This window comes from Sphaeramia orbicularis, chromosome 5 (assembly GCF_902148855.1).
Source record: "Sphaeramia orbicularis chromosome 5, fSphaOr1.1, whole genome shotgun sequence".
Lineage (NCBI taxonomy): Eukaryota > Metazoa > Chordata > Actinopteri > Kurtiformes > Apogonidae > Sphaeramia > Sphaeramia orbicularis.
In genome coordinates, this window is record NC_043961.1 from 49,633,351 (window position 1) to 49,705,439 (window position 72,089).

General features: G+C 37.4%; 2 protein-coding genes across 4 annotated transcripts; one reads left to right on the forward strand and one right to left on the reverse strand.

Moving 5' to 3' along the window:
• Positions 1-2,974: 2,974 nt before the first annotated feature.
• On the reverse strand, positions 2,975-35,671 carry rtf2 (replication termination factor 2). Of its 2 annotated transcripts, none has more exons than XM_030134695.1 (9): positions 35,512-35,671; positions 35,094-35,188; positions 34,597-34,690; positions 34,292-34,431; positions 29,203-29,281; positions 14,307-14,417; positions 11,609-11,667; positions 7,482-7,552; positions 2,975-3,574 (listed from the first exon to the last, which is right to left on the reverse strand). In XM_030134695.1, the coding sequence occupies exons 1-9, from the start codon at positions 35,578-35,580 to the stop codon at positions 3,381-3,383; spliced, it is 912 nt and encodes a 303-aa protein (XP_029990555.1). In that variant the 5' UTR covers positions 35,581-35,671; the 3' UTR covers positions 2,975-3,380. The 2 variants fall into 2 exon arrangements, with proteins under 2 accessions (XP_029990555.1, XP_029990554.1); XM_030134694.1 differs by having other exon boundaries at positions 2,976-3,574; positions 7,482-7,556; positions 11,613-11,667.
• On the forward strand, positions 20,011-28,474 carry gcnt7 (glucosaminyl (N-acetyl) transferase family member 7). 2 transcript variants are annotated; one of them, XM_030134693.1, is made up of 5 exons: positions 20,011-20,245; positions 25,297-25,553; positions 25,712-26,447; positions 26,900-26,995; positions 27,718-28,474. In XM_030134693.1, exons 2-5 carry the CDS (start codon positions 25,347-25,349, stop codon positions 27,957-27,959), a joined length of 1,281 nt encoding a protein of 426 aa, XP_029990553.1. In that variant the 5' UTR covers positions 20,011-20,245; positions 25,297-25,346; the 3' UTR covers positions 27,960-28,474. The 2 variants fall into 2 exon arrangements, with proteins under 2 accessions (XP_029990553.1, XP_029990552.1); XM_030134692.1 differs by lacking the exon at positions 20,011-20,245 and adding an exon at positions 22,457-23,408.
• Positions 35,672-72,089: the final 36,418 nt, after the last annotated feature.

Genomic DNA, 72,089 nt, shown 5'->3' on the forward strand with positions numbered 1-72,089 from the left:
AATTTGTTATTATCACACACTAATAAAATGATACAATTGAACCTCAGTAATGTGACCACTTTTGGAACCAAAGCGACTGGGCACTCATTATTACTATTATTATTATCAATATTATTATTATTAATAGTAGTAGAAGCAGTAGCAGTAGTAGTACTAATAGTAGTAGTATTATTGATCATAATAATAATAATAATAATAATAATAATAATAATAATAAAAAATTTCCTATTATTGATCTTTTTTTTTCAGTTTTCAAACTGTGCTGAATTTTGTATCAATGTTTATTATTTTGTGGTTTAGCCTTTTATTTTATTCATCTTTAGTGCATTTTGTTAATTTCATAGAGGATTTTGTTCATGTTTTAGAAGATTTTTTTTGTCAATTTGTGAGAAATTTTGGTTCCTTTTGCTATTTTTCTTTTCTTTTTTTTTTTAATTTGAATGATGCAAGTTTATTTTTTTTATTATTAATTTCAAATCAGAAACAACAAGATACAGTAGAGGTCTTGCATTACCATATTTAATAACTACAAATATTATATGTAGCCTTATTATTATCATTCTAAATATTTAGTAACACACTTGGTAAATGGTAAATGGACTGCACTTATATAGTTCATTTTCAACATCTTCATGGGGCCCAAAGCCCTTTACAAAGCCTCGCATTCACCCTTTCATGCACACACTCTTTCACCAGTGGGCAGTAGTAAACATTAATTAAAACAAAAGTAGCAGCAGATTTATAGAAACTATAATATATAAAAATGTTTGCACCAGAAGTACAGGTGGATGGATAGCTCAGTAAGTAATAGTCTACGATGCAGGAGGTAAATCCGCCATTGTTAAAAGTAATCAGTGTTTAGTCTGTACAGACACTGCTCTTTGTGACAGAGCTTTATATTTCAGATGCAACAGAGTAAAAGCAATCTATGTGTATTATGTTTGCACAAAAGTAAAACTAAGAATAATTAAAAATGTCCAAAAAGACCGAAAGAAATATTTACTTTATTTCAAAAACTGCTTACATGCAAACACACAAAAGTGACCAGAAAAAACAAGACTGTGTCCAAGCAGAGAAAAGTCTCACTTCAATCTTCATTACAACCCAAAATGTCCAAGTATGGCTACCCATACTTATATTAAATATAAGTAAGTTTAATATTTAGATTAAATTCAGCTGGAAACTAACATGAAATATTTTGTATTTCACATCAACAGGAAACAGGGCTTTTAAAAAAGAAAACATGTAAAAAATTAAAATATTCTGCTTGTGAATATGAATAATATTGATGCTTTAGTGCTAAGCTAAATAGGTTAAATTTAATTTAACATGATAACATGATCACTAAGCATGTGTTGACATTGTTTCTCCATTAACTTTTTACAAAATTATGAGCATTCAATCATGGGTAAATATTTTTTCCTCCTTTCAAAAAACTGTCCTTAACTTTTATTCCACTAATTTTTAGCATTAAAACATGACTATCCAACAATAAAAGAAATCAAAAGATGAAATATTCCATATACTACATATTCTATATACATGTAGTATATATTCTATAATGAAAAATGACAGAGAAGCTCATAAAAGTCAAGGATAAATATTGAGTTAAAGATCAGAATAACCCAGCATGATTTCAACCATATAATACTCTCTTTATTGAGCTGCACTCCCTCCACTAGGAGGCAGCAGACTAAAGGTTAAAGAATTACATCACCATATCGAAGAACACATTCTGTTAAGTCTCAAATCACCTGTGACACAACGCTTCATGAAGGGAATACATTAGGGAATTATGCTCCAAAACAGAGGGTCAGAACAGCCTGGGGAGCTATTAACAAAATGTTCACAACATGTAAACACTGAGCTACAGGGGACTGAAGAGACGAGCAGGGAATGAATTCACACACTGGTGACGTTGATATCAGTGACTCGTGGGGATCGGTGTCTGTGCTTCTGTTCACACCTGACATTGGTTGCGGCTTTGGTGATCTGATCATATGTGGACAATTCGACATCACACCATAAAAACACGCTTCTCTGTATTTCGAGTAACCAGTTGAGCTAGTATCTCATTTCCCTGTTCCATATCAGATGTTTTGATTGAAGGAAGCAGCAATGCAACTACTGATGGCAGAAATTTAAGGAGGAAATAAATCAAAATGGAACGCTCCAGGCTATCAAATATCAAGAAGTTTGTCACACTTTTTTCCTGAATCCTGAACAATGAAAGAAACACATGTTGTTTGCAAAACAAAGTGCAAAATTAAAATTCTACAGCCATGTGAGTAGAGGGGCGTTTGAAACCGTGTGTCCAGACAGGTCAACGATTCCATGACATAAAAAACTAATTAAATGTTGACTATAAATCTTTCTGCTGTTGTTCACTATACGTTCCCTTGTAGGTGTGGTGAAAAAAAAAAAAACAGTATCGTTAGCCACATAGCATAATTGCCTAAGTCATACACTATTTGGACAAAAGTACTGGGACACGTTGAATTCAGGTGTTTCTTTTCTAACAGGGGTCTGGGATACAAAACAATGATCACAAATGTCATAATATATTTTTTTATATTGTGAAAATATCATATTGATTATTAGTATTTGATGTTTATATCTCAAACCAGCATGAACATGTCATCTTACGGCTGTAGCCATGATGTGTTCTAATATTTTTATCCATATAGTTTATACATATCAATGTTTCCTTACAGTTTAATGGGAGATTTTTCTTCCGAAGTGAGATGTGAAAAAAGTAGATAGTTAGTTTTGGTAGACAATTATCGCTTACAGTTGGAGCACGAAAAATTTTGAAGAAATTTAGCAGTAGAACATTTAGAATCATAGTCATGGATAAAATAAAAAAAACTCAACGTTGAGAGAAATTATGTAAAAAAAAAAAACATCTGAGGCATTTTGGGAGCAAAGATAATTTAAACAAAACTAACCAATGCAGTGATATTGATCTAATATAAAACTATATTATAACATTTGCCATGATTGTTTTGTATCCCAGACTCCTGTTAGAAAAGAAACACCTGAATTCAACGTGTCCCAATACTTTTGTCCAAATATTGTATGACTTAGGCAAATATGCTATAAGGCTAACGTAGTATCACTTTATGATGACACTGTTGGTATGCAAACAAGCATGTATGTTCACTTGCACAGAAGATTCGGGTTGAGTAGATAGTCCTTATATGCAGCACTGATGTGTGGTCTGAGCCCTTAGATCTCAACACATCCTCAATGCATTGTGGGTGAATTCATACTTCGCATTAAATTTGTCCACTTGTAATCAGATCCCAAATAACGCATATTAAAACCAGGTGTAAACAGGGCGCCTTTCCATCAATGGAAAAAAACAATGTGGGAAGTTACTAAAAGTGATACGGAGTGTGGGTCACCCAGTTGGACGTCTGCTCTTTAGTGCGCTTGGCGGAGCTATGGGTGGTGAACAGGGATTTGAAGGCCTCTGACTTCTCGCCCATGTCCTGGATGGATCTTTTGGTGGCGGAGGTGGATGACTTGGTGCTCGTAGAGGAGCTGGAGGAAGCAGATGGTTCGACCACATCTGGAGACAGAGGAGCCAATGAGAATGCAATGAGAAAGAGGAGGCAGAGAATAACAGCAGAAAAAAATTAGGATCACTGGCCCTGGATCTCACAGGCATTTTCTATCAAGAATGAAAAACAACTCGAATTTGCGAGATGTCAGTGCAGGTTCTCATCATTCTTCTTGGCAGTTGTTCTCGGTTTAACTGGACCGGTTTAGCTCTTTTGAAAATGTTTCGTCTCTCATCCAAGAGATTTGTTCAGTTCATTAGAACCAGCTAAACCAGTCCAATTGAACGGAGAGGAACTACCAAGTTAAATTTGCGAGGTTTCTGGCGCTATGTTAGAGTCCTGTAGTCTTAATGCAGGAGATCAATCTCCCAATAGAAGTGGGTCGTACTTTCACTGGAGGAGAATTCAACATGTTAAATTAAAGTTCATATATGACTTCCCATCAGTGCTCAATAGTAACTATATTGATATCTGGAACTATTTCCATGTCATAAATCATCAAAATATGGCCTATTACAAGTAAAGGCAAATGTTTTCATATTTAAAAAATTCATTAAAAAAAAATCTAAATATCTTAAAACATTGTAGAAATTGTCCCAAGGAAGCTAGAAATAAAATTTGCAATGAATTCAATCAGTAGTTTTGTCGTAGATGATGTCTGAAGAAACTGCAAACGAAGACAATGGTGAGGACAATGCTGTGCACGGTGCCTTCATATTAGTTAATGGCCTATTGGCTGGTGAGTCAAAAAATGACTGAATGTTACTGATTATCCATTTAGTGTTTAACTCTTTAAGTGTCAGACAGTTAAGGTGCTAATAAGCCTTAAAAGTGCCACAGAATTTGGATGTTTTTCAGTATTTCGCGTCGTTTTTATAATATTTGAAGAATCCTGCAGGAAACCGCTCGGTAACATCCGACCGATTGCTGATTAGATCCAAAACGCACCGGACGCAGCCGATTCATTATTGATCGTAATTTGCATAATTTATAATAATAATAATAATAATAGTAATAATAATAATAATCTTTATTTATATAGCACTTTTCATACATTAAAAACTGTAGCACAAAGTGCTTTACATATCAGTTTAAAAATCAGTACCGCCCCCCACCCACACCCACCCACTCACCCGCACACACACACGCACACACACACACACATATACATGCAAACCCACATATACATGCAAACCCACAAGCTCACACATACTTAAGAAGACTGACTGAGCACGGGTAGACCAGAACAAAAATGCACAAGTAAAAGTAAAACATCAATTTAGGAGGCGCTGTCTCAGGGAGCCATCCGCACCAGGATGCAGCCGCCGACCCCGGCGACCAGGCACCAGCAACACAGCCCCGCATCCCAACTAGTGGGAGAGGGCCAACTGGGACCCCCACCCACCAGAAAGGAGCGGACCCCAGTGAGAGAAGGCGCCACAGCCCCCAGAGTCCACAGCCGCCCCCCGGCATGGAGGGCTCCCTCTGATGAAACACCGGAGAATAAGAAACATTAAAAAGATGTAACTATTATTCGGTCGCGTGACCTCAAATTCCCGTCTGCTTGGTCTCAAAAGGGGGACACAGAAAGAACGTCATTGAAATGTGAGAAAGAAATGGGGGTGGATGGTTTGTTTGTACACAAATATGGCGTGTTCTCCAAAGCCGATCTGATCGGCCCGTGGCACTTTACAGGTTGTTTTCGTAAAGCCGATTTAATCGGCCCATGGCACTGAAAGTGTTAATAAAAAAATGAGATAAGATATACATACTCACACAACATGTGAGCTCCTAAGAAGATATTTATTCATCTGTGGTGATCTTATCTTATTTTTTTTATTCACTGCTCATGTGGGTTTCTTCACACCTTTTAGCAACGGAATGGGTGTGTCATTACCTCTTTTCCTTTAGCGCTTAACCCATAAAGACCCAAACATCCACCACTGAACAAAATTGTCTACTGTTCAAAAATGTTTAATACCTGTTGATCCACTAATCCTATCAATCCATGTGTGGGCGTAAAATATGTTTGTCATCTTTTCATGGTCGTCAGATATGACCCATTTGCAGAGGCTCTGTAGTGAATGTGGAAACACCATCATCTTCTACAACAGGGGTCACCAATCCTGGTCCTCGAGGGCCGGAATCCTGCATGTTTTAGATGTATCCCTCTTCCAACACACCTGATTCAAATGATAAGCCTATCATCAAGCTCTGCAGAAGCCTGATAATGACCGTCAGGTGTACTGGAAGAGGGAAACATCTAAAACATGCAGGATACCGGCCCTCGAGGACCAGGATTGGTGACCCCTGTTCTCCAACATTGATTCACCAGTAAAACCCATGGAGTTGGATCAGTGACAGTGGATGGACACACCGGGTTTATGTTCAGTTATTGACAGATTTGCTGAAAAAGTCACTTTTTCTTCAGTTTTCTCTGTTTCTGATATACTAACCTTTGAATTAACTCTGAGTTTTAATGAACATCTACATGATCAGGAAATTAAATATGGGTAAATACATGATTTCCACTGGAAAAAAATGCAAACTACAGAGGATAATAGTATAAATGGTGATGGATCATTTAACACTTTCAGTGCCATGGGCCGATTAAATCGGCTTTACGAAAACAACCTGTAAAGTGCCACGGGCCGATCAGATCGGCTTTGGAGAACACGCCACATTTGTGTACAAACAAACCATCCACCCCCATTTCTTTCTCACATTTCGATGACGTTCTTTCTGTGTCCCCCTTTTGAGACCAAGCAGACGGGAATTTGAGGTCACGCGACCGAATAATATTTTTATATCTTTTTAATGTTTCTTATTCTCCGGTGTTTCATCAGAGGGAGCCCTCCATGCCGGGGGGCGGCTGTGGACTCCGGGGGCTGTGGCGCCTTCTCTCACTGGGGTCCGCTCCTTTCTGGTGGGTGGGGGTCCCAGTTGGCCCTCTCCCACTAGTTGGGATGCGGGGCTGTGTTGCTGGTGCCTGGTCGCCGGGGTCGGCGGCTGCCTCCTGGTGCGGATGGCTCCCTGAGACAGCGCCTCCTAAATTGATGTTTTACTTTTACTTGTACATTTTTGTTCTGGTCTACCCGTGCTCAGTCAGTCTTCTTAAGTATGTGTGAGCTTGTGGGTTTGCATGTATATGTGGGTTTGCATGTATATGTGTGTGTGTGCGGGTGAGTGGGTGGGTGTGGGTGGGGGGCGGTATTTAAACGGATATGTAAAGCACTTTGTGCTACAGTTTTTAATGTATGAAAAGTGCTATATAAATAAAGATTATTATTATTATTATTATTATAAATTATGCAAATTATGATCAATAATGAATCGGCTGCGTCCGGTGCGTTTTGGATCTAATTAGCAATCGGTCGGATGTTACCGAGCGGTTTCCTGCAGGATTCTTCAAATATTATAAAAACGACGCGAAATACTGAAAAACGGCCAAATTCTGTGGCACTTTTAAGGCTTATTAGCCCCTTAACTGTCTGGCACTTAAAGAGTTAAGAAAAGTTAGAGAGAAAAAAGTCATTTGGGAACTAAGATAAAAGTAGCAGTGGGTTTTTATGGGTTAAATAACATTTTATCCACTTGTCTTCAATAATGTTCATGTTTGCTGTCTGAAGCCCATGGGGATGAGTCAATCAATTACAACACTTCCTGACTGGTTTGTCAATCAGTAAAGTTTCATTTTATGCATGGTCTGTTGAGTTTCAAGGGCAGACTGGTGAGTATCATTTATCTGCACAAGATACAATCATTTTACTCATCATTTCTGTATATTTTTGTTCTTTGTACACATAGTCACCATGCCTTTTACTGCAGCAGACATACTGGGCTCAGTCTTTTTCCTGTTCTGCAGCAGCTATAAATCTGTTTTCAGTGTTTATGCGTTTGTTCATGTTTAGTTACCTGAGTGGCTCCTCTCACTTCCGTTTTGTAGAGAGCTCGTCCCTGCTGCGTCTACTTTTGGAGAACTTGTGCCATCTATGTGGGATTTAAGAGGAAGACAGTCAAAGCAGAATTCCCACACCACAAAATAGAGTTTCATGACTGTAAAATCACTGTTTATAATCATTAACACTGTGAACACATACTGGAAAGAGAAAGACATTTTATTTGTGTTACCAGATAAATTAGTGTTTCACGCTTGAGGGAAAACGTTTTGATGGTACTGAGTGCTTGTATTGTTCTGATAATTATAATGACAAACCTATGATAACATAACAGTGTTTTCCTGATCAGATGGAAAAATGAGAGTCTATATCTGTTCTAAATGTCTGTTTACCTCTTCAAGACATTAATATAAGTCCATGTGGAACTGGTTGTAGATATGGTCAGGGATGGTCTTTTATGTACATCACTCTCCTAATGTTAATATTTACTTTTACCACTTATTTGTGAAGTCAAATTACTTTCTTGTGCATTTTTGTTTGCGTAGCCAGATACGTCAAGGCCCAGCATGCACTTGGGTGCGCCTATGTTGTTTTTGGTAGAAGAACAAGAGAAGCAGCAGGAGGAAGCACACTTTCTTTGTTCATTTGTTTGCTTACTTTCTTTTGAGTATAAATAAACCACAATATACGCCACAACTGCATGGACAATGGACTTTTGTTTTGTGAAGTAGGTACACCACATGGCCATGGTGCACTAGTGATGCTTTGATTTTTAATTTAGATTTTTTGACAAACATTCACTACATATGGTCCATGCAAAAACAAGTCCATGATTAAAACAAAGTAGGATGTTACAACAGACTAAGTCAATGGCTATTTTAAAATAAGTCCCCTAAGGCTTTAGTTTACATATATCTATAAGTGATTGTAAGTAAAAAATGTGTCATGTTTCCAGAATAGAAATGCAAGTATTCCCAATAGTGTTACAAGTATTAGGTTATTAATAAATATAGACAGTGACTCAGTATGAGTAAACAGGCTTGACCCAGGCCTGGCATGTGACTGCTGACAGATGAAACCTCAGTAAAATGTGTAATGATGTAATATGGGAATAATACTAATAATACTAATAATACCACTACTACTACTACTACTACTACTAATAATAATAATAATGATAATAATAATAATAATAAGAAGAAGAAGAAGAATGGAATAGTCAGAAAGCAGAGAAGGATGGGCAGTCTGCTTTAAAAAAGCACTGCTAGATTAAAGAAAACATTAAGCTGTAAGAGAAGGCTTTCAGAAGTGGGATCACCATCAATGCTTCACATTATTAGTGGCTTATCGCAAATCACAGAATTAATGACTTGTAAGAAAAAAGTGTAAAGCATGATTTCAGTAAATAATCCTATTTGAAGCAGTTCATGTTCTCAAAAATGGTTCAACCCTTCCCAAATGTACCAGTCTGTTTTCTGTTCACTGACACACATCAACATGCACTAAGATTTGATCTGTTAAGAAGATGTTACTCTTATATTAAAGTAAAGTAAAGTAAAATAAACTTTATTGTCCCCTGGGGGAAATTCATCTTGGGCACAGTGCTACATATCATTGCTTCACAGACAGGATAAAAAGCATCATGATGTGGAAACATAACAAAGACAGTCTGCCATATAAACCAAACATGGACTACACATGACAGTCACAACACAGAACATATAAAGACGCCTAAAGTGCAGGGAGAGAAAAAAGTGCTAAGTGCTAAAGTGCTGTGTGTTTGTTGCACATTGCTCTATTGCACTAGTTCTTAACATTGTTCAGCAGCTTAATGGACGTTGGGAAAAATGATAATTTGAGGTGGTTGGTTTTGCACTTTGGCAAACAAAATCTTCTTCCTGATGGAAGAAGTTCGTATTTGGAAGACAATGGAAGAGTCAGGTCTGAAGAGATTTTTGCTGCTTGTTTCATGGCCGACTGGTTATACAGATGATCTATGGATTTATATTCTCTCATACCTATAATCTTCATTGCTGTTTTATGCATATTGGCTAGCCTGTTCTTCAGTTGGACTGGTAAGTTGCCATACCAGGCTGTGATGCCATATCTAATGAGGCTTTCTAAGATAGCTCTATCAAAAAATCAGCATAATCTGCTTGCTGACCCCATACAGCCTCAGTCATCTTAAAAAATACAGTCTTTGCTGCAGTTTATTGCACAGGTTTTCTATGTGTGGTTTCCAGCAAAGAAGGTTATCAATATGGACCCCTAGGTATCTGTATGTGGCTACTTGATTGACAGTCTGGTCTTTGATGACCACCGGCTCGTGTGTGGTCACTTGTCTCAGGTCAAGAAACATCTCTTGTGTTTTGCCACATTTAAAACCAGATGATTTTTGTCACACCACTTAATAAATGTGTTGATCTCATCATAGTATACAGAAGTGTCCATGTCCTTATGCAGAAGACTCACTATTGCTGTGTCATCTGCAAATTTCAAGATAAAATTGTTGGGGTTTACTTTCCTGCAGTCGTTGGTGTACAGTGTGAAAAGTATTGGTGAAAGCACACAGCCTTGAGGTACTCCTGTGCTACAGTGTTTAATATCCGACAGTGTCTGATTGACCTTCAGTTGCTGTGTGCGATTAGTTAAAAAGGAATAAAACCATTTAATCAATGTAGTGATAACGTTTATGTCCTTAAGCTTCTCCAGAAGCAGGTGGGGTTGTACGGTATTAAAAGCTGAGCTAAAATCAATGAATAAAATTTGAGCATATGCTTTTGGTTCTTCCAAGTGCTTACAAATAAAATGCGACATGCATGGGACTGCATCCTCAGTACTGCGTTTGTGTTTATAGGCAAACTGACATGCATCTATCATTGTCTGTACTTGTGGTTTAAGCAGGGATGCGACAATTTTTTCAAAACATTTCATAATTAAGGAGGTCAAGGCAACAGGGTGAAAGTCATTATTCACTGTAGCACAGGACTTTTTGGGAACTGGTGTTATTATTGACCTCTTCCATAGAGCTGGGATGGTGTGGGTATCTAATGATCGCTGAAATACAGGGCACCGTGCTGATGTTAGTTCCTCTGCACAGCTTTTGAGCACAAAGGCCGGCAGTCCGTCTGGGCCTGTGGATTTATCAGTCCGCACAGCGCTAGAGACGCTGAACACAAAGTGGGTCCACCTCCAGCCGACTAGTGGTATCAGTTACTGATAGAGACTGCATCACTCTGTCACATTCATGAGTGAAAGTCTCTAGGTCAAATCTTAAGTAGAAATCATTCAGCTCATTTGATTTGTTCTGTTCATCTAGAGTGGTAATTTGTTTTTTTGCAGGATTCATGTTAGTTACTGATTTCATTGTATCCCAAAGTTTTTTAGTATTTGAGGTTAAGAGGCTCTAATCCATTGTTTGTCTGTGTTGTTCTCTTGCTTTAGTAAGGAGCTGCTTCAATTCTTTTTGAACTTCTATTAAACTCACTGTCTTTAATCCTGAATGCTTACTTCTTCCCATTTATGCACTCTTTGATTTCTTTTGTTATATAGGGCTTGTTGTTAGGATATATAACTACCTCCTTCTTAGCTACCACATTATCAATGCAAATTTCATGTAGTCAGTTATGGTATCTGTTGCCTCATCAAGCTCTAGGGTATGAAATATGGACCAGTCTGTGCTCAGAAAACACCCTTTTAGCGTCTCAACTCAGTCATCCGTCCAGACATTAACAGTTTTATGTACAGGTTTACATGATTTAAAAATTGATTTATATGATGTTGATGATTTATTATGTTGTTATTGTTGTTATTTTATTATGTTGATGATGATGATTTATATGATATTTATAAGATGTATTGTATTATGGTCTGAGTTACAGAGAGGGGGCTTTGACTTTGCAGAGTATGCTCCCTTAACGTTGCCATAGCATTTGTCCAGTATCCTATTGTCGCGTGTGACAGTTCACATATTGTCCAAAGCCTGATAAGGCAATCCAAACACTTTCATAACATGATACAAGTATTGAAACAATGATTGTGGCATTCAGTTTCATGCTTGGTTAAATGCAACAGTTAAGCCACAGGAAGCACTGCGGCAGCTTTTGCAACACTTGCAGTTCAGTGGAAACCAAGGCTTCAGTCTAACCTTTTGATTCTGAAGGTGTTGACACAGTTTGAGCTGCCTTGCTCTTCTTTGATTTCTGAAAAGAAGAGCAAAAAAATTACAGATTAATGAAAGACAAAACACTGATTAAACAAATTGTACATTTTTCTTTATTGTCCATTTTAGAATCCATTTTAAAACACTTTTATTTGTTTTTAAATCCCTCCATGGTCTTGCACCGCCCTACCTCTCTGAGCTCCTTCACACATACAGTCCCACTCGCTCTCTCAGATCAGCTGCTTTTGATGGTGCCCAGAACAACGTGCAAGCTACGAGGAGATCGGGCCTTTGCTGCTGCTGGTCCCAGACTGTGGAACAACCTGCCTCTGTATATCAGACAGGCCTCCTCCTTGCCCGTTTTTAAATCTCTTCTTAAAACCCACTTGTTCTCCTCGGCCTTTTAACATTCGTGCAACGTTGTCATCTTGTTTCTGTTTTTATATTTTAACTTGTTTTATTTTATTTGATTTTAATGTTTTTAATGCTTTTATTAATTTGTATTGTGCTTTTATTCTTCTGCAAAGCACGTTGGTCCACTGTGGTTGTTTTAAAGTGCTTTATAAATAAATAATAAATAAGTTGGATTGGATTGGAGAACCACTAATACTGCTATCACTCTTGCTCTACTATCAGTACAAATGTTACCTGTGTGCAAAATCAAGATACTAATTTGAACTTACAATGTACTACATGACCTCACATCATCACCCCCCCCCCCCACATCTACCCATTCCACACACACCAGCTAGGACTCTGTGTTCACAACATTTTTTTTATTTATTTTTATTTAACCTTTATTTACCCAGGCAAGCAGTTAAGAACATATTCTTATTTACAAATGCAGCCTGATCAAAGAGCAATGGCTCCTTGAGTGGTAGGGGTGGGGGGGCTAAACGTAAAAACAAGGTTAAACAATTACAGAAACAAACAGTTAATAAATAAATACATTACAACAATAACAGTGAGACATGTAAAAGACAAAATACTCAACAAGTGCAACAATCAATTAAAATTTCCTCCACATTTTGCTTAAAAACAGTGAGAGATGTGAGGACAGTGAGTTTGAGGGTGTTTTGTAGAGTGTTCCAGTCGTTAGCTGCAGCAAATCGGAAGGCGCTGCGACCGAAGACAGTGTAATCAACATGTTGATTAAATAGCTGTTTGTGGAACACATCAGGTGAAAGGGCATTCTCTCGTAAAAAAAAAAAAAAAAAAAATCGCTTCCTTGAATCACCTTCCCATTCCCATCCAAGAGGCCGATTTAGTCAACATAGTAGTATATGTTTTGTTTGTTTGTTTTTGATGTGATGTGTGTAACTGCACACATATAAGCCACACACTGGCAGTACACTGTATATGATATCTGAATGGTCCATGTCTGTTGTTATTTTTGTACATTCTACACCTCTGGAAAAAAATAAGAGACCACTGCAAAATGATCACTTTCTCTGATTTTACCATTTATACGTATGTGTTTAAGTAAAATGAACATTTTTGTTTTATTCTCTAAACTACCAACAACATTTCTCCCAAATTCCAAAAATATATACTGTTATTTAGCGCATGTATTTGCAGAACACAACACACGGTCAAAATAACAAAAAGATGCAGGTGTTTTCAGAGCTCAAATAATGCAAAGAAAACAAGTTCATATTCCTTTCTAAACAACAAAATACTAATGTAGTAACAGGAAAAGTTCAGACATCAATATTTGGTGGAATAACCCTGATTTTCAATGACAGCTTTCACGTGTCTTGGCTCTCCACCATTGCTGTTGGATGACTGTATGCAGCTCCTGGCAGAGAAATTCCAGAAGCTCAGAAATGTTCGATGGTTTGTGACCATCCATCTTCCTCCAGAAGTTTTCAAAGTGGGTTCAGGTCTGGAGAATGGGCTGGCCATGACAGGGTCTTCATCTGATGGTCCGTCATCCACACCTTTATTGATCTAGCTGAGGCCAGGAGCATTGTCCTGATAGAAGAACCAGTCCTCAGAGTTTGGGAACAGTGTCACAGCAGAAGTCGACTAGTTTTCAATAGTTATTTTTTGATTCCAATTACTTTTGCGGTATTAATAGCACTGTTTTTGCCTATTGTAAGAAGATAGTGATAGCCATCGTAGTAGTTTTTATACTTCTCCTTCTTAAATAAGACATGGATCAGGTGTTCATTAAGTAGAACAAGGTGTGCTTGTGCTGGAATTCAACAGACACAGGAATGGAATGGCTGTCAAACATGCAGACATACTGATTTCAGAGGAAATTGCAATGGTCTCTTAATTTTTTCCAACGCTGTATGATGATTCACTCTTGAATCGCATTTGGAGACTGTTAACAGAATTGCTTACTGTGGGATAAATCAATTGATCGTTCAATCAATCAATCAATCTAGAAGCAAAGTCACATCAATTGACTTCTGCCCTCACTCATACTTAGACCATCACAGTGTTCCTACATGATTTACATGGTATACATTCTTGAAATGCTTATGCTCATGCTTAACTGAGGTTTTTGTTGTCCCTTACTTTGCTTTTGAACATTGCAACAGTCCCAGATTACTCCATTTTATGTGTAATTCATCTCAAATTTAGTTTTCATTTATAATAAATGTATTTTATGTACAACACTTTTTTATATATCAAGCATTTTCAGACATCCATTTAAAAAACAGGACTCACTTTTGTCTTGGATTTGGCCCGTTTCTCTTCCATCTTCTCTCGCAGCCTCTCCACCTCCTCTTTAGTGCCGTTGAGCACAATAATATCGTCATCTTGAAAAGGGTCCCCACACTAAAATCAAACATGGCATATCAGGTGTCAGAAAAATTCAATATAAAGGCGCTTTTCATCATACATATATTTATTTAGTGTAAAAGAGCTTGGTGTACCTAGAAAATATACAAATACAATCCATTATTAGAGACAACAAACACTGAGCCTGTTTACATGACCATAAAAGTCAGACAGCTGGGAGGAACTGGATGATTGTAATAATCAGATCTGACACATTTACAATGCACTTAGGAAATGCAATAATTGAAAAATACTGGTTTAGATGCCCCAGTCCATTATCGGATGCCTTTCGGAGTATGTATATATGTAGTGATGGTAGACTCAAACTTCCTGTTATTGTCTTCCACACACATTTGACTACGTAACTTCCATTCCATACAATTTTAATTGTGTTTCCACATGTGCAGACGTAAAAGAACGAAATGAATCAGATTAACCTGTATACATGCAAGAGGACATTGGAGTATTGGGGAGAAAGCCAGGTGTGATAACTTGATTTCTCTTAACCTGATTGCTGCTGTTACCTGATAAATCATATTAGATTACCCTGCTGACATGATTACTTGTATAATCTGACAATTCCAGAAATCGGATAATGATCCAAGTATTAGTGGGCATGTACAGGGTGGGGAAGCAAAATTTACAATATTTTGAGGCAGGGATTGAAAGACAGTGTATGACCAATTAGTTTATTGAAAGTCATGAGAATTTATTTGCCACAAGAAAATTTACATAACAGAAAATGTTTTTATTTTATATGTCCTCCTTCTTTCTCAATAACTGCCTTCACACACTTCCTGAAACTTGCACAAGTGTTCCTCAAATATTCAGGCGACAACTTCTCCCATTCTTCTTTAATAGTACCTTCCAGACTTTCTCGTAATAATTTTGCTCATAGTCATTCTCTTCTTTACATTATAAACAGTCTTTATGGACACTCCAACTATTTTTGAAATCTCCTTTGGTGTGACGAGTGCATTCAGCAAATCACACACTCTTTGACGTTTGCTTTCCTGATTACTCATATGGGCAAAAGTTTCTGAAAAGGTATGGATAATAGTGTTAGGTATGATTATGACATCAATATATGTTTGGTTTCAAAACAATTGATGTAGTGCCTGCTGAGAAAAAACAACTAAATGTTCATTGTAAATTTTGCTTCCCCACCCTGTAAACAGGCTCAGTGTTTACTAATTATTTGTTATCAATCTATTTAAATAGTCTGCTCTTGTCAGAAATTCTTCGCTTTCTATTGACAATATTTCTGTCAGGAACATTTTCCTGAAAAGGTATTTATTACTGCAGTAAGTTACATTTGGCAGTATGTATCTGTTCTGCAACCTCCCTGTCAAATACATGGAAAGCCTCAGCAGGTAAAGCAATATTACGATCCCCTGAAAAACCAACCTTATGTGCTAAACTTCCCTGTCAATCAACTGTCGTGACTGGCTACTTAGCTTAGCCCTCATAAGCCAGCAAAGGTCTTCTCGTCTAAGATGTGATTCAGATCAACATCCAGCTGGACCCAAACAAAATTTAATTTGAAAGCAAATGTACTCAACTGAATTGCACCCAAAATAAACACAACCATGTTGCAGTTCCCCTTCACATCAGAGCTTAACCTCATCATGACTACTCTCAGACGAACAAACAGTGAAGGGAACAGGCAAGGAAAGAAAATTAAAGACTGTGTGACTGAATACATAGGCTACAAACAACGCTACACTTTATGGATTGGAGTACAGGTCATAGTTCAGTGACAACAATACCATGTTTGCAAGAGAGAGGCATGAAAGATGACAAGAGAGGAAAGATAAGTTCCAATTAAAACCGCAAGCGGTGTTAAGGCCCTCGCCCTCCCGTGCAACCGCCTCCCTACATGACCGCCGAGGCCACTGACAGTGAGAGGACACTGTATCGTGGGCTCGATCTGACATTCTGTGAGATAAACACAGTTTCATGCTTCTGTAAATTAATAACTCACCACAAGCTCATCACAGCCATGCCCCACATTTGATCAAAAATAAAAATGTAGGTGATAACTTTTGATCACACATGTGTGTAGGTGATTTTCACCCAGTTTGGTCCAAATTGGATGTAAACCCTAGGAGGAGATGATGAAAATATGAGGGGTGGGATTCTGAAAGAAACCCATTCATTTCTATGGCACAGTTTTGATGTTGTCATGGCAACACAATTGTAAATAGGGGTGTGTCCTCATAGGCTTTTTGGTTCAGTTTGGCATGAGGGATGTGTGTGCCAAAGTTTGTTTGACTATGTCAAAAAAAAAAAAATGTCCCATTAAAAAACTGTAGGGGGCGTCAGAGAGCCATTTAACAATCCAACTATACGAGTTCCATATCATCGTGGACATTTTTAAAAGAGTAATAAGTACATTTTCTTTGATAACTACACGAGTAGACCCAAATTGCAATTACAATACTGCCAACATGGTCAGATCAAGCGAAAGTGAACATCAGTGTCAAAAATGAAAGTTTCACCTATCATTTCTCAAATACACTCATTTTCTAGCTTAGGAACTCTATTTTATGGAACTGCTTACTAAATTTCAGTATCACTTACAGAAAAAAAGATATAACTCATTATGTAAAGTTATACTTCTGACATTTATGGAAATGCACTATTAACTTTAATAATAATATTTTTTCTTGCTTGTACAAAGCCACTTCTACACTGGTCCTCATTCCGCCTTTATCACGGCTCTGTTACTATCTTCAGAGTCATTACAGAGCTGTGACAGAGGTGGGACCAAATGATCCCACCATTTCATTTACACAGACGTCATTCCAGAATAAAGGTCAAATATTCCAGGAACAGAAGTGCTGTGTAAAAGGGGCTTCAGTGATATCTTAAATCTATGAATCTGTAGGAACTAATTATTCAACAGTACAAGAATATAGAAAGGTTATGTACAGTCAAATTATTTGTAAAATATATGCTGCTATTAGCTGTATATATCACTTCAGTTGTGATATGTATGTTAAATAAAAGTTTATTAGCATATTTGCAGTGTTTTAGTTCCAGCAAAGTCTTTTAGCATGACTACAGAACAAAGTGACAAACTGCTGTCCCTGTGTCACAGTATATTTGTGTTCATAAAAACTTCACCATCATTTAAACAATTTTATCCAATATTGATCACAACTGTAGTTTAACTGTTGTAGCTAAAGCCCTATGTTTCATTTAGAATCAATTTCTTATGAGAACAGCATATTTTGTAGCCGGGCCAGCCATCCATCTTTCTCAATGAGATATCCGTCTGGAATCACGGGGCTTGAATCCAAAAATGAAGGTGGGACTAACACTAGCTGAGTAAACCAATCACAGATAAGACAGACGTGATGCTTTTGTTGGAGAAACTGAAGAATGCAGGGTGTAATCTGTAATTTAACCCTTATTTTTGAATCAAGTAAACCACTGAGATTTGTGGATTTAGAACTGACTTTGACTCTCAAGAAAAAGAAGTCATTGCGAAACACCCATCCCCCAGACTTGTGGTTAGTTCAGTATAGAACAGCTTGTGCATATTTCACAGCAACTGACCCAATTCTAGGCTGTTTTCTCATTATTGAATACACTGTGAAAACCGGATGGTTGGCCAGGCTACATGTTTTGTACATTTGTATGAAGTGAAAAAAAAAAAAGTTAATTTTGAGTCCCTGTGTAACGCAGCAGTAATTTGTATAGTATTTGTAAAGTATTTTTACCCCAAAATTTTATTTATGTAAATTGTAACATGCGCCATGTGAAAGTACTTACTGAGACTTATTCATACATGTATTAAACACGGAGATAAGTTATTTAGCTTTCAACACTGAGCTTATTGAACATGAAATGTGTCCCCGTGTCACCGCTTGATCTGGCCCACCACTAAAATTAATATGACTTTTTGACCACATTTTGTTATCCCAGTTACAGCATAAAGATAAACATAATATCCTTTTAACATCAATATGTATAAATGCATTCAATGGAAACAATACATTAAAATACAGACAACCAGTTATTCTTAGATAGCTACAACGTAATATATCCCAAGAATGCAGAAGCTATGAATGTTAATACTTAGGCCTAGTAGTTCCACCTCAACAGTAACAAACAGGATATTTAAAAATAACTGAGCAGCTAACAACACAAGAGTTTAAGCAGCACTCAACCATACAATCTCAAACATGAAATGCTACCAACAGAAGCAGCAGCTGTGCTTGTATGCCGGTGTAACAGTGAATCAAAAACCATAGAAAAAGCCAGTGAAAGCAAAAGCAATCTATGCATCAAACCGGGTCAAAAAAGCTGTCTGGACTGACACCGCCTAAACTACGCCAGTTACTGTGAGTGTGTTATTGTAGTTCCTCTATTGGGTGACACATAAAATTTGTAACACATAAACACTGGGAAGGGCTGCAGAGATGTGTATTAAAATCAACTAAAAATCAGGATTTTATTTAACTTTGATGTAAAATGACAACAATTCAGCAAATTCTTGGAGAAAAACATTATTTGGCTAGCATGGCCTGTAAAGCCCAAAAATTATAACTGAATCCACAGAGTTTAATGTAAGACTAAGAGATCCAAATGAAGCGAAAGTACTGTGAAAAATAAGACTGCACCTAAAATCTTTTTTTACATAAACAACAGTAAACTACACCCCATTGAGGAGTGGCTGCCTCATTAAAAGTGCTACATTACTCATGTCTCTGAGATGATGGGACAAAAACTAAATTAAAAAAAAAAAACAACAATTAGTTATTTAAGTTTCTGGTATTTAGACCAAAATGTACTGGCTGTCAGTCAGATAAGGGCAGGGGTTGACTTGTGTTGCAGAGGGACTTGGATAATCCTGCATTTATTAGCAGCAAAGGGATGGGAAAATGAACAAGTACTATTAAACTTTTTAGGGTTGTTTGTTTGAATGTTACTGGAACAGACAACCCTCGACAGCCATGCACACACTAAAAGATGAAAAATTCAGAATGAAATCCCAAATAAAAAGCATACAACTGTCTGTGTGTGTCAATGAGCCTGTTTATATGACCATAAAAGTCAGATAACTGGGAGCAATCCACTCACGTTTGACCACATACCTTCTGTTCTCTATTATTTTTATGGTGTTTACACATGCACAGACATAAAAGAACAAAATCAATCAGATTAATCTGTTTAGATGCAGGAAGACATCGGAGTATTGGGGAGAAATCCAGGTGTGTTAATCTGATTTCTCATAATCAGATTGGTGCTGATAAAGCATATTAAAATATCCTGCTTACATGATCACTTGTATAATCTGACAACTACAGAACTCATATACTGATTGGAATATCGGTGTGCATGTAAACAGGCTCACTTATATAAATGCCAACACAATGTTCAAGGTAATCACAGCATCTCTAGCCTTTTTTTAACAGAAGACTTCTGACCCACACCCTTTAATGAAGTAAAAATTCCAGTTAAACAGAGACTGCCAAATGCAGAACAAGAAATGAAAACAAAGCAAGCCTGGTCAGGATGTTACAAGACATACTGGTTCATCCACTTCATACAAATATTCCAGTTAAACTGCCACCTGCTACCAATCACTGGAGTGTAGTGAGAGGAGACACTTTATTGAATGTTACCTACTTATGGATAGCTAAAACTTCATCACACAACAAAAAATGCTGGATTTGAAGTATGTCTTATGATCTTGTCTTAATGTCACTTGAAGGCGTCGAGCTCCCACTGAGGGGAGAACTCACCTACGTGTTTTGGAAGGTGGAGCTCTATCATGACACGGACATTCGGACTTCACTACTTCCCATCATCAGGTGAGTGGGGAAAAAAGCCATTTGTGTTATTCACATTTAGCTTCTCTCATGATTTAACCACCAGTGCAACTTGTAAAATGTTATATTTACAAATACTTGTCATTTCTGTTTGTTGTGGTCTGAAATAAGCACAAGTAAAAAGGCACATAACTTAAATACATGTTCTTTATGCACATCCGGGGGTTATACATAGTCCAAAGGAGTGTCCCTCAACTTTCACAGTGACAGAAAAAAAGGTCTTGACATATTTACTCCCAGATTAAGGTCCATTTGTTATAGAGCTACCATGTTTTTTTCATGCAAAGCAGGAAGAAAATAAACAAATACTGAGAAACTCCCTTTGGGTCACACTGCCTAGAAAAACCTACTCGTCATGTGGAACTGGTCTCTGAATTCATCCCACATCACTGAGAAATTAAAGTGATACTTAACACTAAAATGTGTTAAGTTATAAAAGGAATTAAATCATGTAATTGTGATGAAACACATAAATCAGCACTTCATTGGCGAAAACTGGTCAAATGCATTAGTTGCGCTTCTAAAAGCTAACGCTACATCATGATATGTATACTAAATATGTTACTACGAGTAATCAGAGGTGTTTACTCCACCTGTCCTCAAGTCACATTCTGCTAAATCTCATTTATTTTCCAATGTATTAAACTAAAGACATTTTTGGCTTGCATGCTGTCATTGTAATGCATATTGTCTTGCAAAGCAGAGATGCACAGCCCCACTCAATACCCACCTACAGTCCCATTACCAACCTCTAACAAGTTCAGTCATGCAACAGGTGTCCTCTTACTTTGACTTGGAAAGCAATGTTTTGTTTACACAGGTTATGAAAATCTTTGTAAATAAGCCTCTGAAGCACTACATGTATTGGGAACAGATAAATGTAAATAGTAATTTAAGGCAAACTACTTCCAAAAGTAAATGTGAATATTTTCTTTCAGAACACCAATCACAACATTAAACTTCACTTGCCGAGCAGAAATTGATGAACAGCAATGAAAGACTAGCATTCAAAGAAGAAATGAACCACAACAGCAATACGCAAAATATGTCTGTGCCCCTACATATCCCTCCTGACTTTATTTGCATGCTGGCTGCATTTGTTTTTTTTCTGAAATGCCTCTGTCTTTCTAACTACATGAGACATATCTGTTCTAGCTCGGCCCTGTGTCTCCATGTCCATTTTGTAATTCCAGGGACAGTTTCAAAATGCAGACTGGATTGGCAGGAAATATTTATCAAACTTCACACTATTACGCTGTGTCCTGATTAGTGGAAGAAGCTTGCAGTGGGTTGTATTGAGTACTTACTATTGATAAGCTGACATGCATTTCTACTATCTTGTAGAGCACAGCATCTGCCTATCTCATTGGTATTTGGGGTTACTTTGGTATAGAAAGAAAAAAGATAGCTACACATCCTATTTACTTGAATGCATTCCTACTCCTTACATATTCTGATTTATCATTCTGTGGTCTCTCCGCATGTAACTGACCACTATTTAAACCCAAACCATCATCTTTTGTTTAACTAAATAAATTGCTTTCTTCCCACACTATAGCTAAAATGACTATAATAAATGAACAGAAAAGAAGTAACCTAAATAGTCAAACTCTAAAGGTAAGCTAACTGGCACGTAAAACATTAATGTGTGCGAATGTATCATATGTTGTCTCTCACACTGGTGTATGAATGCATATGAATGTGGTCAAAGGTGCTGTTTAGTGCAAATTGGCAGCAGTGCTTCCATCAGTGTGCCCCAGGGCAGTTGTGGTAACAAAATGTAGTTTACCACCACCAGTGTCAATGTGAGAATTAATGACTAATGGATCAATAATGTAAAATGCTTTGGGTGTCTTGAAAAGCGCAATAGAAATCCAAACCATTATTATTATTTCTATTATTATCTTATTGAGCCCCTCATTCCTTTTTCACCTTTTCTTTCATCTGTAGAGATGCAATAATGATTCTCCAACTATTTTAAGAACTTTACAGAGGTTCAATACACTTTTCTAAGAAACTGCAAACCACATCATTCATCCACACATCACAGGAAGTTAACTACAGGAAGAAAATGTCAGACAACAGCAGGTTAAAAAAAAAGTGTCAAGTATTCAAAAAGAGAAAAACGAGACTGCATGCCAGCTTTTATAATAGAACCCATATTAACATGTAAATATTAAACCCCTGAGTAACCAGGGTGTCTATTGTGTGTCTGTAATGCAGGCTCAGTGGGTGTGAACTCTGGCCATGTGCTCTGTTCAACACAAGAGGGATAATCTCAGAAGCTGACCTAGCAGCAAACAAACTGTGTGGGTGCTGCTCTGAAGTCAGTCACTGCTTTTGCAATTACCACAAATGACACGGACTAGTGTTGAGCCGAACGCCTTATCATCACGTCAGCAAGACAGATCCTACTATTCAACTAGTTTCTATCTGCGGCGCTAAATCAGCCATATGACAGGCAACAAGAAGGTGAACGAGACAGACCTAGGGGGAGGAGACTGCGGAACCCAATATGTTCACCTCTAAATGGAATTAAACACACTTGAGAAAAAATGAACAATGTTAACTGCTGAAAAAGGGAAGCAGGAGAAGAAACTTAATGATGCAACGGACCAGTGAGTAGGAAACTACATGGGAGAGGAGACTGGAAAAAGAAACCATACGGAAAATGTGTGTATGTATGTATGCGTGTTTGTGCTCATCTGTGTGAGTTCTGAGCGTGTGCCTTTGTCAGGTGCGCTCGGGTGCTACTGCCGGTTACCAGGCAGAGACACCCTCCCCTCATGGGGATGTGGGGGAGTGACTACTGGGGAGTGTACAACAAGAAGAAAAAAAAAACAAAACCACACATCTACAAATGACTCGCACAAAATCGTTCTCAAGCTCAGAGAGCAGCATAGCTTCCCAGATCATTTTCAGTCGCAACAACACTCTTGACAAATCGGGTTCAAATATAAAGCAACAACCACTTCTGCTGCTGTGCTTTTGTAGCTGATGATGGCACCAATGGACATACTGTTTTACTCTCCTTTGGACTCTGTAACACCTTGAGAGTACTTAATACAATTTCAATTCAAAGAGCATGCACTCATGTCAATCCTATTTGATCACTGTAAGGATTACACACTGAGCTGCGTCAAAGGTAAGTGACAAACCTAGCCCTTTCTTTGGCATTGTGTCCGTACCTGGCTGCTTGTGTTTACATATGCTTTAGATGTTTGATTTACGACACCAGACAAATACGAAAAGCAAAAATCAGTGGTAAAACATGACATCACTGTCGTCAGTAAATTATCTTAAATGTTTTTGTTTTTTTTTTTTCCACAATCAAAAAAAAAGTACCAACACTGAGATTCTCAAAACATAAGAAGTGCCTCATTTGAATGCTTGTGGTGCTTATCTAATGGGAAGGGAAACATGGGCAGCTTCCCAGTGGACATCTGTAGCTCAGTTGCTGTTCTTAATAAAAACATGACCTTAATAGCAGGGGGATAAGAGATAAGGCTTCATTCTTGTTCACGTTAATATCTTTCCCTTTATTTAGCCATTAATATCTCAGAATCTAGCTAGTAGAGCTAATACTGGACACATTTAAATAAAATGCTAAGTCAAGCCAAAGCACAGCCTGAATGTGTGGATCTTTGACACAGAAATGTCAATGACTTTTTTTTTTATCCTCACCCCATGATGGTATCACAACCCGTCTGTCTGAGTATCTTCCTATCTGTCTGTGTATGTATGTATGTATGTATGTATCTATCCATCTATCTGTGCCTCTAACTCACATTCTGGACGTCTGGACTTTGTTTTTCCCACAACAGTACATCTCTACCATATTCCCCTTCCCTTCAGATAATGATTCAGATCTGAATTCCAAATGTATTCTCTACTATTGATTGCCTATTACTAATACTGTCCTTTGTGGGAATTCAATATAGTGTAATTATTGAGTGAGGTTGATAGGTAAGGTGAAAATGATGGATTCGTTAAAAATGAATTTAAAAAAATCAGGAAAGCTGATTCCAAATCTTTTGTTGTACAGTATGCCTGATTTAAAACGAATGAAAAACACAGAAAAAATTGAGGGAAATGAATTTCGCAAAACTGCAAAAAAAAAAAAAAAAAGATTTGTGTACAGCATCTAATCACAACGCAAAATATCTTAGAGAAATGACTTAGAAAAGAATTAGGACCTTACATTATGTATAATAGGCCCATTTGCCATCCTATTTTCCACTGGAAATGTGAAGGCCATTATTGCTTTCATTTGCCAAACAACCGCATGTGATTGCTGCTAAAATGTAGCTGAATCAAAACCCTACCGCTCATTTGAATCAAATAGTTTTCAGTGGTGTGTCCAGGGAGGGCATAAAAGATGTTTTCTATTCTTTACCACAAATATCATCTGAAAGCAGCCTTTCAGTCATCATATTTCAATTAATTATTGAAGGCTACATAATACTGACAAAACTTCAAATCAATATAGTCACAAAAAATCTAAAAAGATTCTCAGTGCTCCTTCAGTTTGGTATCAACTATTAATCAGGTTTTGGGGGTACAAATTATACACTTACTCTGCTTCGCAGTGGGTATTGCATCAGACAAGTTAATGTAGAAGACAACCTGAACCTTCTTTAGCCCCATACCACTCTCAGCAGAAAGTGAAATAAAACAGAGACCAGAAGTACTGTAGATGTCTTCAGAGCATCGTAAGAAAACATTGAAAATATGATTTTTTTTCCTTCCAAAGTTGTTAGGGGGAAAAAAATTCAGAAACCTAACAAATAGAAATGGTGTGTGAAACCAGACAGGTTACGTGTTAATTTACTAAATCCAGTAGACTGTGTTGCAGCAATGTTCTACATATCAGATAAAAAGTTATTAAAGAGGCTAAATTTGGCATATTAAACTTTCCTGAGCTAAAAAGTGTCTTCATCAATTAGCACTAACCTACATATTTAACCTGATTTAATAACCCTCTGGGCCCATGAATCTAATGTGAATTGACAATATGAATGTCTATGTTACAGGAGTTTTATCTGCGGTGGTGCTGTCCGGACTGCAGTGACGACGGGTTATTATGTGCCAGTTTGAACCTACAAAACGCAGGTTCCTGTTTTGCCTGGGAATAAGTTTTATGGTCTGCTCGGTTATTTATTTGAGCAATGACATCCCAACAGACCCCAAGCCCCTAGAAGCTGTTAGTTGCAGGCCCTTCTCATCTGCATGTAAAGCCTATCTGCCCGGTGCTAGGGAAGGAGTAGAATGGCAACGTCGTGACTGTCAGGTAAGTAGGGTTTTTGTTTAACATACTTTCTTACTGTATTTCTGATGATTACATATAGAACAGAGCATTGGAGCACCAGCTATACCTTTACTAAGCATACTGAATAAGTTACTTAACTCACAGAACAAGGAAATAAGGTTTTTTTTCCCTATCTACAGGTGGAAAGCTATATTTTGAATGGTCAACTGGAGTGTTCGGAAGTAGCCAAAGACCTGCATTTCATAACAAGTCCTCTGAGTCATGAGGAGATGGACTACCCATTAGCATTTATTGTGACTGTTCACAAGGAACTGGAGGTTTTTATTCGTCTACTGCGAGCAATCTATATGCCACAAAATGTCTACTGCATTCATGTGGACTCCAAGGCTCCACTGGAGTACCATGTGGCTGTACGGATGTTGGTCAGCTGTTTTAAAAATGTCTTTGTCTCCAGCCGCCGTGAGACGGTGACCTATGGTGGCTTTTCCCGTTTACAGGCAGATTTACACTGCATGAAGGATCTAGTAAAGTCCAAGGTTGGCTGGAAGAAGGTGATAAATCTATGTGGACAAGATTTCCCTATCAAGAGCAACCTAGAACTGGTGCGTTACATGAAGAGTAAAGAGTGGAGAGACATTAACATGACGCCTGGAGTCAAACAACCACCAACCATGAAGTACAGGACGCAGTTTCAGCATAGGGAGATCATGGGGTCATTTGTGGTCAATTTAGGTCTTAAGAAAGATCCTCCTCCATACAATCTGGAGCTGTACTTTGGAACAGCCTACTACGCTCTCACAAGGCCCTTTATAGACTTTGCTCTGACAAACCCAATTGCCCTAGAACTGTTGGAGTGGTCCAAAGATACATACAGTCCAGACGAGCACTACTGGGTGACACTCAACCACATTAAAGGTAAACTGCCTGTTTGGCCCGGGTATGGTATACTGAGAAGTAGAGTGTCAACAGTTAAGAACCAATTCCAAATTAAACATAGATTTGCAGTGTTATGGTTCTGAGCTTATCAATGACTTTTTTTTTTAATGTCTACGTTATTTTCTGCCGAGAACCACACCAAAAGATATGTATAAAGAACAACGGCATTGATATCGATAAAATTCCAATCCCTTACAACAAACATGGTAATCTGAGAACACAATATCTGATATACAGAGATAAAGTCAGAGCAACACAGTTTAACAGAAGACTTAACCTTAAACTTGTCATACAGATTTCATGCTCTTGTGGTACAGGTAATAGTTTCAATAGTTTTGTGTGACCTAAAACTGTGTAGTGTTAAGCAAAGACAGCCAACTTATGTCTTACTGGACACCTAATGCATCATTCTGTCTGGCTATGTTTTGTAGAGGCTCCAGGTAACAACATCGAAGGAGGCTGGAAAGGAAACGTCCGTGCAATTAAATGGTCAGATCAAGAAGGAACAGTGCACAATGGTTGCAAAGGTAAAGTACTACTGAGCGTCAATAACATTTTTGATGTCCTGTTTTCACATGGGGAAAATGGAGCAAAAAAAAAAATGTATTGGGAGTTGTCTTTTCTGATGGCAGTCTAGATTTCCTTTCAACTCTCTTGCCTTGTGCATTTTTCCCCCTTTATTTTGGGTTAGCAGGCTTACCACCCGCTTCAATTAAAAGCTAAAGTCAAAACCTCAAATGTAGGCTACTGATTTTAGGTTAAGGTCATTTCAAACTTTTTAAGCACCTGTAAAACCCAGCAATATGGAGCAAGTACACAGTCATATCTCCTTCTCATTGGTCTACCTCCTACAAATTTCTGTAATAAAATAAGGGTTCCTTGCTCTTTGTCTTTGCTATGTGCAGCTCTTTGGATGCAAACTGGATTACAGGACCATTTACTAGCTAAAACAACTCAAGTTTACCCTGCAAAAGATGATAAGAGGGCTGATAGGAGGATATCTGATCTGCCTTTTCTCTAATAGACGTAGTCTGTAACCTTAAACAGAGAAGATTTTTTTTCTGCAATTAAAATCGCAAACTAATCTGGCAAAAATGACCCAACACAGAAAACACAAATCTACACTACAACACAAATAGTATTATCAATGGTTTCCGACTCTCTAAAGTTTAAGGCAAAACAGAACCATGCATTAAACTTAATATTGAAGTACATGATCCAAAACGTTGTTTTGTTTTTTTTCCTCTAGGTCATTATTTAAGAGATATCTGTGTCTACGGAATAGAAGACTTGCCATGGATTATCAACAGGAACAGCATGTTTGCCAATAAATTTGAAATGTCCACCTTTCCTGAGGCACTGGACTGTCTAGAACAGTGGCACAGAAACAAGGTACTGAGGAGCGCAACTGTTTCCATAGAGCCATCGTGGCTGCTGGCCACTCCAAACAGCTCAAGCAGCAACATCTTTAACATCAGTACTGAAGCATAAAATCACTGTTGATAGTCTTAACAAAAGCTAATGTGCAAGTAAACACGATTATTTGCTTTTGTTATCTGTTGTGAATGTTTCTAATGTGATTAACATAAAGCAGTAACAACACAAAGATGATGCATTTTGCAGTTTCAAATTCTGCAGCCCAACATCTTCTGACTACCTTTTTTGATAATCTTAGAACATAACTTTTCACATTTGCAAATAGTCAAGGTCAAAGGACTAAACTATCAATACAATACAGCAAAGTCAAAGAAATTTCAGATCCCTCAAATAATGTGTACTTTAGGTTACAAGAATAAGACAGCACTTGAGACAATAACCAAAAACACAAAGTATTGAATAACAGACTGACCTATTTATTTATTGTTTCAACCAACTTAATGTTTGTCATTTTGTCATGTGTTGTTTTACAGAAAAGAGACATACCTGTTAAAAGTGCCTGTGTTCTAATTTTTTTATGAATATATACAGAGGAAGCAGAAGCTATTAACCTAATAAAAACAATGTGAATCAAACTCCCTTCCTTTGTTTCTTTTTACAAGACACACCTTGTCTACAGCAATGTTAGTGGCTGTCTGAGACTGTATTTCAAGACAGCACTGCTTTAAAATAAAAGGTAAAGAGCAGCTGAGGTGGATGGATGTCCGTTTGAAAAGTATTTAACAATTAACCCAACATTTATCCAAATGTATGATCAACCCAACATTTATCCAAATGTTGGGGTAATCATACTCCATTAATACCTGTACCAAACCTCAAGGTAGTACAATAGCAAACGCTGGGATACATCATTATGATTATGATGCATTCAATCTGAAATCGTGTATATAATTTTTCACAGATCTAACACACAGATACTTCTGATAGGTAATATGTTAAATATGAGGTCAAAGATCTGAACCACAGAACGTGAATTAGGGAACACTGTGACCCTTTCGATGTCTGCCAATCTTTAATCTCCATGGGTATCAAGGCTTAATGTTTACAAAGCATTGGCAAAGAAAAAGCTCTGTACCTACATTAAACAAGAAAAATCCTTGCCAGAACTCAGAGGGTCATTAGAGGAGAAAAGAATTAACACTGAATCAGTACTATGTAACACAACACTATGTAATATAACAATACTATTTAATACTATGTGATTTAACTCACAAGGTAACATGACTGACACAGTGGGTGGATTAGCTGAACAAGAACAACAAAGTGCACTGTAAATACAGAATGAATTACTACTCACCTTGTGGCAGATTTCTGTCTTGACTTCCTTCAATGCTCGATCAGAAAAGACACAGCCACATGTCTGCAGGTAACAAAATCTGAAAAATATAAAACATATATTTTCTAATACAATTCGATTAAAAACGTTTAAAGAAGGAAGTCTGATACTGTTGATCAGAGAAGTCTTATCCTTTGTGTAGTTATTTGAACATGTAATATATACCACATTTCCTAAAATAAATGTAAATAATTACAGTTCTCTATTAATGGACAAAGTTTAATAAAAGGGCTGGATACAAAATAATAAAAATAAACATCAGGGTTACCCACCTGGCAGGTAGGTACAGTGTGCACTTCTACTTCATTAGCTAAATACATTCAACAATAACATGTTGCTATTTTCACTACTCTGTTGTTCTGTATATCACCCATTGTTATCCTCAGCCACACTGGCCGCAGGGTATTGTCATCAGTTGGTTGTCCATCCATCAGTCTGTCCAAAAACTTTGCTTTGAACCGATAAGTCATGCCACTAGGGGCAGTAGTGCACCTGATAAGTCAGGCCGAGGGTTTTCAAGTGAGCGCGTGTTATGTTAAATATTACAGTCTGACCTCTGTCACTGAATATTTCAAACAAAAGGCTTTGTTAAACCATAAATAAAACAAAATTAAGTTGAAATCACTAATTTTAACATCACAAACAGGAGCAGATATTTCCACTTATTAAATTAGACACAAAGTCCTGTCTCCTCCTTCAAATAACGGCCTGGTGTCCTCGGCAACTGAGGTAAATAAAGGCCCCGACTACAACTGGAAAGAATATAGTACATGGACACAAGTTTCTGTTCAGATCAGATTAACAGAATGGAGATGAATTTTAAATGTGACCAAGAGTGAAGTAGAAAAAAAAGTTAAGAGAAAGGTGTAGTGGACAACTAAGCCTCATTTAAATGGTAACAAGGACTGTATGGGGGATGAGACTTGTTCTAAAGAAAGTGCCTTCCTGTAAAGCTATACCATATGATGTGGCATTTTTACACTTTTCTTTTGTCATCTTAAAATGCTCTTAATAAGCATGTGTCAAACTAAAATGTAAAAGAAATCCACCAGGTATTGAAACACAAAAATGTTTAATTCTCATATATTGTTCATATTTCTGATAAAACTCTGACCAATCAATGTATTCCGTCCGAAAGAATAATTGGCCAAACCCGGCTGAGCCTCCTGTCAATCATCTATTATCACCGTCCCCGCATATGTGTACCTCTGAATCTGACACTTCACTTGCGCTGCTTCTCCTGTCACTGACCACAGTCTCCTGTCTAGGATGTGTATGGATAGTAGAGATCGACCGATATGGGTTTTTCAGGGCCGATACCGATTATTAGTAGTTAGAGGAGGCCGATAACCAATATTTGGAGCCGATATTCATTTGCAGTAAAAGTGTAAAAATCGGCGTGAAAAATTTTGAATAATGCAAACACTGAACTTCGTTTAAATGCCTAAAACATGTTTATTTGATCAAACAAATAGAAAATAATAGCTCCAGAAGTGCATGGATTTCCTAGACTCAGAAGCATCTCTTATAAAGTTGAATAAAAGCTTAAATAAATAGCTCCCTTAAATTTTTCCACAGTAAATAAAGTAAAATTTAAATATAACTATAATGACTTATCTTTGTATTAAGTTCAAACACAACAAAAATACAGGGAGACTCTTGTAAACTCTTGGGCCACATGCTGACATATACTCAACTCATCATGCTTCATTTATTACAGCATTTGGGAAGCCTTAAGTTGATTTCATTATTAAATTTTATATTTTACCATGCGATAGCAGGGACCCTGCCATTCAAAACTATGTTGCGACATTATTAATGATTAATATGACAAAAGCTACATAAAAAGTACAATAGTTGCTATGAGTGCAATTAAACTCCTGACAGAACACAAACAGCCTTTAGGGCTTTAATGAGCACACACAGGATTTAAAATGTTCCACCATGTTCAGATAAATCACTTCTGAATTTTACTCTCTGTCATCTTCACTTTAATTTTCGGATCATAGAACTAGAAAGCTCACAGTAACATTAGTAGTTGTGAGTTGTAGAGTTCTTCATGTGACTTTAACGCAAACACACACTATTACATTACATACCAACACAATCTCATCCCAAATAGTCAGAAATCGACGCATGCGGTCAGAGCCCCATAGCAGCACTATTTGACGCAGGTGGGTACCGGAGTACACACCGCGGAGAGGCGAAGATTTCTCGTGTGAGAAGCTCCGGAGAGAAAACACATGTGTTAAAGGTAAACGCAGAAAACTCTTCTGAAACTGTACTAAACATCCCTGTGCTCTACATCTCACAACTACTACTAATGTTTCAGAAGAACATCAGAGCAGAGTAAACATTAGCGGCAGCTCTGCTAACTCAGATTACCTCCTGACATGTGTGTGAATTAGACTGCTGATAATATGGAGATGAAACAGTCTGTGATAGAAAAGCATGTGTGTGGGATTAAGAGAGAGCGCCGAAAAAACTCAGTTCACTTGTTTTAAGGAAGCACGCTGAGGTGAAGTCTGATGAGCTTTTGCCAGAACATTAGTTCATCAGTCTGGCTCTAAACACTCTATATATTTGTAATGGGGAAAATGTATGTAGAACACAGTCTCATCCCAAGTCAGTCCCAGTCTGTGTGTGAGGACAGCTTCCACATCAACCAATCAGAGGGCGCAGAGTGGATAGTGTGTGTGAGAGAGAGAGAGAGAGAGAGAGAGAGAGAGAGAGAGAGAGAGAGAGAGAGAGAGAGAGGGAGAGAGAGGAGAGGAGAGAGAGAGAGAGAGAGAGAGAGAGAGAGAGAGAGAGAGAGAGAGAGAGAGAGAGAGAGGAGAGAGAGAGAGAGAGAGAGAGGGGCGCGGCTGCATCTGAGCCGAAATAACCCAGTTTTAAATGGATTTCTTAATATCGGCCTGTCGGATTAAAAAAAGGCCGATACTGATATATGTCAAATTTCCAAATATCGGTGCCGATAATCGGCCTGGCCGATAATCGGTCGATCTCTAATGGATAGAACTCAAATGCACATGTGGAAGGGAAAAAACTGATTTATTAACAGAAACTAGAAGCACTCGGAGAGCGCAGACCTCCGCCAAGGCTGATCAGTGGCCCCCCCCCGTGGCCCCCCCACGCCAAGGAGGTTATGTTTTTGCCAGGGTTTGTTTGTCTGTCTGTCTGTTTGTCTGTCCGTTAGTGTGCAACATAACTCAAAAAGTTATGGACAGATTTTGATGAAATTTTCTGGTCTGCGCCCCCCCCGTGGGCCCCCCCACCCCCGATCACCACCAAAATTTAATCATTTCTTCCTTATCCCATTTCCAACAAACCCTGAAAATTTCATCAAAATCTGTCCATAACTTTTTGAGTTATGTTGCACACTAACGGACAGACAAACAGACAGACAAACAAACAAACCCTGGCAAAAACATAACCTCCTTGGCGGAGGTAATAACAACCAAGGGGAACAAACAAAAGAACCTGCAGCAGTCTGAGTCCGATGAATGAAGGATGGAGATAAAAGTCCGGAAGTCGAGCATACTGGACCAAATAGATAGGTCTGCACTAAGCTCAGGTTTTATGACTCATACAGGTACATGTATTTGGTGTCATGCAATGTAGGATAATAAATGTATGGACTATGAAACCTAAAATGTCCACGGAAAATTCGCGGAGGCTGTGCGTTCACAGTGCGTGCGCCCATCGCTTGGGCACCTCATCGTGCAGTGAAGACACTGACTCAGCGCTGCACAGACCAGACCCTTAAATACAGGGTCTACTGATGAAACAGGGGCCTCGGCAGGTGGATGATGTATCTGATTACTGAGGGAGGGGTCTGCGGACACGCCAAAGTGGACCAGACCTCCGTTTCCACCGTACGCATCAAGTGAGAGGAGGGGAGCATCAGAGCTCAGGCATGGGGGAAGCGGGCGGGGCTTTGGAGGGAGGCAGGTTGTTCATGTTCAAACTTTTAGTTATTGCTGTGAGAAATCCCACATTGGTAGATATAACTTTAAATATACTTTTATTGTGTTTCCCATTGACAGGGTGCCATAGGAAATTTTACACTACCACAGTCTCAAAATGTACCAAAATATGGTGGTAAGCAGAGTCTCTCTAAACCATGTTAAGTGGAAATTTATTTTGGGATGAACCTGTACTGAACTGTTCATGTTACAATGCAATGAAAATTTACCTAACCACTCAAACTACTTTTTAAAATACAAAAATGTGTGCAAGGACACCTGAACAAAATCTGAACCAGCAGTGTCTGAATCCTTGAGTGCTACAGCTGAAATGGAGAAAACAACACCACTCAGTGACATAAGCTGAGTATAAATGCTACTGGCACCACTGCTGCTCTTTGCTGTTTATCTCTAACCCAGATCTAACTCTTTGTCAGAATCCAACATTAGGTTTTACTCTAAATTAAAGTATCCTCAGAAGCAGCAAAAAAAAAAAAAAAAAAAAAAAATCAGCAAAAAAAATGATGTTTGTCTTGTATTGTTATTTCCACAAAGAAATCTGACATCAGACAATCAGCAAATGAGCTGACAGGTGTCTGTATGAGCCTGCGTTTAATACAGTGACAAAAACTTGTCTGTGTTTTGTTTTTTATTCAGCTCAGATTCTCATTCTAAGAATGAGAATATCTGCTTATACCTCAGCAAAGCAAAAATACAACGACTGCATACCATACATCCATGAGATTAAGCAGAGCTTCAAAGCTGTGCACACAGGGTGAAATCAAAGTTAATTACCATGTTAACGGTGAAGCTCTGCTGTCTGTTACTGCGCTCGTGCAAAGTGATGGCTATCTCAACAGTGCAATATAACTAGCATTTTAACATCAAACAAAACAAAAAACGTAGGTTGCAAAAGTGTGTTGGTCTGTCTCATCTACTCTTAATTCATTTAATCACACAATAATGAGTAAAGTTTAAAATAAGAGGGTGCCTCCAGCACCATAGATAGAGGAGGACTCTGTGGGAAACACTGCTTTGAGTTAATGTTATTGATTATTGATTCATCACTGGAGCCTTAACCATACCTGTGCTTGCCATTCATCTCCAATCCAACAACAGGGCAAATGAACATGCCACAGTGGATATCCTCATAACGATCTCCTTTAGCATTTGTCGTGTCTCCCTCCCACTCAGGGTTATCGGTCAAGTTCAGCTCCTTTATATCCTACACAAAAAACACAAAAACCAACATGAAACCAAAGGTAAGTCAACACAGGTGTAACCCCCACTCTACACACCAAGGTAAATTCAGATAAGCCAAATAAATCAAATGTTGAAGCTGCTAACGGGGTGTTAACAATATTGAGACAAGGAAATAGTTTTAACATACCTTTATCCCACGGATATGTGCTACAACTTCAGCATTTGGTCTCTCAGCAGACTTATCCAGAAGGTATTCAATGACAGCATCCTTATTGTACAGCCTGAAATATAACATTTGAGTTACTTTTGAAAATCCTTGTATTTAAGTTTGAGACCAAAATACATTTTCCATCTTATCCCTGAGGTTTTGTTTTTTTAAGTGGGAGAAAATGAAATCTTTCAGTTTACCACAAACACTCTTACTTAACATATTAGAGATATGAGGATTTCATTGGACAGGAAGTAGATGACTGATGTCATCTGAAATGTTGCCACAAAAACGCTTAAGAGCATGTGTTTAAGATGTGTAATGGCGTAGAAGACGAGGTGAGATGAAGTGTAATTACTCAAGGAAAGTATTACTACCCCAAATTTGTACTTGATAAGTACAGTATATTTGTATAAAGGCGTCAATGATTACGCATGGTAAAAAAAAAAAAAAAAAAAAAAAAAGACTATCCTTACCTCCCCAAGCCACAGGCAACGATGGGGCGTCTTAGTTTCTCCTGACTCAGGGCACAGTATTTCCATCTGGCTGCCAGTTCTGCATTTTTATCAACCTAAATGTGTGGTACCAAATGTGAGGGATTACAATTTAAAAACATTAACGTACACATCATTCGCGTAGTATTAATTAACTTCGTTTCTTGTTAACGGTTCATGATAACAATTAAATGAAATTACGAAGATTATGTTGGATTGAGTAAAAAGTACACATTACGTCTCAACCATATATTTGTACATAACAGACAGTTAAAAACTGCAAAATTACCGAATGAGTAGCTAGCTAAGGCATGTTAGCATAACAGCTCGCTAACAGCTAACTGACAGCTTTTAACAGCGTCGATAAAATGATGAATTGGAAAAGGAAGCAAAAAAGCACCTTCTCTACTTTTTTAGGGCCTTTCACCAACTCATGTCTTTTAGGAATTGTTCCTCCGTCGCATCCCATTTCGAAAAGTAAAAAGTTTAAAAATCGAGTAGGCTAACAATTCAGGAAGTGACTCACAGGCAGGAAGTTTCCTGTGGTGTAAACAAACAACGACTGCTTTTCAAAGCTCTGACTAATCTCGATGCTGCCCCCTAGTGGTTAAACTTTAAATCAAAGATGTCAAAGAACTTAAGACGCTGAGATGTACTTCACAGCTTCAACCACACTGTGGAAACCTCGCCTCAGTTATAATCACAGACCGTAGCACAAACCTGATTTTATTTTGTGTTCTGCAAAATGTGGAGCAGAACAAGTAAAAGAAATAAAGATATTCCTAAGAAATAAACATATTCTCATTTTACAGACCATGTGACAGTGTGGGTATAACCTACAGACTGGGAACATGTTTAACTATTAACTAAATTACCAGTTTTGGAATTATTTGTCTGTTTTTTTGCTGGATAATTTACACACAATGAGCATGTGATTAACTCATCCTACAATTTAATGTCATAAAATGAAGAATGGGACTATAATAAATCCAAATACTAAAACAATAATAACAGAACACTCATACCTCAAACTCTTCTATTATTAAGGATGAGTCTGTATTACTGCAGTGTCTTGCACAACACTTGTAAGCCATGCACAGTACATAAACCTGAAAGTAAAGAAACAGCTTCACACAAATGAGTTTTACTGGCTATCCATCTATCAGACCTATTTCGCAGTCAGCCATTAAAACCAGAACTAGTGAGTGACATTAGTCTGGCTTTCAGGCCTGTTGTCAGAGTGGTCTAAAGATGAAAGTTTCCTTGGAAGATAGTGCAATGAGTGCTAATGAGATCTGTTTCCTGTGCCTTGCAGGCTGCAGATTAGTTTACTATCGACAGTGCTGTCCAAGAGCGACCATTAGTTTGGGGAATACCTCAGTGGAGACATCTCTTGCAGCTTGACTGATAATAATTGTGGAGAGAAAAGATGGGTTAAAAAACTTGCTTTGGACTGTATTTGGGCCGAGAAAAAAAAAAAAATCAAACAGAAAAGAGAGGCATTTAGTTCTGTGGTTCCAAAAATATAGAAATATGAATAAATGTAAACATAAACACTTCTCCATTTTGTCAGTGGGTTCGATTGGTTCTTCCTGTAATTTATAAATTGTGTTATGTGTCTTATTGAATTTCCCCCCTTTCTCACACAGAGCTAAATGTTTAGTATGGATTTTCATTAGAGGCAATGGAGTGAAAGCTCTGTTAGCAAACTATCTTTGAGAGAGTGCAGAGCCCTGGGCTGATAGTGCAAACTAACACCTCAAGAACACACAATGCACAATGGTCATTGGACAATAGACTAGAACAATGGTCTTCTATCTTGTGTTGCGTGATGTGCTGATTCCACAACTGGAGAGCCAGAATGAGTTGTTTTCAAGTTTTGTTTTGTTTTTAACAGAATTTTATGCTTTACCTGTTGCACCGGATCATAGAAAATATTGCATGGATCTCTATTGTAGGAGGTGAATTCAGTCTTTGTGGGACGTGAGGGACATGTTCTTCTTATGTTACTGCATTGTCACATAAATTTCATCACTCACCTTGCATTCAGGGTTAACCATAAGAAGGAAGTTTAAGAAGGAAGGCAAATAGGCCCCATAAAGGTTTCATCAAATGTTGTCACGACGAAGATAATTAAAGAAAAAAAAAGCCCTGCCTTCTTGTTTTGCGTCACCTAAGCTGGATGGCTTAAAGCTGCTGCGGCTGGAATACAGCTTCCTCTTCCACAAATCTCCCCCTTTGATTGACCTCCCTACCACACATATCTCCGTGGTGCTACCCAGCACGACTGACCCAATGAAAACCCCGACCACCGAGCGCCCATCCAACTTCATGTTTATACTTCCATGATGAGTCCAACCTGCCCAATCAGACTTCCCCCGACTGGCCTTGAACTGAAACTGTATACATCTTAACCATCCCAGTCATCCGAGGAAGCCAGTGGAGACCAACGCTGCATTAATTGCACAGACTCTGCCTTAGTAGTGCACCGAGTCCAATGCATTTAGCGTTTCTAATTGGGAAGGAATTGCTGTGTTTACATTGGCGCTAGTTGATAGACTTGGACCCTTGGCCCTGCAGCCAGCAGAGCTAAAACACTCTGAGGGAGAAAACCCAAACTGCCTGAAATCTTTCTGGACAGAGCTGGAAGGAAATTATTTGGAAGAGAGCAGGAGGATATTTACATGGATTTATCAAGGGGAATGAGGGGGGAGTTGAATTTATTTTAGTTCCATCAGATTTCACCTTGGCTCCACATTGAGTAAGGTCATGAATGTCACAGATTTTAGTTGGTTGTGCTGATGTGCAAGTGGCTTCCTCTTTTTTGCAGAACTATTTTGTTTGTGCAGTGACTGGTTTGAGGTACTACTGATTGAATCATGATACAAAAAGGAAAACAAAGTAACCAGAGTCAGAACAGCATTTTTTAATAAAATATCAGGAGAATACACATCACAAGCATTACAGTCAAATCGTACTATTTGAAATTTACTATTGAATTAAAACATGCTCCAAGTCCTCACAGTTTCCATGAAGTCACATTTTACCATGATTAATTCCTTAATAAAATATTATCAAAATTATTCACAATGGCTCAGTTTATTTCAGTATGTTGATAAAACTCTCAAGTACTGTTGCAGAAATTCGTAATAAATGCACAGTGTAAAGGTTACTGTGAAGACCTTTCATAATATCATAATGTACAATGCACGAGGCAACATTTTATCGTGTATAGTCCCACATAGAGATATTAACTGCAAACTTTTGTCTCGCCACAACATTTCCCCTCAATAAAACGGTTGCTAAATGAAATTGCATTTTATTTGTGATTTTAAGCTGAATGGGGAATGTCGCTGTGCTCAGTTAACTCCAACATTGTGTATCAAGCAAGTTCATGTACCCAACATATAATGAGAAATCCAAAACCCTGGAAAAAGCACACCACTTCCAATGAGAAGACTGCAACGGGTTACCACACACACAAGCCGACCACAATTATTTTCTCATTCCTTTTTCTGTTTATGTTGAAACTCACATAGCTAAAATTATGTCAGTAGGAAACATTTGCCCATAACTAATTTTTCTATCCTCTTGGTCTGCAGCAGTGTGTGCTACAGTGTCTGCCTCATGGAGATATGAGGCTTTGATAGCTTGTAATGCAAATTATCCCGTGTAGCCTGGCATAATGTCTTAAACACAATCAGGGTAAAATCCCGAATTAAATCGATCAGAATTCTTCTCCTTTTTTTTTTTTTGTTAGCTATTAGATTGGGAAAGACAGTAGATGAGTCAGCAGCCAGAAAATCAGGTTTTGTCTGCATCTCAGAGCTTCCAGAGAATAACTGATGAAGAAAAACATGCTTCATGTTGCCACAATTCCTCCAGCAGATGATTGCAGTCCTTTTTTTCCCTTGTTGCACCAGCTTTTCTGGGTGACAGTTTTAATCCGTTGGCTCTGCTGAAGAGCCCAGAATTTTATGTACCACAACCATCACAAAACACTGGGACGTTCTGTCATTGAGAGCCAAGCGGAATGAAAGTAGCCAGGACGCAGACCAATGCACCAGCGCACACACCCGGTTCCACCTGATCATGTTTTAACATCGACTGGTTTACGATTATCTTTTCCACTGTGGCACACCGTTCTATTTACCCGCAGACACAAACGTGCTAACAGATAAATGGAATCATGCACGCACACACAGCTCAGATGTGTATGTATACAGCTGCAGTCTACATGATCCTATGTCTCTCCTTGATGGCAGTGACTGGGGAAGGAAAGTCTCCATACATCAGTGGAGGGTATATGAATGGAACAATTGCTTGTGCACTGGCAGTGAGGCTCAGTCACATCTCATTAGCCTGACGGGATACCCAAAAGGTTCTGACAGCGTGTTGGCTGTGATTGGTGTGGCCCCAGGGTGATGGGGACATACCTGTGGCTGCCTTGTGTACTCTGTGGGCACGTGGTGAAGACTAAGCACACGTAGCAGCTGAGGCCTGGCAGAGACAGTAGCTAAGATTTTGGATGTCCACGCCAGCCGCCACCACCGCCTCACCGTACACGTCCTTAGCAATCATACAACTCACTCACACCCTTTTTCTTGTTCACCAGCTCATGCTGTCTCTGCTTTAATCCTGTCCACACACTCACATTACAGACATGACGAGCTCAGTGCTAACCTTGAACGCTAACCAAAAATCCTCTGGCGCGGACTTATTTTTGGGGGTTTATATCTCAGTTTCAAGGTTTTAATTCAGAGTTGTCTTTGTCCTTGAAGTCTAGGTGGTTGTAGTCTTTGCAGTTTTTGTCTGAGACCTATACTCTTGAACAATTTACTATTTACCTGTGTTTACAACAATTTACTGTTTATTTCTAGAGGAAGTTAACTTTATGTTAATACCCTGACAGTTAACATGAGTGAGTATATAAATTAATAATGAGTGAGAATATATAAAAAATAGTTTAGAAGTTAATAGAGCATAAAAAAATGAATGTAATCTATAAGTATTTTGTAATTTAGTAGTTAAACTATAGTGTTCAAAGTGTAAGCTAACACACTTAGCTAAGTATAGCTAAACAGCTAAAGTAGTAGGCTAAGGCTAATAGCTTATTTTGTATGAAAAATACACACTTTTACATAATTATTAACATTAAATAAATATTTTGTCCACATAAGCAGAAAATAATAGGTCAGTAAAATGATATTTCAGTGTGTTCTGAGGATGCAACAGAAAATAATATCTTGGAACCAAAAGACATGGGTTTTTTTTTCTGCTTTTTTCATGTGTCTATTCAAAGCAACCCAGTTTCTGGAGTGATGTGCTGAAAATGAGCCTTCAGTCTGTGGCATTTTTATTCAGTCCCCTACTAGATGTCTCTCCAAGGGGTCTTTAGAAGAACACATGTTCTCAATAAGGGTCTTTGCGTCTGGCCTTGCATAAATGTTTAGCAGCGTTCCTTCTGGGAACTGGGGCCTGTCTTTACAGTGGAGGCTAATCAGCTGTAAATTCTGTTTTAAAAAGGAAAAGGAAGGCAGTGAAGGAGTTAATCTCCGAGGCCCATTGCACTCTCCATCTCTCTCTCTCTCCATGTCTATCTGTGTCTCATTCTTTTTCACACATCCAGTGCACATACACTCCTCCTTCCAGTCAGTGAAAGGAGGAAACGATGACAAAAAGAAAAGAGAGAAGAAAAACTTAAGGCTTTGACAAATGATCTAATAAACGGGTAGTGAGATTACAGGCTAGGTGCCCGCTGGGAGGGGAAGTGGGGCAATAAATTTTTTTTAAAGCTGTCAATAAATTTGTAGTGTTGAGTTGAGAGTAGTATCTGCATCCAGAGCCAAAGAGATTGGGCTCCTGTGCTGGGTGGGTGCTTGATTCTGGGAGTAATTAAAGTGCTATAACATTGTCTAGAGGACATTCTTGGTGTATGAGAGAGATACTGTATGTACAATCCATCTTTGACCCATCAGGCTATGAGTATGCTGACAGACACTACAGTAAGTGTGACAACTAGAATTCATGTGAAATATGTATGTGAATGAAATTATATGCTACTTCCTCATGTTGGCTGGCCCCACTATCCTCCAATATGGCCATTTTTCTTATGTTATGTGTCTTAAAGCAATGTATAAAAGTGAAGCAGAACCCATCACATACTAGACTATCAATATTTAAACTGTTTTTATTTGTCTGTGGTTTGTGTGTGTTTTCATGTTCATGGTGCAACTCCTTCTTAGTGTGTGAGCTTTTAATCAACGTAATCTTCTATCATATGAATGTTTAATAATTGTATTCATAGATTCCATGATGACTCACTGAAAACCAAATTTTGGCTATGGGCAAGAAAGCATTGTTTATTTACCTTCTTATGCCTTTGAAGTGTTGATGAGAGACTAATGAAAAACTGTGCAGTCGATGGGGAGTTTGTCAGACTCTCATAAAGTTCATCGCCACTGGTCTCACTTTCCCACAACTTTCAACCACACTTGTTACTCAGCAGCTCAATTAAAGCTGATTTAAGGGTTCACCTGTGTGCCTATTGGCAAACGCTGCCCTCAGGATGGTGCTGCTTTGTGATTGATGGCTTGATGAGATAATGACAGACAGCCACAGGCCTAACCTGTGGTCATCTGTTTTTGCATAAACTGACACTGGTTGATTATCTGGATAACGCAGATCCACAAAAACTTGTTAATGCAAAGGTCAGTCTGTCTGTCTGTCAGGTAACAGTCGAGAAGGTCATGGTTGGCATGAAATTTCACATGGCTTTGTCATCTCAAGTTGCATGAAAGCTGCTCCTCTAAGGTCTAACTTGCCTCTGTTAGCATATTGAATGTTAAGTTGTTCTTATGTTTTCAGTTGATAATAACTGGATTTTTAAAGCTGGATTAAAATTTAAGACATTGAAAATTGTGTTAAAAGGTTCTGTGGTATTTGGAAACACTGTACAGCTACGAGATTGAACGAAGTAAAACAGCTGGGTGGAAAATTAAACAATAACGTGAGGGCTGAACTTATTGCCACCTATTCCTCTTGTTAAAAACAACCATAGGAAATTGAAGCTTTCAGACCTCCCAGTCCTCAGACATAACATTAAAAACATGGATTTAATTCTCCCCTTTTTCGCTCTCCCAACAGTGTGTTCTCTTGGCAGAGGATCATCATTAGTGGTTGTACTGTAAAAATAAAAACTAGCTCCTTTTGTGTGAAATATTTTTCTAAGGTCTGGAAATGTTATAGAAATATTATCTTTTGAAAAACATCAAGTGTCATCTGTGTCATTATTAATAACTGCATAGTTTTACCCACCAGCGCACACACTAACCACAAAAAAAAAAAAAAAAAAAAAATCCTGAAGATATCGGAGAACTTCCACAGTATTGATACTTTTCTTAAGCACTTGCCTCCTCACCAGTTGAGCTGATCCCTTTGAGTTTCTGTTTGGTAAGCAGACAGAACATCCTCAAGTCATTTCTTTTCTGCACGGCCCAGCTGGTTTTCCATCCTCTGGGCGTTTCTCTGATCCCCTGACTGACTGTACTGAAGTGGCCGGACATTTAAGAGGCAGCTTAACCCAAACATGTTAACATGCTTGTCCACTACATAAGAGTTAAGTTAAAGGAGACTATAATTACAGCAAGACTGCAACAACACAGCAAAACTTAACCTGAACTACAAATAATTAAGACTACAGTGAATATGATATTACAGCTCTGAGTGTTGTATCAGACCAAGTGAAAGCCAGAAAGGACTATTTTAGATTGATCTCATCATTTGAAATATTTTTTAAAGCATTTTTTTTCTTCATTTCTGAACTTGTTGATATAATGTTTTTAATTCTGCCATGACTCTTTGATTCTTTAATCACTAAAATTATCATCTTTTTTTATATACAGTATATATCTACAGAATTGTATCTTAAATACAAGGTTAGTTCAGGGCATGGGACTCTACTGACTCTACATTCACCATGTGAATGAATGAAACTCACTGAGATTGCTACACTCAATAAAATTACAGATTTCAATGAATTGAAATATTAAGCAAGACACTGAATGTAATGAAAGTGCATAGGTGTAGTTGTTTCTCACTTTCTTGGGAGGCTCCTGTGGTCCTATATGAACAAATTCATCAGCTCTAAGATTCTTCAGTAGTTGATAGACCATGATATTAGCAACAGATTTGAAGACTGAAATGAAGACTGATGTACAGATACAAATATTTAAGTCAACAGATAGCATCAGTTTCAAAATGTTAAATCAACTTGCCGAAATTGATTTACAGAACTCAAGAATTAGCTATTTTTTTTGGCTAGCTTGGGGTTTTGTTTTAGACCTGTTGCACATTCAGAGACCTCTGACTCATTTCAAGATAGTTTTGGTAACCTTGGTCTCTCTTTTTATATCAATTATATCAGATAGGTTTGCAACAGATGTAAACTCACCTTGAATATAAATATTTCCAGATCTACATTTAGCTTAATTATGTTTTTGTGTTATCATGAACTTGTAAACTCCTTTCCAGTCAGTCCACTTATTATTTTTGAAAGTAGCAGTCTTACTTAGTGGTCTCTACAATAACATTGGCTAATAAACGCCAGTCTTAATCTGTTTTCAGCCCCTCACTGACTTTTTGGTTGGCTAACTGTGCCAAAGATCAAAGTTCATATTCCTGTGACATTTATACAGCTGCCCTTGAAGCAGAAGCAGCAGCTACCAAGCAGAGATCACTTCCAATAATCATCACAACCTCAGAGCCCTCAGAGAATGAGCAGTCTGACTCCAGGTCTCCAGTTTCACCTCCAAAACCCCTCAAAACTTCTCTGGCCTCGCCAGTATTCCCTCAGATTCCCAATTACTCTGACCTACAGAGCCTTCTCCTGCAGGAATGCATGTCCTCTCACCCGAACAATAATTGAAAATCAGAGAACAGCAGAAAAAAAAATCATGACTGCAGGATGATATCATGTTTTTTAAAGTCATTATCTGTTTTTGATGGGCAATTGACTTTGGAAAAGAGGGTTTGTGGGGAGGAGGGGGCAGCGGAGTTTGTCTACGCTTGCCAGTAAGAGCTCTAGGGCCTCCTGCTCTGTTCTGCTGTGATGCCTGCGTGCTGAGTTTAGCTTGGCTTGAGTTTCTGCACTTGATGGTTTATTCATATTCAGCGGTGCAGGACGCTGTGCCATGAAGTTCCTCTCACACTCAATATGTCTGCAAAGAAGTGACAGGAAAGAGGTCTGAGTCCTAGTCTCGCTGTACTGGTGTTTGAAATGTTCTTTTCTCTCATCTTGAAATGGCGATTATTTTCAAAGTCAACCAACACCACAGATTTTCACCATGTCTCTCCAAAAATGCAGATGTTTAACAGCTGTCAAACAAGATGAGAAGAATCCTGCTCTATTCTCCGTTATGCCTACTTGTGTTACCTAATCTTGTCTGTTCTACTCACTTCTGCAAAATTTTAGTTTTTTGTTTTTTTCTGCTCAGATCCTAACTACATTATGAAATCCCATGACTTCTAACCTTATGGCAGCAGGTAAATAACAAATAGTGGATTGCATGTTCATCTTACGTCAAAGCACATTAGCTACGAATCTGAGAATTGATGTGGCATTTTCAGAAAAAAAATGTGTGCTTTGTTTGCTTCCCAGTCATCTCCAGTTTCTACAAACACACGCTGTACTCATACTTGCACATCCACGTACTGTACATAGACATGGAAAATGAGTACACGTCTTATCTCGCTCAGTTGCTGCATCAGTTTGCCCAAGTTCATCAATTAACAAGCCACTTGCTGTTCAAAAACAAACGTCACCAACTTCCTCCCAAAAGCACAGTCAAAACAAGCGGCAAAGGCTGGCTTGTCCACGCTGCCCCTCTTAATCAAAGCCAGATGTCTCCTCAAAAACTATTTCTCTCTTTTCTTCACTGCACCCCTTTCTCCAATCGCTCATTCTCCTTCTCCTCACGACTCCCCCCCCCCAACACACATTCCCTTTCCTGTCTGAGATTGTGTAGCCGGCTGGTCCTCGGCAGTCGTGATTTGGCACTCTCATCGCCCCTCTGTCTGTCTTTCTGTCTTTTTCTCTGTGTTTTGAGCCCCCCCTCCCTCCTTTTCTCCTTTCTCCTCTCTCCAGAATCAGCTTCTTGTCAAGCAGTCGTGGACCTGTGCTGACCTTCCACAGCATTCACAATCATTCAAGGTGAAAAATTAGACCCACATGGCAGATGCCGCCAGAGAAGTGCCTCTTGCCGAAGAACTTCCAGTTAATCTGCCTGCCATTTGATGTGATGGCGATTTGGAAATACATGCCACAGCCTGCCTGTCTAACTAAGAGCTCTCGACTTCTTTCTGTTTACTTTAGCATGAGCCATGTCCCTTTGGTTACAGCTCTTTGAAGAGGCCAATCATGTGGCTGTCGACACACCATTCTCAGTTTGTCGGAGCTGGAGCCGGCCTCAGAGTGAACGCTAATTTACTTTTCCACCTCAGTGCCGAGAGAAAACACTCTTCCCGGAGATGCTAAACAATACAGGCAGTCCTTTTCTTCTAACTGCTCTTTAGGGGGGAAACCTCTGGAGCTTGTCCACCTACTGCCACCGCTTTCCGCCGGCTATCTCACTCAGCCTCTTTAATCTGAGAAGCAAATAGCCCCCAGTGTTGTCCTTATAGAGCTCAGGAACAACTCTGGAAGGCTCAATGGGTCCTCAGAGAGCAGCAACAAAGCAGAGGTCGGTGTGTTTGAAGTCTGCCATGTGATTGGCAGTCATTTACTGGCTCTTTACTCTCTTTGTACTGTAGTATTACATTATGTTGTATTGCATTATAGAATTAGCGGTGATTTATTCTGCTTTGTGGAACAGGAAGTGCTTTGTCACGAAGTGTCAGATGCTTTGCTCCTCAGGGTCTCAGGGATTTGAGCAACAGATTTTTTTTCTGGTTCTTTTCTTAACAAAAGCAAATTAGCTGTGTGATGTAGAACACTAATTTAATTATACTTTGAATTTTAGATCAATGTAAGGGCAATAATTAAGTGAAAATACTAATAGCACTCTGTGAAATACGCCACAACAACTAAAATATCTTGCTTTATTAAAAATATGCAAATATTGAATGCAAATGACCTAACAGTGGTCACAGTGCAGAAAAATGGTCCCTGTTGGATAGACGTTGTTGGATTCATACGACTGTTGCATTAATGTGTATGTTATAGTTTACCGCTGTACGTGTTAATGTGGAGTTAAATGAACTACTTTATAAACTGTTTAATGAGTCATATTCTCTAAAATAATCGTATATTTGCAGCATCACTGTCCTGTGAGAACCACGTGTCTCTAAAAAGTCAACTTTTCAACCTTTCATGAGCTCAGAAAAACAGGTCTGTTTTTCAGCTTTGTGACTTTTTCCAGTGAATCCAAGTGGATTTTTTAAAAGTTTATTTAGCTTAAGAGAGAGGAGAATTTTCCCCACCCATAAATGAAATCTTCATGCTTCAGTTTATCACAAACAGTCAAAATCAAAATCCACTTGTTACTGAGATGTAGAGGAGGACAAATATAAGGTGACATCAAGTAGAAATACACAAGTAAAGAGCAGTGTGTACAGTAATTTGTAAAAGAAAAAAAAACCTTCGTTACATTCCAGTGGTATAAACCCACTGCTTTTATAATGTTCAGTTTGTATCTTCATATCCACATCATTACCCACGTTTACTAAGCCTAATCATGACTAATAGCTTAATTATACATACATTTAAAGTTATTAATAAGTAAATCTCCACAAATCACATGTGCCCTTCAGTTATTTTTACTCACCATTGAAATGAATGTTGAATTCAGTATACTGCCAGTGTTGGCTTTGGAAAAGGAAACAGGCTGATGGGGGCCATTTAAAATACAAGCAGATTGGCTTCCTCCAGCCTTTTTCTATATCATTTCCAGACTTTGTTTTTCTCTGGCTAGCATAACAACTATAACCTCACCAAAAACCTCACCATTGTCCTAAAGTGAATGGAAACATGGTCAGACTCAAGTACTGTAAGCTAATAACTGTGTTTCCATTTTAATTTTAAATTAAAAGTTGGACAAGATCTTCAAATATAAATTTCATAGAAATCATTAGAAGTGGGTAAACTGATTGAAGCCCTACTGTTTTCAGTCCTGGCTCTTATCAGGCTGGACTGCATGCCTGACCTATTGTGGCTATGGAGTGGGCTTCACCGGCTTTGAAGAGAGGGGAGGGCAGTGGATTCTTGAAGGGGACACTTGTGGGAAGGAAAAGGGTCTCATTGCAAGAGATCAGCTTGTGTAAACATTCAGGTTAATGAAGCTCAGTGGGCCTAATCCTCAGCCCTCTTTCTCACTCTCCCTCACCCTGGCCTCAAACCCCTTCACCCCTCCTCAAGACCTCCACCTCCTCCACCCCACCTTTTTCCACCATAATCCCTTGCAGGAGCAGGCACTGTCAATCAAAAGGCCTCCAGGGATGGACGGTGGTGGTGGTGGTGGGGGGGGTGCACTTGCATGTGCATGCAGGTATATTTCATGTTTGCCTATAAGCCTGTGTGCATACATTACCATTTGGAGTATGTTTGCATGCACAAACCATAAACACCATGCATGAGGGCATGTACATGTGCGGTTCAGGATGCTATAAGGTGGGATTGGGTTGACGGGGGTTTCCAGAAAAAGAAGCGGCACTGCTTCAAACCACATGAGTGGAGAAGCTGGAAGTTCTGGGTCTAGACCTGGACTTAGGGGTAATCAGCAACACATGAACTATAAGGAAGGGGAAAAGGGGATGAAGGAACGAAGAGGGGGAGGACGGAAAGGCAGGTTTCCAGTTTGAGCTCTCCAAACACTGACATCACACATTGTGGTCAGGCTATCAGACCAAACACACAGGGCTTGAGGATCTGTTTTTATACCCTGAAACAACACCACATGATCATAATATATTGGGTATGTGGAGAAATACAGTATGTCTGGTACTAATGTGCACTGATAGCTACTCATACATGTATAAATACCATTAAAGCTGTACCATAAAGACATGGATTAAGAATAAATTCATGATAAGATCACATAGTATGTACATAATACATATATTTTGTTGACATGTGTACTTACATAAAATGTGATGTTTCCAACAATGATCAAATACAGTGAAATCCATACTTTTATTCAGTATAATAGCTCATTTAATTTTGTTCCCGGTCAATGGCATCATGTCCTCTTTACTATAACATTTATCTTTACTTGCAGCTGTTCCATTAGAATGCAATAGCATCATGTGAACATAGATCAGTAAAACAATGTGAGGATAGCTCTGATGCATTACCTCATCTGTAAACATAATACTTCTGTCAGTTACAGATTTTTTTTGGCAGTGATGGTGAAAACAACAACAACTCCCACAATCGTCCAAAAATGATTTCCCAACATCACTTACAGCTGCTTCTTTTGTTATTGTTTTGGATGAGAGACCTCTTACAGCACGGAATACAAATTGGATTAAGTCATACAAAATTACCCTTAGATTTTGTAAAACACACAGAAGATGGCAATGAGCTTCACAGCGTTTAGGTAACCACGTATCTTCTGAAGTTGCCCTGAGGAACGGTAAACAGTATTAACTAATACCCTTTTTACAGCCTCTTCTGGGAGGCCACAAACCAGCTGGCCAACAGCCACTACATCATGACACTGATACCTGAGATCAGTGTGCATGTGTTTGTTTTTGGATTCACAAATACAGCATGTGTGAGGTGGATGGATGCAGTGTTCACTTCCTTCTTGGCCAACTCCCATTTCTGTCCTCACAACAACAACAACAACAATAGCATCACAGCCCAAGGACAGAACCGAATCTATGCAGCTCAATCCCTGTTCTGTATCAGGAAGGAGATAAATAACCGAAGTCAACGTAACACTCTATTTTCAATGGGAATTTCAACATTACAGAGTGCATGTAACTGAAAAACAATTAGGATCTAGTGTGTAAGAGTTAGGGATTTAGGAGTTTGATTAACAGAAATGGACAATTATGTAATAATAACACATGAAATATAAAACTGTTGTTTTCTTTTCCTCATAATAACACATAGTCTGCCTTGTGCTGTATATTTCTGCCAAGGTTTTGCATGATCTTCTTGCTTTCCTGTATATAGTGGTTTGCATGTATGGTGTATATAGTATATAAAGTGGTTGTCTTATAATGGTTTGGATCCAGCGTTAACATGGATTACTGTCATCAACCATGTCTGAATGTGTGGACAGAGTTACAATCCACTTCACTAAAAAGTCCAAAATAAATGAAATATCCCACACTGAACCTCAAATTCTGAAATGTAAAAACTTCTCTGAATGTCAACTATACAAATAAAATATTAACCCTGATAATACAATATTCTGGTCAACTTGGTACTGTAACAGTATTTTTTAAAGAGGAGTTTTTGATGGCTGTCCACAAGAAACAAATACGCTGAGACTTAAACCAGAGAGATTTGAGATACTTTGCAAATTTTTCAGTTTGTTCTAATTTCGGTTACTTCAAGCATTACCCAAGCTAAATTTATGTGCTCTCCCTTTAAAACATCTTATTTTACTCTTTCCTGAGAAATGTATCAGGTGATTGATTAATGCTACTTTCTCCTCATAAAAATCAAGTTGAAACGACTCTTTTCTGCTCTAAAGAAAGCAATGTCAAGTATATCGAGCTGATTGCTTGGTAGTTTTGACTAGGGATTAAAAAAAAAAAAAAAAGTTAAAAATAATACTCATATAAGATAAAAACACATTGTGCAAGTAAACTGCAAAAATCAAAGAACCCTGGGAAAAAATGCAGAACATATGAAAGACTCAGACTTCAAGACTAATCATGGAACTCTTAGAAAATCTTTGTTTTTACTGATATCAGTGGCCATTACAGGAACTGCAGCAGCAATTTAAGTAGAAAATAAGTACTTTTTAAAAGTAATATGCAGTTGAATTAAATGTAGGCGTTTGAGTAAATCTGTTTGATTTAAGGGTTGAACCTGGACTATATCTATGAAACAATAGAAATGAAAAAGAACCATCCATCACACTTAAAGTAAGACCTGATGACTGAGAAGTTGAAAATATATGTTCTACCATTTTTAAATAAAAATTAAGGATATGTAATGATGGTTAACTTCATTTAAAATGTTTTCTGGATGGATTAAGTGATTCAGCAACTAGCAAAACGTTAAACCCAAACCGTCCACTTAAGTTACTGTGTAATTTTAGTGTGCTGGAGCTTAGTTTCTGAATGTGCATAAACTGTACTGCAGTTTCTTTTACCACACCCCCATGCATCATCAGCCTGATTTGAATAACTTACCCTGAACTTTGGGTGTGATGGAAAGTACACAGATTACCAGATTACCAGACATTGGTAATTAAAATTTCTGGTATTTTGGTGGAAAAGGGCCTTGCGTTGCATATGCATGGACTAACTGACCAGCCTCATGTTCAATCAAATCAATCAGTCAATCAATCAAATTTTATTTATATAGCACCAAATCATAACAAAAGTTATCTCATGACACTTTACGTATACAGCAGGTTGAAACCAGACTCTCAAGCCAATTAGAACCCAACAGAATGTTGGACAAAGAAATACTGTCCACTTTTACAAACTAGTTATTTAAGCTATTGACTATATTTACTTTCTAACTCAGTATTAAAAATGAAATGTAGAAATAGTTCCGCTACTGCAAGAATGTGTTTTAACTAATTATAATTTGACTATCACATGCACAGTATTTATGACTGTATTTATATTTGTATGATGGGCTGTATGTGACAGCTTTATCAAGAAGTGTAACTATTATTGTAAGGTTTGTGAGGATGTGATGGATGATAATAATGTAAGTGAGCCAAGCGCCATATAACATGTTTGCACACCTCACAGGAGATGTGAAAATTCCAGTCCCGAGTTTCATTATACAAAACTATGTGCTAATATTTTCCCGTAATACAACTGACATTTATATCTTTACCCTAGATTTACTCTACTGCTATTTGGCAACATAGACTTTGCAAAGTCTCACTTTTTTTGTTTTTTCTGATAACTTTGCTTGGGTTAGAGTCTGAAGGCAGTCATTTAGTATCTAAAGGTTGATACAGTAGTAGCTGCTTTACTATGTTGTCACTTAATGGAACAGAGCATATATCTATAGGCAGCCATTACCATTATAAGGTGATCAGTAACTGGAGTTAAAAAAAAAAAAAAAAAAGAAGGGATTTATTTACTACAAAAGTCCCATAATGCTCTTTAACATTGCTTAAAACACAAGCATTGACATTTCTAGCACAGGGGATGGCGTGTCACGCACACGGGTACTTCAGAAAGGCCAATGATGGCATGACTAATCATGACAGTATTAGTTTACTGACCATATCTGATCTCTAGTCTCTCTCATTTTTCTCACACGTCTCCCTTTTCTGTCATCTTTACAGATTTTACTCTTTTATTCTTTTCTGAGTACTGAAGGTTTGGCTGCTGTTTTATGATGGCTTAGTTATTGTGATGATGATGATTTATGTTCTAATACACTTCTCTCTCATTTATTTCTGCTCCCTGGGTTCCCATAAATCAGCGCAGATATGGAGCTGAAAAAAAAGAAAAAAAACCCTCAAGGGATGTGCAAGAGCCAAAACACACAAGAACATAAAACAATTATTCAGACAGTACCTGAATAACATCAACATCATTGCATTACGTTACATTCAGTAACGATGTAGAGTGTCGTTTTTTTACTATTATTCATCAAAAAAAAATCAGCACCTATTTATTGCCTGTCTGTCATAATTTTAGGAAAAGCTGACTTGATGCTGTTAGATTTGGAGGAAAAATGTGAGTGCCATTAACACCATATGGACCAGTATGACTGAACTGTCTGAGCAATTCTGTCAGAGGACTGTTCACAAGAGCCAGATGGCAGAGGGGAAGAGAACGAGATGACAGAAATAGTGATGTAGGGAAATGACAAGATGAAAAACTGGGTGGTTTGGGGTTCCCCTGGCTTTCTGTATTAGGCTCAGAAAACAAACATGCACATAAACCACATGCACACACACACATGCACACACACACACTCATATATACACCCACGCATAGATGCATAAGCGTTAGCTCGGACCTCTGGCTCTGACCCAACAGTAACACTGTAAAGTCCATAGCATCGTGTGGCACTGTACAGCCTCTCTGCCAACTCTCTTCTTCTGTGGTAAAACCCGTGTGTGGCACCAGCCGTCCTTGGCAACTCCTTCCCTTTTCTCTTCTTCTGTGGTGCGTTGTGGTGGTGACAAGGGCAGCCCAGGATGCAGCGAGGGCCCCTCACTTGACTGAATTATCTCATCAGGGTCCTTTTATTAGGAACTCAGCAGGATTATTATTTTTATTATTAACGGCCTGTGTTTTCATCCTCAGGATGCCAGGCTTCAGTGCACACAGCTGTTTCTCCTCAACTCCTATGTTTTCTTTACTTAAGAGGTGCTTTTACAAAATGCCGTTCAGATATTTTTCTTCTTCAACCCCCCCTGCTCTGTGCCTATCTTTACAATGCTCTGACTCTCTCCCTTTCTTCCCCCTCCTCCCCAGGCTGGATTTGGACAAAGTTTAACAACCATGTCTCCAAGCTAGAGTGACAGCCTAGTAAAATTATGTTGAAAACAGCGAGCCAGATAATCATTAAAGTATGAAATAATAAATCCACATTTGCCTGGTTTGTCTCAAATAGGGAACATCAACCAGTTTGAACATTTGAAGGGACAGTAAGAAAGCATACCTTCGTCTACAGTATATTAACCCATACAGACCCAAACATCTACCGTCAACCAAAACCACCTACTGATGTAAATATTTAATACCTGTTGATCCACTAATCCTATTAATACATGTAAATCCACCTGTGGGGGAATGTGAGAGCGAATGAATAATAGATCCTCTGTACGTGCTTTGAGTATGCATTCATAGAAAAGCGCTATATAAATCTAATCCATTACTATTATTGTTATTATTATTATTAAATAATTGGTGTAAAATGCAGTTTGCCTTCTTTTCATGGTCATCAGATATGACCCATTTGGACATTCAGAGGCTCTGTAGTGAATGTGGAAACACTATCACCTTCTACAACATTGATTCATCAGTAAAACCCATGGAGTTTGATCAATGACAGTGGATGGAGACACTTGGTTTATGTTCAGTTAATGATAGATTTGACTGAAAAAGTTACTTTTTCTTCAGTTTTCTGTTTTTGATATATTAACCATCAACTTTACTTTGAGCTTTAATGGACATGTACATGATCAGTAAATTAAACGTAGGAAAATACCTGATTTTCACTGAAAAAACACAAACTACAGAAGATAATATTACAACAAATGGTGATAAATCTCTTAAGGAAGGTAAAATATAGAGAAAATTAATTTGGGAACTGACACAAAAGTAACACTGGGTTCTTATGGGTCAATAGAAGATTTTTGTGCAAAGTCTTTGTAGAATTAGCACAGATCAGTTATGTGATGATTAAATAATGAAAAATCATTTTTAAAAAAAATACATAAAAGGAAAACACAAGCAACACCATGTTTCAAAATAGACACTATCTCAGGGTTTCTAAATGCTTAAATCCCACTGGGAAGATTTTTGCTGAATATTTTTGTCTGTCATTTGTCAAACCCCCACTGTCTTTTAGGAGAGGGCCATGAACTGAGGAGACATCAGGCAGCCGACTAATAACCTGGTAGCGAGTGTCCGATCAATAGGCCGTCTCAAGTTTCTCAGCTGCATCACAGAGGAGTGTAGCGCTGGCAGCAGCTGTTGGAGCTGCAGTTTTCATATGAAGTGCAAAGCTCACACACACAGAGGAGGCAGGCATTCTTAAGTGGGTTTAACATATGGACACTTTGTCGATCGAAAAGATGGTAAGGCAGCTCAAAGTACCAAGTATTGTCATGTAATAGTTTTACAGACCAAAACCAAAATAGATTCATTATTATGTTTCTTATTATTTATGACATTTAGTGGTAACGATAACATATCTATTGTTCATTGGCTATGTGACATATTCACAGTTCTTCCTACATGATCTGCCGGTAAAAATATTAATTCAGCATAACATAATATACACTTGTACTACCTCTGTAGCTATTTCCAAGTGGACTCAGCTTGTGAAAACATCTATATCATAATACTGGAAGGTCTCATCTGTGTGAGTGTGTGTACCAGCACAGTTCTGAGAAACTGAGATGTTTTTAACTGGCCAATTTGGTACCTACACTGTAAAAAATTACTGTAGAATTAACACCAAAAAGTTGTAAAATTGCAACATAAAAAAAACTGTGAGTGACAATACAATGCAAAGTTGGTTATTTGAAAAGATTTTTGTGTTAACAATTAAATCAAATATAGCTGTAGTTTTTACAGGAAGAGTATGTTAACAAAACCAGATGTGTATGTAGAAATGATGTATTTCTATTGTTTTTAGAAAATAAAACTGTAAATTGAAAAAGAATGTGATGCCGTTTAAATTGCAAGACCATAATGTTGAAATAACGGCCTATTTGCCTTTTTTTTTTTTTTTAATAAAAAAGTTATTTTAAAAAAGTAAACATTTAACAATTTAACATTTTAAATTTGTAAATGAATGGGTTGGTAGAGTTGGTAAAGCAGCTCGTCCAGTAACCAAAGGGTTGGTGGTTTGAATCCTGGCTCTGACTGTCCATATATCAAAGTGTCCATGGAAGACACTGAACCCAAAACTGACCTGGTGGCTTTGGACACCATGAAGGTGTAGAAAATGCACTGAATAACTGCAGTCCATTTACCAGTTAAATCGACATGTTTAAAATGTTAAATCTACATGTTACTGTTAGTCATTTTGGAAACGGTAGCCTGACACTCACGTTGCTCGGTAGACCGGAAGTACCACACTGCATGATGGGAAATGATGTTAAAAACAGGAACGATGCATTTACTAACTTCAGTCCCTAGATATCAGTATTAATATGACCTGTGGTTTCCCAAGGGTCAACGCGCTAGTAGATAAATGTTTTCTTATTTCACATCAAATAACATGAACTCTTGGTTACTGTGTTCACGTGTTCTTTAATTTCATTGTCATTTATTTGTTTGGTAAAAATGAAGATGAACCGACTGATGCTTTATACAAACAGTCTCAAGCTAATGCTTATTTGCAGCTCCTGTCCCTAAGGTTTCCATACTGTACAAAAGTCTCAGACCTCCTTCAGCTTTGTTGTTTTACAGCATTGTAAAGAGCAGACATGTTATTTTCTTAAGATACAACATCAACAAAAAAGTAGCCTAAGCTCTAAGAAACCTAAATAAAATTCACTGTACAAAAAATACCAGAGGATTAGTTGTAAATCTGAGTAAAACTCTTGATGGAACAAAGGAGTTAAAGACACGTTTGTGGAGGCTGTGTTTTTCCTTGAACTTTTTTTTTTCCTGTTGTACATACTGTACTTCCCATACATCCAGACTGTATCTCAATACAGAAAAAAAAAAAAAAAAAAATTGCAACTGAATTGTTATTAGAACTTTGCTAACGGTGATTTTTTTCTCAGTACTATCTTACAGTTACATATAGTCATTAATGAAATTTGCTGCTCACATACATGAATCTACAATATATTAGAGTCATGGAACAAAAAACATACACTGTTGCCCATAAAGTAAGAATAATATTGAGTTCAGACATATTTCTTTTTTTATTCCTATTTATACAGATCAGTAATCACCTTTGACCAGTGACTACATACTGAGTCTCAGTTACACTTTATCTATTAAGAATAAATCACATTATCACAATCTTTTCATGAGAAGAGGTAAGAATATTTTATTCAACTTTATAGATGACAGTGTAGTAGAATCAGCTTAAATGATGACCAAGCTTTGTCACGAAAGGTTTTCTATCTGTAATTGATTTTACTTCACTTAATAATGTGTTCCAGAGTTGACAGGCCTTTATGGAGAAAACTGAATGTCAAACAACCATCTGAGGTATGATGACGATAGATAGATAGATAGATAGATAGATAGATAGATAGATAGATAGATAGATAGATAGATAGATAGATAGATAGATAGATAGATAGATAGATAGATAGATAGATAGATAGATAGATAGATAGATAGATAGATAGATAGATAGATAGATAGATAGATAGATAGATAGATAGATATGTACTTTATTTATTCATCCCAAACTCAGAAATTAAGCGTAGCAGCAGAATGACGCACATACAATAAAAACAGACAATGACAATAAATAGACGACCAGAAACCTTTCACACACTTAAACTGTGCAACAGAGCCGGAGCTGTGTTTCAGAAGCAGAAAACATGATTCACACATTGAGACATGCAGAGCCCCCTGCAGCCGTCAGCTTTTATGGATCCCTAAAGTCCTATTATCGCAGTCCTCCGGCCTGAAACAGGCACATATTCTCTGAAGCTTTTTCACTGGGACCCATGACTCAGACTTCATAGAGGCTTTTCAAATGTGCCAGTATCATTCACAAAAATCTTAGGATGAGGAAGAACTCATGGTGTTTGGAATGGAGCGACGTTAACGACTGTGGCTCCGCATTGAATACAAGAGTGAACATGCAGGATGATTTCTGGAAGAGGGAGATAAAAAAAGAGATAAGGAAAGACAGATTAAGAAAGTAAAAGCCACAGACTGCTTAAGCAAATGATCTGTTGAGGACACGCTATGCTTCAGTGAATAGTGTAATTTGCGCAATTCAGCAGAAGTGAGCTGTTTAAATGTTATGTTTCTACTAAATTCATTAAACCCACTGAGAATCACACAACTAGGTCCAAAACTGCGTGCCTCCAAGTGTTTTAACTTCCCTTACACCCTCTTATATGTGCCAAGATTTTTTTTCCTGTTTTTTCTACAGGGGGCAGGCTTAACTTAACAGCTTGATGGTGGTAAGACTACACTTGGTAAAACCAGATGGAGGATGGGAAGGATGGATGGTCAGTCAGTTTAAAAAAAACAAAAAAACACTTAACATCCATCAGTAATGGTCCCAAGAGACTTGGCGTACTTTCCATCTTGGTGGTTTATCAATAAAGTGATTACCTTAATAGAAAGAACAGTACCTTTTAAAAGCCTTTTTACTTGTCAGATAATTAAATTATCCAATAGAGAACCAGTTCCTGATCAGATACATGAATAATTGATAAGCCACTGGAATGTCTGGACTGTGTTGATCATTAATAATTAATAATACTCCATCTGGATTAATAGATGTGTTCGTGTTCATCGTCCTTTCATTTATGCTCTCATGAAACCATCAAACTCTTGGACATTCAGTACACTGTAAAAAAAAATCCTGTTGTTTTTACAGAAAAAAACTGGCAGCTGTGGTTTCCAGAACAATACTGTAAAAAACACATCCAACTGTAAACATGTTTATGGAGTAACATGTAGATTTAACATTTTAAACATGTAGATTTAACACTGGATTTAAATGGTAAATGGACTGCACTTATTTAGTGCATTTTCTCCACCTTCATGGTGTCCAAAGCACTTTCCAAATCCACCAGGTACAACTGGAAGCAATTTAGGGTTCAGTGTCTTCCATGGACACTTTGACATATGGACTGTCAGAGCCAGGATTCAAACCACCAACCCTTTGGTTATTGAACGAGCCGTTCTATCAACTCTACCAACCCATTAATTTACAAATTTAAAATGTTAAATTGTTAAATGTTTACTTTTTTACAACTTTTTTATTAAAAAAAAAAAAAAAAAAAGCAAAGCAAATATGCCACTATTTCAACATTATGGCCTTGCAATTTAAACGGCACCACATTGTTTTTCAATTTACAGTTTTATTTTCCTAAAACAATAGAAATACATCATTTCTACATTCAAATCTGGTTTTGTTCACATACTCTTCCTGTAAAAACTACAGCTATATTTGATTCAATCGTTAACCCTTTCATGTATAGTGGTCACTCCAGTAGACAGCTATTCTACAGCTGTTCTCTTGTATATTCATGGATTTTGTTGCTATTTTCTTTTCTTTTTTTTTTTTTTTTTTGTTTTTTTTTACACATATCTTTATTAAAGTTTTAAGACACTATATATCTTTTCTGTCATGAATTGGTAACATTATGTAGATCTCTCCTGAGAATAAACCCCCAGAATCACAAGCCCTCCCCATAGTTTTCACACAATTTTTCAGTAAATACATGTTTCTGTGCATCAAAAATTAAACGTGTGGTGTCCAGCTGGATGGACATTTTTGCAACTTCATGAAAAATACGCTCATAAGAATTTTTTTTTTCATTATTATTTTATTTTATTTATTTTATTTTTTAATTTATTTTTCAGAGGAAAATTTTCAAATTTTCAAGTTTTTTTCATGCCTAAAAGAGGAATAAAAACACTCAGGAAAAAAATTTGATTAAGGTTCTCATAATTCGTGCATGAAAGGGTTACCACAAAAATCTTTTCAAATAACCAACTTTGCATTGTATTGTCACTTACAGTTTTTTTATGTTGCAATTTTACAACTTTTTGGTGTTAATTCTACAGTCATTTTTTTTTACAGTGTACCACAAGAGACCACAGTTTGGGAAAAGCAGCACAAGTGCAGCACCCATGACTATAAATGTCGGTCTGATTGCTTCAAAATTTCCCTTAGTTGTGTGTGCAGTTATTAAAACCAAGCCGTGTGTCCTTCGCTGCGCAGTCTGAGTAATAACAGGGTAATGCAGTAAGTCAAACAGTCTTGTTCTAATTAGGTGTGGTTGTGTGGCGTTCCAGCGCCTGTCGACTGCTCAGAGACATGACCATAAACACGCAGGGTCCGGGTACTCGCTGGATTTGCAACTCAGCCTGCAGAACAGTGTCGAATAAGAAAAAAAGTCTTCTGTCTCTTGTTTTCTTTTTCTCTGAGGAAAGAGAGAAAACAGAAGAATGTCAAGGGAAGATTTGTTTAAAATGTTAAGAAATAAAAAAATAACAGACCAAAGAGATGAAAAATATGGCAGAGAAGTAGAAGTAGAGCTTTATTTGTCAAATTTCAGTCTTCTCCTATTTTCTCAGTTGTTATTTTTGTATATCACACATTTCTCACTTTTTGCACTTAACTGATTTTCTACTGAAGAGACTTTGTTATAATAATGTTCTTTTTCCTGCTGTTGCCCCCTCTTGGAGAGCCTTGGGGAGGGTTTTGGCATGAGTAAAAAATACTATAAAAGGCAATGAATAATGTATGTACTGTAATTCCACTTCTATGTATGCACTGTTACATTGCTCAAAAAAAGATTTAAAAAAAAAAAAAATCAGTTTACTGCAAAAACAAAGATGAAGGGAATATCCTTATTTTCTCATGTGCAGCTTATCGAATAAAATCTGAACAATTTTCTGTAAGTGGAACTCTGTTATAGCCACCAACTTGTGTCCTCACAGTATCTGCGGTGTCGCACTGACTGTTGTGGTATTGGCTTACATATAGTCTGAAAAATGATCAAGTGACGAACTGGGAAAACACTTTGAACTGACATCATGATAAACTGCCTTCTAACCATTAGATCCCCATATTTATGGAAGTATAAAGTAAGAAGTCTGAAATAAAACCCACAGATTAATCATGTGAGTAGAACTGACATCCATTCAAGAAATATGTAATAGTAACAGAATGAACTGAGAAGAAGTGATGTCTTACTGTTGCTATCAATAAAAAAAAAAAAGTATATGTTTATTTTTACTCTGTAAAATTATATTTCGGCTAAAATTTTCTTAGGGGGTCAAATGAGTGGCCATTTTTGTCAAAAAAAAGTTGTAAGAAATGCGTAGAACTGTGTTGAAATAATGCTAATATATTTGTGCACAGACTACTGATATTATTTGACAGTGGAAGCTCTATTTTCAGAAATACTGGATTTTGAATAGCACGTGTATGTGAAAACTTTTGCTGGTGGACGGACGTGACATTACCCATGATGATCTGGTCAGTACCAGTACTTTATTAGGAATAAACTTATATACTTACTATTGCTAATTCTCCTCTTATTCATAAATGTTAGTATTGTGGATGTAAAACAATAACAGCTGACACAAAAACACAAAATGTGTCAGTGGACGGATGTGACATGGTTGTTACAGATCCCATCATACTGATGCTCGGCAGCCATGTCACCGTTTCCAGAAAGGATCCCTGTGCAAAAACTAGTATCATAATTATTTATTTGTATAGTTTATCATCATACTAAAGAGTAAATAACAATATAGAATTGTTATTTCTTTATAAAAATGCTTATTATTAGAAAACTGTTGATTTAAAAAGTGACGTATGACATTCTTAATGCATGTATTGGCGTAACATAAACAGGATGGATCAGCACCATACTCCATATTGTAATCCGTAAAAATAAAACGTGATATGTAGTACAGAATCTTGTAAGAAAAATTGGGGAATCTAAAAGAACAGAATATTTGTTTTTCAGGTAAATTCAGTTAAAATATAACTTGGCCATTTGTGATATGAAAATATAGCATTAATTGTGATGAAATTAGACATTTTTGACCTGAAAACAGTTCATATGACCATCAACATGTTGCAACAGAACTGAAATCCTGTAAATTTGCATAACTTGCATTTACCAACATGAAGTTCCTTTGGGGATTCACTTATATTGATTTCTTATGCACAAAGACATAAATAAGACCTCTAAGCAAATTTTAGCTGATTTATATATATAAAATTATAAACGTACTGTCAATAGTAGGAGGTAAACTCTGGAATAGCTTGCCCCTCCCAGTAAGAGAGTGTCCAACATACAACGCTTTTAAAACTCACTTAAAACAGTGTCTCCTACAAAACCAGAGATGCACTCACTTTTAATTGACAGACATTTCATCACCCGTACACTTTCTTCTGTTAAATTGTATGTAAGCATTGAGATGAATGTATAGGCTAATGTCCCTGTGATAATCCTATGTCTATTTGTTTTTTATTTGTTTGTTTGTTTGTTTGTTTTGATGAAGTCTGTCATCATCATTATGTGTTGTTTTTTTTTTTTGTTTGTTTGTTTGTTTTACATTTTAAATCTATAGCAAACTAGTGATGCATCAGTGTTGGCTGTTTTATGTTTTGTTCTTTCCCCTGCCTAGGGACTGCAAATGAAAAGTTATTTTTTACAAATTCTGGCACATTTACATGGGTGTATTTTTTATACAACTAAGTTCAAAAATATGCATGGTCCCTATAAAAAAAAAAAAGATAAAAAAAAAAATAAAAAATTTCAACATGAATAACATGACTTGATTTTTAAAGTACCCTGGGAGAAATTTGTTGAGAACTTGCTGTACAACCTTTATTTACTCAGTTTGAGGAGGGCAGATAAGTTGAGTTTTAAAATGTGATCCAGATGTTTAGTTTTCTATACTTTGTAAGAAGATGATTATATTCTAATGTACAAACAAGTGATAAAAAAAAAGGGAAAACCAACATTAAATGTCTTAGTAAAGTGCTGATCCACTACTATGGAGATGGAGAGCATAATGTATTGCTGGTTTCCACTGCCAATTTGGAAGTTGGAAGTTTTAATTTCCAAAATGAAGCATTGTAATAAAATTTTTTCAGGCAAGAAAATTGATTTTTAGACTTTAAATCTGTCTGAAAATTTGCTTGGTATTTTTTCCACTTGTTTGGCTCCACATTCCATATTGCAACATGATGACACATATACTGATGCTGCAACAATTCTGATCGTATCAATGATCTGTAAGATTTTACATCATGTTTAGAATCACTTTGGCTCAATGAGAACCTTGGCCAAATTTTTACAGAAAAGTATCTGATGGTACTTTGTTGTTCCTGCTTTCATACAGTAGAAACAGCTAAAAAGTCATACAGAGTGGGCAAGTCAACAATAATGGAAAAATGGTGTTATATGACCATCATGTTTATTTCATTTTATACTTGTTTGTGATTGTAATTGTATTTGTGTTTTCCATTTGTATTTTATTGTTCTTTGTGAAGCACTTTGTGACTTCTCTTGTCTGTGAAAAGTGCTATATAAATAAACTTTGCTTGTTACGCACTGATTTTAAGTTTCTCATAGGTGCTCAGTTGAGTTGATGCCTGGTGACTGTGAGGGCCATAGCATGAGTCACATCATTTCCATTTATAGTTCTCTATGGACGGTATTGTCATCCAGTAGTAGAAAATCAGGATTTGTCACTTATTTATATGTGTCACGATAAATCCATCAAATATAGACTATACATTACACTGTAAAAAAAAAAAAAACCCGTAAAAAAACCCAGTATTATTCCAGCAGCAGGGGTGCCAAAAAAAAATACTGTTAAGTAACGAAAAATAACCATCTCATAAAAATATGGTAATTTTCCATAATTAAAATACAGCTTTTTGCCCTAACTTTACATAAGATTTTGCTTTTTTTGTTTTTACTTTTTAATGTTTAATAAAGAATATTTTCATATATATATATATATATATATATATATATATATATATATATATATATATATATATATATATATATATATATATATATATATAAAATTTTCAGTGAGACTAAGTTTTACAATCTACGGATAAAAACTGTATTTTGACAGTTTATCAGTGCTTATACATGTTATGCATTCGCAAAAATACATTTATTCAACCTTTTTTTTTGTGAAACTTCCCGTAATTACACAAGATATTTGTCAATTAACAAACAAGTCTTGTTAAACTTACAGAACAAATACTTCTTTTATGGTTAATTGTCAGTAATTTTATCTTGTTCTATTTTTTTTTTTTTTACAGTATTAAACTTTAAATTAACAGTTTAATCTCATAAATAGAAAATAAATATTGGTGAAATTATGATACATTTGCAAATGTATTTTAAATGCATTTTTCTGTGAAAAAAGAAAAAAATTCTTTTAAAAAATTGAAATTTTCTGGTTATTCACAGTTAAAATTTTTTCATGCTGTTTTACATTTGACATGCAAAATCACAGTCTGTTTTTGTCATTTCATTGATATTTTCCTGTATCTTGAAAATACAGGAAAAATCTGTAAAATAAACAGTAAAAATTCTGTTAAATTACAGATTTTTTTTTACAGTGTATAGTCATATCTGCTGGTGTTTGGTTCCATTATGCATCTCTTCACCTCATAACCATTACTGTATTGCACTACTGCTGCTTGACATTCTGCTATAGTTTATGCTTTTTCCACTAATTTATTCTTATTCTATTTCTACCCCCTTTTTTTTTTTTAAATGCCATTTAACGAGGTGAAAGAGAGTAACTCATTTCTATGTATGTTCTATGCATAATTAACAATAAAGAATCTTTGAATCTAAAGAAATTAGTATCTGACTAGCATGTAAAATCACCGCTCACAGTTGAAAGAATAGTTCATATTTGGGCACATGTGCTTATTTCATTGTGAAATTGAAACCTCTCACATGAAATGACATTAGCAGCCTATAGTCCCTGAATTTAACAGAGAGTGTCAGCCTACCTGCATCACCTCTGAAGTTCTCTGATTCATAAACCATAGTTATCGTTTGTTTTGTAATCTGTTCCAAAAACTGAAGGATGAAAATTAGATAACACATTAAAGGTTTTGTGCGGTATCATTTCTTGATATACTATACATCAGCACCAGAGATCTGGCACCATCCACTATGACACTGGTGCAAAGAGTTGATTGGTCGATTTTTATTTCTCTAAATGAATCGAAGTTGTCTTGAGTGGTGCTGTGGGTAGGATGCAGCTGCACTGCTTTTGCTAAACAATGTCAGGGGCTGAGTTTGTTTTTGAGGAAGATGTGCACGCAAGGAAGTGAGTTGTGGCATTAAAACGATTAAATCCTTCAAAATAAAATGCCACATAAGAAGACATATGTATTCAGTTAAAGCTAAAGCCCGGATGTTGTTGTTATTCTTTCAAGAAGCGATGGAGAAAACATTACCACAAAACTATGGGTTGGGGATGAAGGTTGAAAGAGTCGCCCAGTGCCAGTCGTCTTCCAGCAGAGTACATCCTGTGAGTCAGACTACTGCCGTGGTAAAAGAATATGATCTGTCAGATGAAATAAAGCTGTCAGTTGGTAAATTATCCCTTTAAGTAACACCCACATATCTGCACATCTTTATCAAACATATTGTTAGCCTCATAGCATAATTGCCTAAGTCATACATTATATGGACAAAAGTATTGGGACATGTTGAATTCAGGTGTTTCTTTTCTAACAGGGGTCTGGGATACAAAACAATAATGACAAATGTCACAATATAGTTTTATATTGTGATAAATACCATAAATAGTTATGTTTTATTTATATGTTTATTTGTATATATGTATCTCAAACTAGCATGATGAAATCAGCATCTTACAGCTGTAGCCATGATGTGTCCCAATACTTTTGTCCATATAGTTTATAAATATCAATATTTCCTTAAAGTTTAATGGGAGATTTCTCTTACTAAGTGAGATGTGAAGACAGTAGATGGTTAGTTGTGGTAGAAAATGATTATTTATAGTCAGAGCACAAAAAATATTTTTGAAATTTAGAGGTAGAACATTTAAAATCATAGTTATGGATCAAAAAAATAATGTTGAGAGAAATTAAGTAAAAAACATCTCTGAGGCATTTTGGAAACAAAGATAACAATTTTTAAAAAAAAACTAACTAATGCAATTATATTTATCGCAATATAAAACTATGTTATGACATTTGTCATTATTGTTTTGTATCCCAGGCCCCTGTTAGAAAAGAAACACCTGAATTCAATGTGTCCCAATACTTTTGTCCATATACTTTATAAACATCAATATTTCCTTAAAGTTTAATGGGAGACTTCTCTTACTAAGTGAGATGTGAAGACAGTAGATGGTTAGTTGTGGTAGAAAATGATTATTTATAGTCAGAGCACCAAAAATATTTTTGAAATTTAGTGGTGGAACATTTAAAATCATAGTTAAGGATAAAAAAAATAATGTTGAGAGAAATTAAGTAAAAAACATCTCTGAGGCATGTTGGAAACAAAGATAACAATTTAAACAAAACTAACTAATGCAATTATATTTATCGCAATATAAAACTATGTTATGACATTTGTCATTATTGTTTTGTATCCCAGACCCCTGTTAGAAAAGAAACACCTGAATGAGTCCCAATACATTTGTCCATATAGTGTATGACTTAGGCAGTTATGCAATGAGGCTAATGATATGTGTATATGCATGCAAATTATTGGGGTGTTTTTTTTTTCTGTATAAAATCCTAATTCAGTGAAATATAATTACATACAGTTGTACTGATTCTTAGGATGTGTAAATTTAAATTTGATAATACTGAGACAAATGACAAGTTTATAGGGCAGAACATAAAACTGAATGTGGGTCGCAGTGGGTTAATGGATTGCTCATTAAAAAAACAAAAACTTCTTTTCTTTACAGCCTAATCAATAACAACACAGGAGTTTCTGAGCCGTGAAGTGTTAACGCTGAGCCTCCCGTGTGTTCTTCACCTGTGCATTCAGTTCTTTGTGGGAGGAGTTTTCACACACTTTGCTGTGACAAGACAATGTGCAACAAGGTGAGGCCACGATGAAAATCCACTGCCTGGAGCCACCAAGCAGACGGGAGAGGAAATGAACACATCGCTGCTTTTTTTTCACACCTTTTACCCCATGTTCTCCTCCCTCCTGCTCTGTGTTTCTCACTCATCCACCTGAGGCAGTGAGCTGATAATCCAAAAGGTCACCTGTGGCCTCCTTCTCTCGCCCCTCCCTTCTTTCACTCCCCCATATAACATTAAAAAAAAAAAAAAAAAACAGAAAACAAGCCTCAGGGAGTTTCAACCCTCACCACCCTGAGCAGGTAACTCTGTGAATCAAAGAAAAAGTGTTCTTTTTTGACAATTTTCTCCACCGTTTCCCTGTTAAATGAGCTCCTTTTCCTCCTTTTTCTGAGTGAAAAGGGTATTCAGCAACTAAGAAACATATACCTAAAAGGAATTCACGATGCCCTTAAAGAGCCAAATTACCCAGACTTCAGTAACATAAGAAAAGATGAGAAAATTACAGGTGGTGAGCAATGAAAGATGCAATTACAAGCCTTGAAATATGTAGTTTTGTTGTGATCCTTGCGTTATTTCATAATAATGTCAACAAAGGAGAGCTCAGTCAACCCATAACACAGTAAGACTCTGTGGTTCTTTCTGCCAGTGGTGTCAGGTGTGTTGGGAATTCATTCATTTCTGTATGGGTATAATGTTGTATTTGTACAGTATATGCTGTCAAATTAATGAAGATATTTTCTCAAAGGTCTAGTGCACCGGTGTCAAACATGCAGCCTGGGGGCCAAATCTGGCCCGCCAAAGGTTCCATTCCGGCCCACGGGATGAAAGTGCAAATATCAACCTTTTGGTTCAGGTTCCACATACAAACCAACGTGATCTACAGTAAAAATAACAACACAATAACCCATAAACAATGACAACTACCAATTTTCTTTGTGAAAAATTATGTGGAAAAAATTTAAGTGAAAAAAATATTACACTGTGAAAATATTTACATTGACAAAACTATTCTTTCACAATAAAATGCAAATAAATGTATAAATTTAAACAAAGATGAACAACCTGAAATGTGCAATTTTAACAATATTCCACCTGTTACTAAATGTTTTGTGCATTTATGGATCCACTGTGATCTGTAGTTGTGTTCATAATAAGAGATGTAATATTGTAGAAATTGGTAAAATTTTAATTCCAAACGCCAAAATTTTAACAATATTCTGCCTGTTACCAAATGTTTATGTAACATTGTGTGTAATGTACATGCATAAATAATAAGTCGAGGCATAATATTGTCAAAATTGCACTAATTTTTTAAATGAAATTTTTGTTTTTTCAGGTTATTCACCTCTTTTTTTGTAAAATGTAAGTATTTTTATAATTTAATTGTTTGTTTTTTTAAACTAAAACAAAAATAAAAACTTGGATTTGTCATTATTTATAGGTCATTAAGTCATTATTTTACTGGTCTGGCCCGCTTGAGATCAAACTGGTCTAAATATGGCCCCTGAACCAAAATGAGTTTGACACCCCTGGTCTAGTGTGTGATATTTAGCAACATATAGCACTACACATTGCTATAAACTAAATACACACACACACTTTTCCCTACAATAGCTGCAAAAAACATCCCTCATCAGACTTTGTAGTTGAGGGGATATTAACTTTTGTTCACACACAAACTGGGGTAGGCCAAAATAAGCTCTATTTTTTCCTACTCCAAAGTGTTGATGAGGAGCCACAATAAGGTAGTTGTACATTGTATGGCATTTATTATTTATTTATTTATTTTTTTTTTTTGGTTGACTTGTTGCCTTCGATGTTCTGTTTGAATTTATGGTTTCTCTTTTCTCTTTGGCTTTTGTTCATCTTTGTATTTTATTTCTATTTCTATTTGAAATAAAGTTTATCGTTACCATACATGATCGGTGACAGTAATGTCCTTTAACACATTGGATACCGTCCACTATGAAACAGAAAAAAGAAAAGGTAAGACGATGGTAGAGCATGGAGAACAAACAGACACCAGCTCCTTTGTACATAGAACAAAAACACCTCACAAAGGAAAATATCCAGTTCCTTGTTTTCCGTAACCACTTAATCATCTGGGTTGTGAGGGTGGCTGAGCCTTGGACATGTCACCAGATCATCACAGTACTGATACATAAAAACAAACAGTCACATGTGTGGGTGATTTAGATTGACCAGTTAACCAACAGAGGGAATGCACATACGTCACTTCCCCCTGGGCCACGCCCCTCTAAGTCAGACTGAGTGCCAAAAACAAACCAGCTCAACATGGCGGAGCATAGCAGTAACTACAGAGAGACCGGGAAAAATGTGGAATATAACATGAAATTAAAGACAGTTGGACTGGACATGGATCCATACAAGCTACCAAAGAACAAGTGGTCTACGAACATTGATATGTGGCCGGAAATCACGTATCCTGACATTTATATGAACCTGATTTCAACGCCAGGAATGCAATGCAAAGCCTGAAAGCATACAAAAGTCAAGGTGTTGTTAACATCCCCGTCATCGTTAATTAGAGGATTACAGCTGGTGAGTGCTTTCAATTCAACATACTATTGTTTTTGAGGTTTTATGTCAGTGCACATGTATTTTCTTGGCGGTGATTGCCAAGGTAAAGGCCCAGCAGTAGTGCTCACAGTTCACTACTGATTTACTGGAGTTGAACCCTTAGTATTGACCCAAGTGAGTAAATGATCTACTGGTACTGTGGATATTTAACAGTGGTGATTTCTCATAGACTGCAAGGGAAGCCCGGCTTCCCCTAAAATTATGAAAATTAAATGGCTAAATATGTACGGTTGTGTTGACATTTTATTGACTACAAATGTGTTAGAACACGTTCATCTCAAAGATGAGTTTGTTCAGAATCAGCTTTATCACCAATCAACGGACGCGATGTTGTTCACTTCTCATACATTCCCGTTGCGCTGTTTTCTCATTCGATCTCTGCTCAGTGCATTTGTCCGTAGACTGCGGGCGTCTCTGGGCTTCAATGAGACTGAGTGGAACAGTTTTTTTCATTGGCTCAAAACTGGACGGTAATTGGATAAATGCTACAATGTTGTCCCGCCCCCGGACGCCGGGCGTCTCTGGGAGTGAATGGAGCTGTGGGCGGAGCTCGGCCGGGCTGGACGCCAGAATCCCACGTGTTGATTGGAGGATCAGTGTAAAGGCTGAATCCCGTTTGACTGACAGCTATTTTCAGATCTCCTCCTTCACTGACACAGTTCAGTTTAATACCACCACGCATTCTGCTGTGAAATCAAGAGAGAAACCACTACGAAATTACTCGTTCATTTCTTGCTCTGTAAATAAAACACACTCATTGAACTTCCCTGTTTCAATTTAACATAATTTCAGCGTTTTCTTGTTTCAGTTACACAATTTAATCATTTCTTGTTCGAGTTTAATATCGTTTTGTAGATAGTTAAATCAATCAAACTGTCGGCTAGGTCGGAGTGAAAGGAGCATCTGTAGTTTAAAAAGGCTGAAGTCTTACACCCACAACACAATGGGCCAAGGCAATCTGAGCAGAGAGGACACTGGTCCAGTCCCTGGAAAAGATGCCTACTTGGTACGATAAGGTCACTGACGATTTTCTTAAAAAGAAACGGAGGGCCGAATGTATGTTTAAATAACTTGACAATTTTTTTTTTTTTTTTTTTTTTTTTTATGTAAGCCGACAATGAGCTTCCCCTGTCTGAAAGACGAGCAGCAGCCACTGATATTTAAATAGAGTTAACATCAAATACTTGATACAACACAGCTACAACAGCTTTGTGCTCGAGTACCCCCTTATTTGGAAAACTAGGTTAGCCTCAGTTTAAGCTAGTTCACAAATTATGTAGAGCACAAGGTTCAGAATCACACAATTGAAGACAAAAACATTTCAGTTATGAAACATAGAACTAAATGACAGATGCTAACATTAAGAGCTTTACTAAGAAGTAACGTTAACCAAAACGATATGTAATTTAAGGTATGATTTTATGCAAGAATACAGCATAAATTAACGTTACCTGACACGAAATGGCAACCACAAATCCAGGTTTCGTTGCCTGGATTCCAGTTATTTCTACGAATTGCAGCGATCCATCTGCTTCTTCTGTCTTTGGCTTTAGATCGCCGGTAAAACAATAGCTCCGAGTGCTTTTTAAACCTATTTGTGCAATCAATGGTACAACAGCTCTTCCCCATTTTTTAGATTGTTCTAAAGTTTTCGCAGTATTCAAGCCAAAGCCGCTACTTATCTCACTCTTTCTGCCACTCAGTGGACGGAACCGCGGTGACTTCCGCTGGCAGTGATGTCACGTGCATACCCTCTATTAAGGTGCGTGCTTATGCTTTGTTATTAAAGCAGAACTATGAAAGATTTTTACCTAAATTAAACAGCTTCAAAGTAATTGTAGTAGTTTGTTAGGGGGAGAATGGAAGCCCTCCCCCTTCCCACTAGGGTTTCTAGGGCCAAATATGCCACTTGCAACATCTCCATTGCAGCCGTCCAGGTGGCCTACATCTTGTTTCTCACGAGCAACATTACAGTTTACGGCACTACAACACAAACACACTCCAGGTACCGCCAGCTAGCTGTAAACACAAGCCAGCCATGCCTTCATTTCACAGGTGTTTACCATAGCAGAGAAAAGGAGGAGAGGGCTGCTGTCAGAGAATGGTAAGAAGAAGAAAAGAGGGAGTGACCAAACCAGGAAGAAGACATTAGTGTACCTTGGTCCAGCTTTTACAGAATGACAAGACCTGATAGGAAAAGAAGCATGCAAAATGGATGCAGACTGGTGTTGTTGCTGCTGTACTTGTAAGTATCGCTGAGATAAATTCATTATACTCTATGTATTTCAGTGAATTTGCGCACTCTTGATGATTGCTATTGGTTGTAATGATGTTTACTCATTTCTGAACTCATTTCTGAACTCATTTCTGAACTCATTTTGTGAACAATGCCCGGATGCTTGCTAGCTAGCGGAAATGTTAGCATACTCACTAGTAATTACGGTTGATTGTGTCACTTATGTTTATGCTTGCTTACTACATCGCCCTTTGTGAGCCTCAGGAGTACATTTTTATTACTAGCATTTAGAATTTTGTCACTTGAATCTAGTTTTTGTGAGATACATATAGTTCATTATATGATCCATGTCTAATTTGTTTCATCTGAATAGCAACTGGCCTTGATGTTTGAGTCCTCACATAACATCAGCAACTTTCTCGTACCTCAAAGTCTTCTAAAACGTCCCAAAAAATGCCCATTCCATTTGGTTGTCTCATTTGTGTCAGACTTTTACATTAGAATAGTCTATAATGGGGAAGGGATACCGGCTTCATTGAAAACAAATGCACATGGTTGGGGGGTGAACAATGTGAACAATATGTGTGCTTGCTAGCTACTGGAGATGTTAGCATACTCACTAGTAATCACGGTTGTTCGTGACACGTAGGTTTATGTTTATTTAGTTTACCACATCACCCTCTGTGTGCCTCAGGAGTGCATTTTTATTATTAGCATTTAGAATTATGTCGGATGAGTCTAGTTTTTGTGAAATGCATGTAGTTCATTATATGATCCATGTCTAATTTGTTTCATCTGAATAGCGACTGGCATAACAACTGGCCTTGATGTTCGTACCTCAAAGTCTTCTAAAACATCCCAAAAACTGGCCGTTAAATTTGGCAGTCTCATTTTCATCAGACTTTTACATTAGAATAGTCTATAATGGGGAAGGGATACCGGCGTCATTGAAAACAAATGCACATGATTGGAGGGTGAACGATGTGAACCATTCCCAGATGCTTGCTAGCTAGCGGAGATGTTAGCATACTCACTAGTAATCACGGTTGTTCGTGACACTGTGACACGTAGGTTTATGTTTATTTAGTTTACCACATCACCTTTTGTGTGCCTCAGGAGTACATTTTTATTACTAGCATTTAGAATTATGTCGGATGAGTCTAGTTTTTGTGAGGTGCATATAGTTCATTATATGATCCATGTCTAATTTGTTTCATCCGAATAACGACTGGCGTAACAACTGGCCTTGATGTTTGTACCTCAAAGTCTTCTAAAACGTCCCAAAAACTGGCCATTCCATTTGGTTGTCTCATTTGCATCAGACTTTTACATTAGAAAAGTCTATAATGCAGAAGGGATACTGGCTTCATTGAAAACAAATGCACATGGTTGGAGTGTGAACAATGTGAATGATGCCCGGATGCTTGCTAGCTAGCGGAGATGTTAGCATACTCACTAGTAATCACGGTTCTTTGTGTCATGTAGGTTGATGTTTGTTTAGTTTACTACA

Coding starts and splice junctions, on each gene's coding strand:
- gcnt7 (XM_030134693.1), top strand. CDS start 25,347: ATGTGCCAGTTTGAACCTACAAAACGCAGGTTCCTGTTTTGCCTGGGA. Junction 25,554..25,711: donor GGCAACGTCGTGACTGTCAG/GTAAGTAGGGTT, acceptor CCCTATCTACAG/GTGGAAAGCTATATTTTGAA. Junction 26,448..26,899: donor GACACTCAACCACATTAAAG/GTAAACTGCCTG, acceptor TATGTTTTGTAG/AGGCTCCAGGTAACAACATC.
- rtf2 (XM_030134695.1), bottom strand. CDS start 35,580: ATGGGATGCGACGGAGGAACAATTCCTAAAAGACATGAGTTGGTGAAA. Junction 35,189..35,511: donor GCCCTAAAAAAGTAGAGAAG/GTGCTTTTTTGC, acceptor CCACACATTTAG/GTTGATAAAAATGCAGAACT. Junction 3,575..7,481: donor AAGTGAGAGGAGCCACTCAG/GTAACTAAACAT, acceptor CTCTGTCTCCAG/ATGTGGTCGAACCATCTGCT.